Below are 71,501 nucleotides of genomic sequence, written 5' to 3' on the forward strand. Positions count from 1 at the left end.
ATCACCAGCAGCAAGAGCAACATCATTGATATATAGAGAAAAGAGTCGGTCCGAGAATTGAACCCTGTGGCACCCCCATAGAGACTGCCAGAGGTCCAGACAACAGGCCCTTCGATTTGACACACTGAACTCTATCTGAGAGAGTAGTTGGTGAACCAGGCGAGGCAGTCATTTGAGAAACCAAGGCTATTGAGTCTGCCGATAAGAATGCAGTGATTGACAGAGTCGCAAGCCTTAGCCAGGTCGATGAAGACGGCTGCACAGTACTGTCTTTTATCGATGGCAGTTATGATATCGTTTAGGACCTTGAGCGTGGCTGAGGTGCACCCATGATCAGCTTGTAAACCAGATTGCATAACGGAGAAGGTACGGTGGGATTCGAAATGGTCGGTGATCTGTTTGTTAACTTGTCTTTCAAAGATTTTAGAAAGGCAGGATGGATAAAGGTCTATAACAGTTTGGGTCTAGAGTGTCTCTAGACACTCTAGAAAGAGAGGGTCCAGATTGTCTAGCCCGGCTGATTTGTAGGGATCCAGATTTTGCAGCTCTTTCAGAACATCAGCTGTCTGGATTTGGTGATTAAGGGGGGGGCGGGGGGGGTTGGCAAGCATGCTTGCAGGGGTACAGAGCTGTTGCCGGGTAGGTAGCCATGGTGGAAAAGCATGGCAGCCGTAAAAAAAGCTTATTAGAATGAGACGATTTACGTAGATTTATCGGGCTCGACAGTGTTCCTAGCCTCAGTGCATGGGCAAGTGTGGAAGAGTGCTCTTATTCTCCAATGACTTTACAGTGTCCCGAAACTTCTGGATAATTAGAATGCCTACAGGATTGCAATTATGTTTGGAAAAAGCTAGCCCTTAACTCCTAACTGTATATGGTTCTGGACTTCCCCGGAAAAGTATGCATATCAGCTGGGGGCTATTCCGATTGCCTAATGCAGAACTGCCACAGGATGTTTGTGCTGTCAAGAGGAAGTCAGAATCTGGGGGGTGAACCAGAGGGTTATAATTCTGTTCTTAGTTCTAGCCATTTTGTGAATTGGGGCATGCGTTTTAATGAGATGGCGAGGGAAAAGCACTTTTAAGAGCAACCAGGCATCCTCTTAACGACGATAGATGAGGTCAATATCCTTCCAGATACCGCGGGCCAGGTGGTTAGAATAGCTCTCGCCTTGGAAGGTCAGGGAGCGTTTGGACAGTGAAAGGGTGTCGTTACCCACAAACCGTCACGCACGCAGGCCAATAGCAATGATTACTGAGATCTGGTTAAAAGACCAGCAGAGGTATTTTAGTGGGCAAGGTGCAGATGATATCTAAAGGGTGCCATGGTTATGGATTTAGGGTCTGTGACCTGTAGTTCCTTGATAATTTGTGAGAGAGTTGAGGCATTCCTATTTAGATGCTTAGGACGAGCCGGGTGTTAAGCATATCCGCAGTTATCACTAACAGTACCAAACTCGGAAGATAAAGCGTGGCAATCCAATGCACATATGGTCCAGGGCACAGCTCGGGCTGACGCGGTCTATAACAACGCCAACGGTGAGAGACTGTTTCGGGGAAGGTGGATTTTTTCTAAAATAGAAGCGTTGAATGTTGGCACAGACCTGATAGTATGAATAACTCGGCAGGCTATCTCTGCATAGATTGAAACATACGGCCCCCTTTCTGCAGTTCTATACTGTCGAAATGTTATAGTAAGGGATGGAAAATTTCAGTTTTGTGGTGGCCTTCCTAAGCCATGATTCAGACACGGCTAGACATCAGTTGGAGAAGTGTGCTTAAAGCAGTGAATAAAACAAACTTAGGGAGGCTTCTAATGTTAACATGCATGAAACCAAGGCTTTTACGGTTACAGAAGTCAACAAATGAGAGCGCCTGGGCAATGGGAGTGGTGCTGGGCGCTGCAGGGCCTGGGTTAACCTCTACATCACCAGAGGAACAGAAGAGGAGTATGATAAGGGTACGGCTAAAGGCTATAAGAACTGGTCGTCTAGTGCGTTCGGAACAGAGAGTAAAATGAGCAGATATCTTGGCGCGGAAAAATAGATTCAAGGCATGATGTACAGACAAGGGTATGGTAGGATGTGAGTACAGTAGAAGTAAACCTAAGCATTGAGTGACGATGAGAGGTTTTGTCTCTAGAGGCACCAGTTAAGACCAGATGAGGTCACCGCATGTGTGGGGGGGTGGAACAAAAGGGCTATCTAAGGCATATTGGTCAGGGTTAGGGGCTCTACAGCGAAATAAGACAATAATCACAGCTCCACGCGAGGTGCCACGGCTCACCGCACTCATAGCAGCGTCTCTGATCGGGGTCCAGCAGCCGCTGGCGTCGTCGGTTTGGGTCACTCTCCCGCTTCACAGCCTCGGCTGGTTCCGTCCGGGCCCCCTTCAGCTCCTCGCCTCTCTTTGTGTTGGTTGCCCCCCTTTAGCCGTACCCTCCTCTCTCCGCTCGGGCCCCTCTCAGCAGGTCCTGGGTGTTCTGGTGAATTTCCACCGCTGTCAGCAATTCCTCCAGGCTCTGGGGGTTCTGCATGCTCACCGTCTTCTTCATCTCGTAGGGCAGGGCCCGAAGTAATTTATCCAGGAAGAGTTTGTCAAGCATCGGGAGGGACGGTACTTCCGTCAGTAGCCAGCCCTTGGTCAGCCGCACCAGGTCGCTCATCTGCGCACGGGGGGAAAGTGTGGGGTCAAAGGCCCAGTCGTGGACCAGTTGTTCACTGCGTGCGAGATTGAACCCATAATGGCTTAGTATCTCCTGTTTGAGTCCCTCATAATTCGCGGCCTAGTCAGTGTTCAAATCAAAGTAGGCCTTCTGGGCCTTCCCAGAGAGGTAGGGTGCCAACAGGCTGGCCCACTGGGGCTTGGGCCATCCTTCCCGCTGTGCCATCCTCTTGAAGGTGCACAGATACGACTCCACGTCATCTTCCTCCCTTAACTGAACCAAGAACTGATTCGGACCAGACTCCTGAGCCCTCCCAACCTCCAACTAGGCTACCTCCGCTACCAGTCTGCGGTTTTGTTGGTACTGCTCCTCCAGCGCTTGCTCCTGGAGAGCCTGTTGCTTCAGCTGGCTGAGGATGAACTGAGCCACCAGTTCCTCCATGGTAATCTCTGCACACTCGACCCCACGGCACCCAAATCAATTGAGTTGCCCGCATTCTCCACCATATGTGGTAAACCGTGGTGTGTTGGGTGGAGTATGCAGAGATTGACACAGATAGGGAGGCTTTAGTCCGCAAAAACAACTTTACTAAGACAGAAAATAAATAAAAAAAGTCACCCACTTTTTCACAAAGGAAGGTGGGTGTAGTCGCGAGTGGTGGAAATTAACCTGTTTGTTTAGTCCTAGTAAAATAGGCAAATTTGTCTCCCCTAACATTGTTACTTAATATCTTCATAGAAAATTCTGAGTGTTTACATTTCGCTCCTCTTTTAGCCGACATTTAATCAATGCAGGCAAACTTTTAGCAAGCTATTCATACTAAATCAAATCAAATGTATTTATATAGCCCTTCTTACATCAGCTGATATATCAAAGTGCTGTACAGAAACCCAGCCTAAAATCACAAACAGCAAGCAATGCAGGTGTAGAAGCACGGTGGCTAGGAAAAACTCCCTAGAAAGGCCGAAACCTAGGAAGAAACCTAGAGAGGGACCAGGCTATGAGGGGTGGCCAGTCCTCTTCTGGCTGTGCCGGGTGGAGATTATAACAGAACATGGCCAAGATGTTCAAATGTTCATAAATGACCAGCATGGTCAAATAATAGTAATCACAGTGAACAGGTCAGGGTTCCATAGCCGCAGGCAGAACAGTTGAAACTGGAGCAGCAGCACGGCCAGGTGGACTGGGGACAACAAGGAGTCATCATGCCAGGTAGTCCTGAAGCATGGTCCTAGGGCTCAGGTCCTCCGAGAGAGAGAAAGAAAGAGAGAATTAGAGAGAGCATACTTCAATTCACACAGGACACCGGATAAGACAGGAGAAATAATCCAGATATAACAGACTGACCCTAGCCCCCCGACACATAAACTACTGCAGCATAAATACTTGAGGCTGAATCAGTTGTCCCTGCCCCGTCTGGTGCCAGGTCCAACAGATGCAGCTTCAGGCTCAGCAGCCTTGTCTCCCCATCCCCATACCCCTGAACCAGCCCTACTCCCAACTGAAGAAGGAGGTGAGCAGCATTGTGTTGAATGACATGTCAGTTGACATAATTGCAGGTACTGCAATGCATTGAGTACAGGAATGTAATTCTCCAGTCAGGAAAAATATCACTTGACACAAAGGCAGGCAATATCAGAGCCTTAAAAGAAGAGATGCAGGCTCTTAGAGATGGATGGGAGTCTCTCCTGTCTGAGGCAACACTGATCGCTACACAAGTGGATGTTGTACCTCAATGTAGCAAGGAACACAGACAAAAGAGGAAAAAGAAGAGAATCCATGATGAGACCTCTCAAGAGGAGACAGGTCAGGACAGTGCAGCAATGGTGTTTCGGAACACAGTGTTTTTTTTTACTGCTATGGCCAACATCATAAGTGACTTGGACACAAGGTTCCACACCACTGTAAAAATTGTAGAATAATTTTCTGCTGTTCTGAAAGTGGGGCAGATTAGTGAGGATAAAGCCCGTTCTGTGTGCCAACCACTGATGACAAACTATTCCAGAGATCTTACTCCTGAGTTTAAAAATGAAGTAAGACACCTGAACACTCTATATGCTGACACTTTCCCCCCTAACTTGGTCTCCTGAATGCAATTTGTAAGATGCAGCCGCAAAGCATTTTTGGAGAAGTGTGGATTGCTTTACGTATATTTTGCATACTGCCTTTGACTGTTGCTGGTGGTGAGAGAGCTTTCAGTAAGCTAAAACTGATAAAAAACAATTTGAGGTCCATTATGTCCCAGGACAGGCTTTGCAGTCTTGCCATTCTGTCAATTGAAAGTCAGTTAGCTAGAAAGCTGGACTTCAAAGACTTCATCAGTGAGCACATTTCTTATAGTTTAGTATTGTATTTTTGTAATATTGTACATTTTATATTGTAAATGTGTACTGGTTTAGCAGTGTAAATATGTATAGTGCACAATGTCTGGTGTGATGCATTGTTTTATTGATGATGTAGATGATGTTTTGTTGTGGTGTGTTGTTTTGTTCCTGTTTGGATCACAGGAAGACTAGTGGCTGCCTTGGCTGCAGCTAATAGGGATCTTAATAAAATACTAAATACTAATACTTGGATTTAATTAAATGATGTATTAGGCCTCAGTGCCTCAACAGCAGCAGACAAGAAGAGTCAGTGGGGCGCCCGGTGGATTTTGAGAAGATTGGCCCTTGGCCCCTGTAGCAAAAGATGTAACCACTTCCACACTCAAACAGTAGAAAGGTAGGCAAACCACTGATACAGTATTCCGATATTAGGCGATACTGCCAGTAGAAGGCGATAGAAGACCAGTTTTGGAGAGAGAATTATATTAATCTTTAATACACAAATCCCTTGAAAGCCACACACACGGCATACAGACACATTTTTGGTTCACAAAATTACTTCTTCCTTTCAATGTTTTGTTTATACATTTGTTGTTGTTGCTATATTCACTTGAGTCTGTGATGATCGTCTAACGATCTAGACACGGGTCTGCAGGATTGATATCTCCAACTGCGGCGTCATTTACTGGATTCGCGTCGGCCATGTTGTAGTGGGGGTTGATGCAAGTTTAGAGGTAGTAAGTGTAGCTACAGGAGCTGGGTTAGCCTACTTTTGGTGACTTATTTTGTCATGTCGCTGGATACATTTTGCTGGGGTTTTATTCATTAAGGCGTTCTGTCTGTGTCAACTCCTTTAATTTCTTTATCATTCGTTTTGCTTTGATTTAACTTCATTGTTATTTCATTCACCGAGGACAAAAACGATTGAGAAAGACCTGTGTTGGAGGGAGGCGGGATGGGGGCGACTGTGATTTCCATGTTGGAATACTAGCTGATTTTTCGTTGAACCCAGAAATAAATTGGAAATACAAACACAAGCGACACAAGATCGTGAATTTCTAAAAGGTAAGATTTTTTAAATTAGAAAAATAAGTTGACAATCCAATAACCCAATGATGGGCCCCACCAGTCCTCTGATAGGATCGATTTTCCAGAGCATTGTCTGCATATATTTGTTCTGACCTAAAGAATTGCGGTAAATATAGCCTATTATTAAAGGTACATTAAATTCGTATAAAGTGTTGAGTTTAAATATGTTTTTGGAGACCAACACAGGCCTACTGTAGTTCACTCTCTGGTGTGAACATGTAGACTAATTGACGTTTTAATTGTAGGTTACGACTTTGACGTCCCCAAAGACAGCATTTTATTTAACGTCTTATATATAAGACGTTAAGTGAAATAATGCATTTCTCAAACGCCGACAAAACAATTGTTTCTTGTTGGACAATCAAGCTAGTCCAGTTTGCTGGAGGGTAACTTAGTGTCCGATAACGCAAGACGGCTGTTCCAATACAGAACACATGGAACAGCTAGCTGAAGTAGCAACACTAGCATTGTCTGGACTCTCACCTCATGGTTGGTAACAAATCATATTCCTGATACTAGTTAATTGAGATAAAGCAACTAAGTGTGTGTTATGGAATGTGATTGTGGTTAGCTGAATAATGTGCATCTGGAGGCTACACGTAGCCCATGATTGCCAGTACTGAGCGTAAATAAATTAATGACCTCCAATTATATTTACTTATAGGCCTACAGTAGTAATCCCTGAATGCATAGGTTATTTTGGTAGAAGGGGATAGAGTACCAACCCCATAAAAACTTACCAACTCCACACCACGTTAAAAATATCTGAGGCATATGCTTGAGTTTGTTAATAATAACACTTCCACATCCGATGTTGGAGTGGTGTCAGTTAAATGGAGAGAACCACCGACTGACTGTTGTTGCTGGGACTAAACCACTATGTCTAAAAGGTCCAAGGCCTCTAAGCATTGTAATGTCTACGGTTGGCCTCGGGATTCAGAGCAACCTAGACCAGCCCAAAGTGTGACCCCCTAGGCTAGAACATAGATCAAAATCAAATAAAATGTTATTTGTCACATACACATGGTTAGCAGATGTTAATGTGAGTGTAGTGAAATGCTTGTGCTTCTAGTTCCGACAGTGCAGTAATATCTAACAAGTAATCTAACAATTCCCCAGCAACAACTTAATACACACAAATCTAAAGGGGTGAATGAGAATATGTACATATAAGGCTGAGCGGCATAGGCAAGGTGATAGTATAATTTCTATTTATTTATTTATCTGTTATTTTACCAGGTAAGTTGACTGAGAACACGTTCTCATTTACAGCAACGACCTGGGGAATAGTTACAGGGGAGAGGAGGGGGATGAAAGAGCCAATTGTAAAACTGGGGATTATTAGGTGACCGTGATGGTTTGAGGGCCAGATTGGGAATTTACAGTATGTATTGGGAAAATACAGTATATTAATGTGATATGATATGAGTAATGTAAGATATGTAAACATCATTAAAGTGACATTATTTAGAGTGGCATTGTATAAAGTGACTAGTGATCCATTTATTAAAGTGGCCAGTGTAGGCAGCAGCCTCTCTGAGTTAGTGATTGCTGTTTAGCAGTCTGATAGCCTTGAGACAGAAGCTGTTTTTCAGTCTCTCGGTCCCAGCTTTGATGTACCTGTACTGACCTCGCCTTCTGGATGGTAGCGGTGTGAACAGGCAGTGGCTCAGGTGGTTGATGTCCTTGATGATCTTTTTGGCCTTCCTGTGACATCGGGTGCTGTAGGTGTCATAGAGGGCACACAGTAAAAATAAGTGTTAGTTTAGCTCCGATAGAGTTGAATTCAACACTGTTTCAGATACCATTTGGTCCCAGTCTACATAGTTTTAAAGTTACTCTACAGGTAGTGTCACAATTTCAGAGTTAATTTTCATTCCACTGAATTTAGTTGAATTTACACTGCAACGACTGCATAATTTTACACTCTGATTTAATTCCGACACTAGAGCTCATTGACTCCTCATAATGTTGAAAATACTCATCCTGGGTTAAAATAAGTCAACACTGTAATTTTTACACCAACTTTTTTACTGTGCAGGTAGTTTGCCCCCGGTGATGCGTTGTGCAGAGCGCACCACCCTCTGGAGAGCCTTGCAGTTGAGGGCGGTGCAGTTACCGTACCAGGCTGTGATACAGCCCGACAGGATGCTCTCGATTGTGTATCTGTAAAAGTTTGAGGGTTTTGGGTGACAAGCCACTCTGTGTGAGTGGACCATTTCAGTTTCTCTGTGATGTATACGCCTAGGAACTTAACTTTCCACCTTGTCCACTGTTGTGCCTTCGATGTGGATAGGGGGGGTGCTCCCTCTCCTGTTTCCTGAAGTCCACGATCATCTCCTTTAAAAAAAAAAAATGTTGAGTGAGAGGTTGTTTTCCTGACACCACACTCCAAGTGCCCTCACCACCTCGCTGTAGGCTGTCTTGCTGTTGTTGGTAATCAAGCCCACTACTGTTGTCGTCTGCAAACTTGATGATTGCGTTGGAGGCATGCATGGCCACACAGTCGTGGGTGAACAGGGAGTACAGGAGGGGGCTGAGCAAGCACCCTTGTGGGGTCCCAGTGTTGAGGGTCAGCGAAGTGGAGATGTTGTTTCCTACCTTCACCACCTTGGGGGGGGGGGCGTCAGAAAGTCCAGGACCCAATTGCACAGGGCAGGGTTGGGACCAAGGGCCTCCAGCTTGATGATGAGTTTGGAGGGTACTATGGTGTTGAATGCTGAGTTGTAGTCAATGAACAGCATTCTTACATAGGTATTTTTTTTGTCCAGATGGGTTAGGGCAGTGTGATGGCGATTGTGTCGTCTGTGGACCGGTTGGGGCGGTATACAGACTACGCCATCACACTGCCCTATCCCATCTGGACAAAAGGAATACCTATGTAAGAATATGTACAAAGAGAGCGATGCACCCTCTTGGATGAGCTGACCATGGCTGGTATTGGATGCATTAAGCCGAGTGGGCTCATGTTTTGTACCAACATTAGCCTGTTTGTCAGCTTAATGTCCCCTAGCATTCACTGGAGTTGGTACTTGCGTTGCTCTATGTGATATCGGTTGCACTTAATGTTATGGTACAGTAATGACCAGGTATTTAGGCTACGAAGAAACAGGAGTGTAACCTCACAATAATAACATATGCCCTAAGAAAAATTCTAAGCCACTGTGATTGAAGAATGAGAACGCCTCTCTCTTACAGTAGGTCATGACTGGAGATACATGGCTGGCTCTCGTTCTCTAGACCAGGGGTATTCAACTCTTACCCTATGAGGTCCGGAGCCTGCTGTTTTTCTGTTCTACCTGATAAATAATTGCACCCACCTGGTGTCCCAGGTCTAAATCTGGCCCTGATTTAGAGGGGAGCAATGAGAAAACGCAGTGGAACTGATTTCTAGGTCCAGAGTTGAGTTTGATAGCTCTAGACAGCCAGTGGGAATGTGGTCATGTCATGCTCTATGCCTGTGCCTTGAAGCCAGAATCTCACTTGGATCTGGGACAGATACTGCATATTGAAGAGTTGAGGAGCATGTGGAAGACCTTCTGTGAGCTGTTGGTAAACTGTTCCAGCTGGGCAATGGCAGAGCGGGGACGTATGTACTAGGCACCAGCGGGGGGGAAAAACGGCTTGAAATTGGGAGGGACTACCTGAACTTCAATAAAACATGCCATCATTTTCGTTTTGCTACTGTGTACACACAAAAATATGACCCTTGTCCTTGGTGATTCCATGGTAGTATAACAGAAAGTATAACAGAGAGATAATTGCCAAGTATGGAACCATTGAAATTGAGTGAACTCATACCAGGGAGCCTATTTTTGAAGTAAGTAGCATAGGATATAGCTTAATCTTATTAGCCCTACTGCAATACCACAGTTGTGTACATTGGTGTGACAGAGTGCACACAGTGTGTGAAGGAATGCTTAGTAATGGTGAGGTCACTGAAGTTACCACATCACACATTGGCACTCAGGGCAACCCCTGAGTGAGAAGTAGGCGTTGATAGTTTAAACCGCTTCTCTCTGACTTACTGTGGTCACCTCCCGCTACTAAAATAGCTCGTACACACTCGTGTGAACTCCTGCCTTTAGGTAGTCCTCCAGGGCCAGCCTTATAGAATGAGTCCTGTGTCTACTGTCGAGCCTGAGACCTGGCTATGAGTAAGCTTCAGCTGACCCATGTGTTGGCAGATGCGTAGCCAGGTATTCTGTGAGGCTGGCAGCCTGGTACAGCTCCAGAGGTGGAGAGATGTCTTGCCAACAGTAGGCTATGGGGTGTTTGAACAGAGTAACAGATCCTTAATAATCACAGCCACATTTTAGACTGCTTCTTGCTTTAAAATTCATGTAAGGCCTAGTCTCGCATGCCACACTTGTGAGAGACTACATTAGGCCTAATTCTGTATTCATGCTGATAGACTATGGTATCAAAGCAAAGTGATGTTCCAATTTCCTTCCTTTTAATATTTATTGAAGCTACAGTAGCAATAGGCATATACTCTTTGATATTGTACAACTGCACTTTCCCATGGGCAGTGTAACCCTTGCCTCGTCTTCCTCCAATGGCGTCTGCTGGCAGTTTTAAGCATGGTAAAGCTCTCAGGACCCTCCCTGTCTACAGTCTTGGTGTCAGTTGCTAACAGCTGTCCACTTCAAGGGTGGGGCTACTCACAGACCCCTAGTTGCTGTGGAAACTCCCAGCATCAAACCTTAGGGGTGGTTATCCTTGCGTAACAATGTGTCAATCAATGTCCCTGTTACTAACTGATATTTAACAGTGTATGCATGTCATTTCACCTGCAGCTTTCATTTATGTCAGGCATCAGTTTTATGTCTTAAGTTACCCTGGTTGGTAACAAAAACCATGTCCCAGAAGTTCCAGAACCACATGGTTGACTGATATCCATCAGCTAACCAGTTTTAGCCTGTTTCTTTCCCACTCCTTGTCTCATGTCTATCTCCCTGGTAGGAGGAGCAAATAGAGGTCTCTTGGCTGTATTGAGTGGGTGTATTCATCGGAGTTTCCGTAGCGTGCACATGTCTTTGTGTGTGCAAGTGCGCTGGTGTGTAGGCTATCATATGTGCTTGCGTTTTTTTTTTGGTTTGCGTGTTTCTGCCTGCCTGCATTCCTCTCAGTGAAAGATACATCAGGTGGTCTGGAACACAAAGGCCCGGGCGGAAGGACGTCCGGGCCAGAGTGATCTGTTCATTTCTCACTGATCATCCCAGCACTCCCTCCATTTCAGTACAGGGGATTGATGTCCCTCTTAGCTATGAGCTCTAGCTGGGGTGCCAGTCTGTTTCTGCTCTCTTGACAGTTCCACGAGGACTTGTCATGCCAAACAATGACAGCAATTGAGTTGGAAAAAACACAAACAGATCTGAGTCCAGATCTGGGACTATCAGGCCAGTCCTCAAACAGCTCTACCTGCTGCTCTGTCATGTCATTTTCAGCATGATGGAGCGAATCCTAAGTAAAATTTTCACTTAGTAGTCATGCGTTGATGACGTGGAAGTTAGGATTCACCCCAATGTGATCGGCTTGTCGAGCGGAAGTCTGATGCAGACTCCAGAGTAGGGTGAAGTTGCTCCTAGATGCTGATCTTGGGTCAGTTTAGCATTTTCCCCACAATGGTTAAGGTTATGATTTGGGGAGGGGAAGCTGATCCTAAATCTGTACCTAGGGGAAACTTCACCCCAGAGCCAGAAGTCCACTCTCCAGGCTGTTTCAGCCCAGGGCCTTTCTGTGGAATTCCCAGTTCTTTCCAACTCAGTCAGGAGAGGAATGGGCCAGGGTGTAGGATTGAATACACAGAACCGTTTACTATAGTTCAGTTTTGCCATGTTCAGCAGAATAAGAGAAGACATCTCATTCTGATTGAATGCCGTTTTTGATACTGTTTGACATTATCTCTGCAGAATATTCCGATTCTGAGATTTTAGAGTAAGCACATCAAATCCCTTTTTGCCCAAACTGACTATGGAAGTGTATTCTCCTCTGTTTTGATGTGGATTTGGGGTGGCAATTTTTTTTGAATCCTCTACGATTGAAACTGTCATCGCGTGACTAGAATCTTTATTGGTCTGCATCCAAAGATGACTGGAGTAAAGTGAACTGAATAACACAGTGCAGACTACCAACTGATTTAAATCTATACAGCTTTAAATAATAGCTCCTAGCTATGTTACCTCTCCAGCCCTGACCCACCAATCTGGGCTGACCTTTGGGATCACACTGAAGGGTCCCACTTGGGCCCTTTAATCTTATGTGTTCTGTGAGGCCTGAGTCCTAGGTAAGGTGAGCACACCAGGGATGAGGAGGTCAAGGATCAGAGGTCAAGGAGCCTCAGGTGGAGGTGTAACTTCGCGTCCCTCTCTGTGGAATGTATGAAGGGCATACTGTGCAGCTAAAGCGACTTCAGGGTGAAGTTTCCCCTAGGTACAGATCTAGGATCAGCTTCCCCTCCCCAATCCTTAGAGGGGAAAATGAGAAACTGACCCAAGTTAAGCATCTAGGGGCAACTTCACCCTACACCAGCTAAATCATTCCAAATATACTAGGGTATAGTCAGTGCCAAAAGATCCCTATGCAAAGCAGGTCTATACTTTTGAGGACAAAATGTGTAGGTTTTTCCTCCGCCTGCTACATAGCGTGGTATTTTCTGTCTTTTTATTCCTGACGCTTTCGCTGTCTCAAATCACAAAATGCTTTTGATTTAGACAGCTGGAAGTATGCACAAACTTTGACCTAGTTTCGAAAGGACACATTTCTATTTCGGCATCATGTAACGGGCTGTAATGAAACAGCTCCTGAGAAGTCTTGAGTTTCTCCCCGACAAGACAACACCTATGGTCTGCATTTCTACCGTCTCCCCTTCAGATCAGACAGAGGAAATGTTTGAGGGACGTAACACCTCAACTTTTCCTATTCCGCCAGCTTGCTACATTAGACGAGACTACTGGAAATCCTTTCACGTGTGTGTAGTGGTATGCTGTTATATGCTCAAGGCAACGGGACGCCGTCAGTAATTAGAACTAGGGCTGCGCGATGTGGCAAATGTTTGACGGTATTTTATGTTTTTTGAATCATAAAAGTTGTACATTTGCTTCATGAGTAGTGCCCGCCCACAGGGTGGAAACGAATACATTCAAAGTGGCTTTTAATGGGTCTTTCTCCATTCTGATTTGTTTTATACGGTTCAAACGAATTCCCAGCAGTTTCAGCAATTTCTGCACTCATTTGAGATCATTTCCACACTGCCGTGTAGGGCTGCACGATATGGGCAAACAATCTAGGACTTATTTCTAACCACATTTTGAAATTGCGATTTGACTTGCGATTTAGAGCAAAACACTTGGGTGGAATCATGGAAATAAAACTATTGTTCTAATTCTATAGTTAGAATATAATAGTGGGCACTTTGAATACAGTGTTTGACATGACGACGAATTCAAATGCCAGGGAGGAGTTATTGTTACAGGATAAGAACCAAAGTGCTGATAACTGTTTCTCAGTGGACCCAATAATCTTTGCCTACTTTATTAATTAGCTTTTTTATTAGCTACTTCATGTAGCTAACATTCATGCTTTGCATGTTCCTCTTTGATTGAGAAGATACTGTTGCACAAACAACATGTTGATTTAGGTCTGCACCATCACTGGTATTTTCAGGCCGTATAGCTAATTGCGTTTGCTCTGACTCAGTACATTTATTAGCTAGCTAACTATCGATTAGCGTTAGCGGCTAACAAGATTTAGGCCTAACTTGCCAAGAAAAGACAAACTAGCAGCTTGTAGATATAAGAAACACAAAGTAAGAGTACATTTAGAGCACTAGTGGATTCATATTAAGAAGCAAAGTGAAAACCACAACGTTGTCATCATTGTTGCATGTGCTGCGTTGACCATGCAGACTGAATGCAAGTGTCTCGCGGTCGAGGAACAACAAATGCACTCCTTGAGTGACAGGAGGCGGGGCGGGGCTAGGTCTGTGTGGAAAGCGGCGGAGAGAGATGACTCAAGTAGCGAAGTAAACTATAAAAATGGACGTTACACACGGCTTATCACCTTTAACAAACCAAACATTCAAGTACCGTTATAGAAGGTAAAGTAAACACCCAAACCGGTCCGTGCAACAATACCGGTATATCGTAAAATACAGTTTACCGCCCAGCCCTAATGTTTCAGTAGCCTGTCCACGAGAGATTACGTAATTATAACCGTAACAATCTCCATGGTTCGTCATGTTATATGTTGCATCTCGACTATTCCTATAATCTCATTCAAACCCAATAAAATCTCAGTCCTACCCAATCAAACCTAGGAGCTGGAGTCGGAAGACCTTAAGAGAAAGAGAGTGGACATGGTGGTCTGGTCAGACTAAAATATCATCTTTCTGGAGGTGTAGGCCTAGATCACTCAACTCTAGACCAATAATTTTGAAGGCATGTACATGCAAGTATACATGTACTGTAAGTGAACATGGGGATACATGAGAAGCACTTAACATTTAGAGAGAATTATCTTCAGCATAGTCTACATTGTGATCAATGTAGCGTAGATGACATTGCAACGCATTCCTATCAAAGAGTACAAAGCATGTGTGCAGGTTGCTCTCTCGCTCTGGCTTCGCTCTCTCTCTCTGGCTCCTCTCTCTCTCTCTGGCTCCTCTCGCTTGCTCTCTGGCTCCTTTCGCTCGCTCTCTCTCTGGCTCCTTTCGCTCGCTCTCTCTCTGGCTCCGCTCGCTCTCTCTCTGGCTCCGCTCGCTCTCTCTCTGGCTCCTCTCTCGCCGCTCTCTTCTCTGGCTCTTCGCTCGCTCTCTTCTCTGGCTCTCTCGCTCGCTCTCTCTGCTCTTCTCTCGCTCGCTCTCTCTCTGGCTCTTCGCTCGCTCTCTCTCTGGCTCCTCTCGCTCTCTCTCTCTTCTGGCTCCTCTCGCTCTCTCTCCTCTCTGGCTCCTCTCGCTCTCTCTCTCTCTGGCTCTCTCGCCTCTCTCTCTCTGGCCCTCTCGCTCTCGTCTCTCTCTCTCTGGCTCCTCTCGCTCCTCTCTCTCTCTCTGGCTCCTCTCGCGCTCTCTCTCTCTCCTCTGGCTCCTCTCGCGCTCTCCTCTCTCTGGCTCCTCTCGCGCTCCTCTCTCTCTCCTCTCGCTCCCTTCTCTGGCTCTCTCGCGCTCTCTCTCTCTCTGGCTCCCTCTCGCGCTCTCTCTCTCTCTGGCTCCTCTCGCGCTCTCTCTCTCTCTGGCTCCTCTCCGCGCTCTCTCTCTCTCTGGCTCTCTCGCGCTCTCTCTCTCTGGCTCCTCTCGCGCTCTCTCTCTCTCTGGCCTCTCGCGCTCTCTCTCTCTCTGGCTCCTCTCGCGTTCTCTTCTTGCTCCTCTCGCGCTCTCTCTCTCTCTGGCTCCTCTCGCGCTCTCTCTCTCTTGGCTCGCTCTGCGCTCGCTCCTCTCTGGCTCCTTCGGCTCCTCGCTCTCTGGCTCCTCTCGCTCTCTGCTCTCTCGGGCTCGCTCGCTCTCTGGCTCGCCGCTCTCTGGCTCCGCTCGCTCTTCTGGCTCGCTCGCTCTCTGGCTCCAGCTCGCTCGCTCTCTGGCTCCTCTCGCTCTCTGCTCTCTGGCTCGCTCGCTCTCTGGCTCCTGCTGCTCTTGGCTCCGGCTCGCTCTCTGTCCGCTCGCTCTCTGGCTCTCTGGCTCGCTCGGCTCTGCTCGCTGCTCTCTCTGGCTCCTCCGCTCTGCTCTCTGGCTCTCGCCTCGCTCTCGCTCTGGCTCCGCTCGCTCTCTCTCTGGTCCGCTCGCTCTCTCTCTGGCTCCGCTCGCTCTCTCGCTCTCCTCCGCTATCCCTTTCTGCTCCGCCTCGCTCTTCTCTGGCTTCCGCTCGCTTCTCTCTTGCTCCGCTCGCCTCCTCTGGCTCCCTCTCCGCTCGCTCGCTCTCGGCTCCTCTGTCGCTCTGCTCCTCTCTGGCTCTCTCGCTCGCTCGCTCTCTGGGTCCTCTCGCTCGCTTCCTCTCTGGTCCTCTCGCTTCGCTCGCTCTCTCTCTCTGGCTCCTCTCGCTCTCTGGCTCCTCTCGCTCTCTGGCTCCGCTCGCTCTCTGGCTCCGCTCGCTCTCTGGCTCCGCTCGCTCGCTCGCTCTCTGGCTCCGCTCTCTGGCTCCGCTCGCTCGCTCTCTGGCTCCTCTCGCTCGCTCTATGGCTCCTCTCGCTCGCTCTATGGCTCCTCTCGCTCGCTCTCTGGCTCGCTGGCTCCTCTCGCTCGCTCTCTGGCTCCGCTCGCTCGCTCTCTGGCTCCGCTCGCTCGCTCTCTGGCTCCGCTCGCTCGCTCGCTCTCTGTGTGACTTTTCTCAGCTGGCTCTTCTCTGTGCTGACAGTCACCCATGTGAGAGGATTTGGCACAATGTCCCATTCCCAGCCTGTGTCTCTCTTTGATACACACACACACAAATACTAATGTCATTTTATCTCTACATTCATAGCAAATGTCTCTCCCTCCCACTTTGCCATGCAATGGAGTTTTGCTTCGCTTATCGGCATTTGTGTAAGAGGGAGGGCTATAGGGATTAGTGTGTGGGGTGAAAGAATGACACAAGATGGAAAAACAATCACTTGTAATACTGTACTTGGCCTATTCATGGCAATATGAACCTGCTTCAGTCTCCCCATTTACTTAGGATAGGATAAGTGTTATGCTTAGGCCATGGCGGGTTAGTGAAGGGGCTTTTAAAATGGCACTGGTGTGAATGCTTGGATCATAAGATCATGTTTCCCTCCTCTGCTATCTGTTTATATAAATGCACCAGAGGAACGTGTGTGTGTGTGTGTGTGTGTGTATACACACACAGTCGGGTGCTGCTGTATATACACTGCCTCTCCAACTTTACATATCAGTGTCACTGCCAGCCCGAAACCAATCCAGTCCGTTTCCTCTGAGAGACGGAGGTCACTATACACTGAGTATATCAAACATTAAGATTACTTTCCTAATATTGAGTTGTAGCCTCTTTTGCCATCTGAACAGCCTCAGTTAGTCGGGGCATGGACTCTACGTGGTGTCCAAAGCGTTCCACAGGGATGCTGGCCCCTGTTGACTCCAATGCTTCCCACAGTTGTGTCAAGTTGGCTGGATGACCTTTTGGGTGGTGGACTATTGTTGATACACAAGGGAAACTGTTGAGCGTGAAAAACCCAGCAGCGTTGCAGTTCTTGACACAAACCGGTGCGCCTGGCGCCTACTACCATACCCCGTTCAAAGGCACTTAGATATTTTGTCTTGCCCGTTCACACTCTGAATGGCACACATACGCAATCCATGTCTCAAAGGTTAAATAAGGATTTTTAACCATCTCCTACCCTTCATCTACACTGCATTTTTAAAGGGGATTTAACAAGTGACAACAATAAGGGATCATAGACTGAGCAGGTGAAAGCTATGTCATGGAAAGAGCAGGTGTTCTTAATGTTTGGTATACTCTGTGTATGACCAAATGTGACGTAAGGGCAGAGTTGGCGAATGGTTAACTGTGTTTTGTTGAGACAAATAAATCCTAGAACAGATGGTCTGTGTTTTATTGAGATGTCGTAAAAGCTAGGATGCAGGCTGCAGCTATATGACCAGGATGTAGGCCTGGAACTGTGCTTTTATGGTGTGGCAAGTTAAGCGCTGACCCTGAGTCTCTGGGCCACTTCATTCTGATGGTGAACTTCAAACCCCACAATCAACCAACCCAACCTCTCTTACCCTCCAGGAGACCAGCATACCATCTCAAGTTAAAGGGGAGAGTGGGTTAGACTCCCTTAAAGTGAGGGCTGGTTCCATATTCATGTGGCTGACAAGAATTTCTTGGCCTCCGATCTGAACATCTGAGATTAGACTTATATGAACCGTATCTTCCTTCTCATTTGACTTAATGTAGGCCTATTAGCTACGACTGACCACTCTTAGATCAGTTTTATAGAGATCTATCAACACGCGACTCGAGCCATAGCATGAAATGTACTCGGTGTACAATTTTATTTGAGCAAAGTGCCCTGATTTCTTGTGAAGTCTTCTTGCGGTTTGCCCCCGTTTTTGTTGTTCTACATGGCAGCTCGGCAGCTGAAAAACTCAGTGACCTTCTGCCATTCCCCTTTTCTCTGTCTCTGTCTACTAGACCAGTGTTTCACAGTCATACGGATGCAAAATTCTGTTAACTTTCCCAAAATTCACAGGTTTTCCAGAAAGCTCAGTTTGAATATTGCTGTGATCAGGAGCGAATGAGCAGGATTATTTTTGGGGAAATGTGCCTGTATAAGTCCCCAGGACGTTGCTAACTGACAGGTCCCTCAGATAGTCAGTTCAAACTGATTTTAGTCAGCTCTCAAGTGTAAATCGAAGTTCTCAAGTTATGAAATCACCAACCTTGTTTGCCAACCCCATGTCCCCTTAACAGCCATTCGTAGTTACAAACAAGCCGAGCTAGCGAGCTTGAGATTTCGAAGAAGGTTCACAATTTCGTGGAAGTCTAGCCATGTAACGAAAACGATTGAGAGGCATGGCTGTAACCCTCTCAGACTAGGGCAGCTGTTTCCAGATTAGTCAAAACATCCCCTGACTGGAGCATATTTACGTGGCCTTCTCTTCACAAAGGGAATACCTCGAGGTAACACTGACCAATTCTGTTGAGAGGGAAGAATGAGAACAATGCAGATGGTGAACACGCCAGTATAGAAGTGTTGCTTTTTCGGGACATAATGGTTTGACATAAGAGTTGCTGGTGATTTTAAGGCATGCGTGCCGATTCTTCACCCTTCTCCCGAAGTATGTAGGCTACTTGCACACTTTCTTGCATGGATTGAGGCAAGGTGGAAACTCTCTCTCCTGCCAATGCTTACACCAATCTTATGCTTTTAAATCCACGACGGGGAGTGTGCAAGTGCACACTTGTGGAGAATTGGGACATAGCCTAATGTACTTTGAGTTTTTAAATGGCTGGTGACCATGTGTTGCAACCATTATTGTGACGGTTTGACCCACACAAAAAAGCAGCAAATGTAAAACCTGCGTTTCCCAGAATTCTTACTATTTGCATCAGGATGGCTTTTCATCTGCTGTCAGTTGGATATTCATGTAATAAACATGTTATCTCCTAAAGTCATACAGATAAACACAACGTCTCTAAACCCACTTATAAAATGTTTAGACCGTCAATCGGTATAACATGATGTATGTACTTTGCATAGGATACACTAGACTAGTTCTGTCGTATGTGTATGAATGAACGAGATCACGTTTTTTGATTATGACCGCGAGTGACGCTCTACAACCAAATCATTTCAGATCAGATTTAGGATTTTTTTGTCCTAGATATACAGCATCTGTACTCATGGCTTTAGCCATGACATAAAAGTACATCATATAGTTTGTCCAACAAAAAAAAGGTTTACAAATGTACATTTTTATAGACGTACTATTCTCTAGGTTGTGGCTACAGTGGTAGTCGACGTCTCATTAATGGAATCATTCTAACCAGTTTGTATGCTGTAATTCTTAATCATTTGTAAGCTCTTAGGCTGAGTGTGCGGAGGTGGGAAGGGAAAAAAGCTATCACACATCTATGCCAACGGTGACTGACACAGGAGTGAATATTCAGTCCTGTGGATTTGTTTCTGTCCTGTCCTGAAACTAAGCTCTTGACTTTGTTTCTCTCTAGACGTGACCATGGGCTGCATCAAGAGTAAAGAGGACAAGGGGCCTACCATGAAGTACCGCCCGGATAACGCTCCGGTCTCAGATGTCATCGGCCCCCACGTGGGCCACTACGGGCCCGACCCCACCCAGCTGCAGCAGAACCAGCCGTCCTCCACGGGGCCCGCTGCAGGTTTCAACCCCCACGCCATCACCCCCTTCGGAGGAGCTTCCTCCATCATGACCCCCTTCGGAGGGGCTTCCACCTCCTTCTCCGGCGCTCTGCCCGGCACGTTCCCCGGTGCCGTCTCAGGTGAGACTTGCCTATATTATCCACACGATCCTAACTTGAGATCTTCAAGCAGAGCCTACATAAAAAATGTTTGCGCAAATCACACGTTGACATCAATGGATGATTTGTGAGATGCGTTTGTGTGCGTGTAGATTTCAAGTGTGCATTTCCTTACGCACCTGTATGCCTTTCTATCGTAACTACAGTAAAGCAGAACGCGGGGGATAAAAGAAAGATGCCGGATTGGCACACATTCAACATCTGTATTGGGGTTGACATCCATACAAGCATTTTACTCCGATTTTTACCTCAACATAGTGTGAAATACACACATAAACAATAGCCTAAATGTCTGCAAATTTACTTGGCATTTCCATTGTTTTGGTCTAGTGCCATTGTCCTCTTTACCGCATCGATACTATATAAGTACTCTAAAGTTTGCCATTTGAAACTTCTATAGTTCCTTCACAAGGACCCATATACTTATTCCCCACAACAGAATAGCTGCTGATCTGACAACTCCAATATCTAGAGTCACTCCAAAGTCCACCTGCCATTGCGTTTCAGATGATTCAAATCCAGTGGTCTCTCACCATCTCCCTCTTAAAGCGTCAGCATGCTTCAGTTTGGCTGGCACCCAGCTGAACTCGACTAGCTGAACCGAATGAGTATGCTGGCATACCTTTGCTTGAAAAATGAGAAAAAAGCGGCAATAATACTGTTTGTCCATTTTGAGATGCCATAGCCAGTATACACTTCCTCAAAGTAGTCAGAATGACTAAGATAACTCAAATCTGTCATTAATTTTGACGTTTTTGCCAAAGAGATCTTTTACATCTAACTAAGCTGTTTGGTGCAGTATTTTTCAATGAACAAATTTTGTGCATGAAAATGAGTTCTTGTTGACTTTAATGAAGAATCCCTACTGTTGACCAATCACTGACGAAGGGGCGTAGACTTCGGCTTGCCTCCAGGAAAGAATTTGTGTGCTTGAACAGACGAAAAAACCCTCACTGAATTCAAAAACGACCAAAAAACGTCACAAAATGTCGTCATATAATATATGCACAAACTCTACCAAACTGCCGTTTGGGACACATCCTATGACACCCCTCATAGGGAGCTCATATTCATCGTACTCACTGCTGAACAACCAAGCTGCCAAACCCAATCCCGTTATCTGGCCCAGGAACTCAATACTGCGCCACTGTTTTGGCCCGGAAGCACGCAGTATTGAGTTCGTGATTAAGATGTCCTTCAATCACGTTGTCCATAGGTGTCATTAGCAACAAATCAACAACGATTGATTTTTAAAGGTGGCAGGGAGACTAATCAATCTGATAAGGTCCCAAAGAGCAGTGAGATGAGATTGAGCTCTCCTGTTTAGGTGGGATTAGGTTTGTAATCCCCCTCTTTGTTGGATTATCTGCTCGTGTGTGTGTGTGGGGGGGGGTTACATGGCACGGTATTGAGTTCCTGGACCAGATCATGGGATTGGTTTTGGCAGTTTGGTTGTTCAGCAATGTGTACGATGAATATGAGCTCCCCATGAGGGGTGTCATAGGGAAGAGGGTGCCATTTGGGACACATCCTATGTCGGTGTTTCCCAAAAACACCTGATTCAAGCAGGTGTGCTTGTCTGGGGCCGCAACAAAAATATGTACTTTTGGGAGTGCTTGAGGACCGGCGTTGGGAAACACTGCTCTATGTAGTGCACTACTTTTGAGCAGAGCCCTAAGGGCACTATATAGGTAATGGGCTGCCATTTGGGACAAGGGCACTATATAGGTAATGGGCTGCCATTTGGGACAAGGGCACTATATAGGTAAATAGGCTGCATTTGGACAAGGCCACTATATAGTAATGGGCTGCCATTTGGGACAAGGGCACTATATAGGTAATGGGCTGCCATTTGGGACAAGGGCACTATATAGGTAATAGGCTGCCATTTGGGAGGAAACCATAGATATGTATCCGCTAGGGCCGGGATGATACCAGTATCGCGATACTTGTTAGAATCATGGCACGGCAACAAAACACAAAGGGATTTAACTTCTTTAGGAAAACGGCCCTAATGTTGGAAACAAACATCATGCTGTCATCCAGAGTCACATGTATTTATTTCCCAAGCTATAGCACACTTTTTTTTTTACATACAGCAGGTTATTTAAAGGACCAAAGAGTTGGTCTGCTCTGTTTCATGGTACTGTAATGGTCACAGCCCTATTATCCACACAATCTGCCGTGTCTAGTCTCTTCCCAGTAAGCAGAATGGTTTACAGTGTATTTATTGACATTACGTAACTGCGAGATGAGATTGCCCTGTACCATGTTGTTATTCTTGTCTTGTAATGATGTTCGCTTTGCACCGAGCTGACGTAATCATTTCCTCTACGACGCTAAGCAAACAACAACCTTGCCGGACCGTTAAATCCGCTCCCCGACTGATTTAGACTCTGTCAGAACTGTACCCATCCCACTGCCATTAGTATGCACTACACAGGGATGGACCGGGAGCAGAAATTGGCCTGGGCATTTCTAACACATCTCCCCATTTTTTTAAATATTTTTTTTGTTTCTCTTGAGGCCCCCATCATTAGCCATAATTATATATTTTTTTCACACACAAAGACCAGTCCACTTGGCTTAAGATAGAGCGACCCATCTGGCATTTGCCCAAACTGCCCTATGGCCGGTCCGTTTCCGGACCAACATAACATTATTTCTAATCTATACACTGGAAATTTCTATAGAGTAGAATTACCGACAGTGAAAAAACGTTAGGGAGTGTGCAGGCTAGAGAACACAGATGCTACTCTCCGCTCACGAACATTCACACCACAGACACCAGTCAGTCACGGGCGCTATGGAAACAGAACCGCCACTACAGGTCTACATTCTCTGACTCATCTTCCATTGGTCCCTTGGTCTCCTGTCATTTCAATGTGCCTGCACACCTTTGCCGCAGAGTTTGGTACTGTGAACATTCAGCGACAATGACAGGAACAATCTTGGCACAAAGGTCAGTAGGTATTTATAGGAAGTCTTTGTATCTTTAGTAGGCTATTAGTAGCTCTGAATTCCTTCATATTCTAACTGGTTCTCCACCTTATCTCTCTGAGTTAGTCAACCAAAAAAAAATTCAGCCTCTTAAATGGACATACTGTCATGAATTTCACTTGTGCATTTAACTTGAATGTTTTATTTAATGTTTTCCTGTGTCTGTATTCAGGTGGGGTTACGTTCTTTGTGGCCTTGTACGACTATGAAGCCAGAACCTCAGACGACCTGTCGTTCAAAAAAGGGGACCGCTTCCAGATCATCAACAACACGTGAGTCCCCATGGGCCCTGGTCAAAAGTAGCGCACTATATAGGGAATGGAATGCCATTTGGGACGCAGCCTCCCTCTGAGAACATCATTCATCATGATCAGGAGCGGTGGTGGTGTAACGGTGACAGAATATCTTTGAGAACACTACCTGTTCTGTCAAGTGTTCTTCCTAAATGGGTTAGATTTGTGTCCCCCCCGATCCTGTTTTTCCACCCAGATCGCTGGAGACTTTCATTTGATTAATTTAACAAAACCTTTAACATAGATGGTGCCTTCGGTCATATATAACTTTCTGCTCTATAATGTAGCCTTGGTTGACTTTGTTCAATTCAAATGTAATACTTTGCTGCATGCCTTAATAATATAGCAATAGAATCCATGCATAAAAGACAGCATGTACAAGCTCACTGCCAAGACACAGATAAAGCAAGCATACAAGTCCCTTTCATAACCAGACTACCGTTGTACAGACATAGTAGTGATATATATCTATCTGGATGATTCTATATATCTGTCTGTCTGTCTGTCTGTATCTATCTCTGTCTGTCTGTCCCCCCCTACAGAGAAGGGGACTGGTGGGAGGCGCGCTCCATCAACACAGGGAAGAAGGGCTACATCCCCAGTAACTATGTGGCACCAGCTGACTCGATCCAGGCTGAAGAGTAAGACCCTTGTCACTCCTAACCTAACCTGATTTTAAGACTATCCACGGCTACAACAGCAAATCGAGCTAGCCTAATCACTGCAGCGTGACCATAATACCACACAGCTCTCACTGGAGGCACGTTCACTAGAAGATCTCAGAGCTTCTGCTGTTCTCCTGGGTCCATATGTATGAAGTGTCTCAGAGTAGGAGTGCTGATCTAAGATCAGGTTCCACCTTTCCAGGTGATCTTATCCATAGGGATCCAAGAGCGGGCACACGCACACACACACACAGGAAAGTTGCTAAATCAACCAAAAGTTGCTGGGGCAGCCTTAAAAATGTGTCCATTGGAGCGCTGCGATTGGTTGCCCACAATTATGGGGTGGGGCTTAGTGAAGGGTCAATTGGAATCAAAACTAGCTACATATGGTAGCTAATCACTCAAAGAACTACGAATCCCGTCAGATCTGGCGCCAGGATAAAGTGACTAAGGGGGCAGTTGAAATCAGCGAGGGGGCTACATTTTTGGGGGTTTCTTGCGTTGGAATTATATTGAATTCTGCTAACATCACGCTATACCATAACAAACAAAGTTCAAATGCAGAGATTCCTAGATCATTGAGTGCTTTTCAAGTGACATGCTATAGATTTAGCTGTCAACCTATCTCCGCTGCGCTGTCTCAGTGTAAAATAGGGGCCTTCTAGCAGTCATAAGGACAAAGATTCAGCAGGAGGCTGTCAGGTAGAGGTGAAAATTAGTGTTGGATTTATTTACACAGCGCTGGTGTTTTCGAAGATGACGGTGATATTTGCAAATTATAAATACAGTACCGGTCAAAAGTTTGGACACCTACTCATTCAATTTTTTTACATTGTAGACTAATAGTGAAGACACCAAAACTATGCAAATGTAGTAACCAAAAAAGTGTTAACCTTTTTTAAAGCGTGAGTTCCAAATATCTCTAACCATCGCCCCTGCGTGAGTTTTTTTGTTGTTGCTCGTGATGGCAGAATGCTCTCACTGTTCCAAAATGTGATTGTTACACAACAGGACAGTTACCTGCGCTGCCCTCAAACCAAGACACGCTGCCTGCTAATTATCTAAAGGCTATGTTTCAACTTGTAATTTTCTAATTATTTTCTCAAACAACAGTTTGAATCGAGGTGTTTTCCGCCGCCTCATTAATTCACATAAGAAGTAGCCCATTTCACTGTTGTGGATCACTTATGTTTGAGGCTTTACTGAGCCGGACAAACTTCTCTCTTGAACGAGTGCCCAAGCACTTCCCTAGTGTTTCCCGAGATCAAGTATGAAGACATTGCGCATCACTAGTCAGAACAGGCCTTGCACAAACATTTTCCCCCAGCACATTTTCTGTCTGCCGTCCACATTGCCTTCATGGTTGTTTTTCCTTACAAATTGGATGTGTGTGTTCCTATCAAAGTAAGTGGCTTATTTTCTGTATGTCGTGTTGTCCTTTCTGCTATAGCACACTGTATGTATGTATGTATGTATGTATGTATGTATGTATGTATGGGTCATAATCTATTTACTGTTTTATTCACGTTTTCAACTACCGGTGACAAATCATGCATTCCGATTCTTGTAAAGATTGTAATGGACACATATGATGTGTGTAAAATACTTTTTTTAAATGTTGTACTGATTATGATGAGCTAATGCTAAGCTATTTATTGGCTATGTGTGGCGCCATGTTTGTTGACATCATACAATGAATTCTGGTTGTCACCTAAGCGTCTGTCAGACCAAAGATGTTATAACAAGGGGTAGTTCACTCGACTGATTTATAGTGCTTTCAAGACAACTGTGAGCTTGGAAAAATACTAGGTAAAATCATGACGTCAACGATCTTCAGGTCAGAAGGTCAGAGCGCTAGAAAGAGAGCCGAGTTCCCGAGTTTGAATTCCGAGTTGGATGACCATTCAAAACTATTTTTCCCAGTCGGAACTCATTCCCCCCCGAGTTCCCAGTTGTCTTGAATGCACTGAAGTCGGAGATTTCCCAGTTGTTTTGAACGCAGCATCAGATTGTAACTTTGGTACCTCAGGGTTGTCAGCCCAGACCCCCCCCCCCCCCCCCCTTTCCAGGGGTTTTATTTTTATTTGGTGTATAATCTTACCTTGTGTTTGCCACCCATTTATTGATATCCCCAATCATAGTAATATTTTCTGCACCATATCTCCCCACGATACCTTGCCCCATTTCTACACTCCATGGGCCACCACAAATGAAATGAACCTCCCCACAACCCCCGTAAAATGGTTTCATCCCTGTTTAGCTTTCGCGCTATGGTTAGGCTAGGCAGTAGGTCTGTGACGTGAACACATTGTATTGACTTTGTGATTTGTCAAAAATGGCAAACGACTTGTCAAGTCATGTACTCCGGTTCTTGTATACATTGTAACAAGTATATTGACGATTTGTAATGTGCTGAAAAGTTGCTAAACTAAGTTCATGTTTTTCAGGCAATGAGTACAGCCATCTGAGTTTGTTTATTTGCGTCTTATAGTGAATGGCATTCTGGGATTAAGGAGTTTTCGGTTAATCCAACATAAACAAACATGGCTGCCATTATAAAGAATGTAGCTGTTGTTAGCTTAGCTGACACGCATTTATTTTCTAACAACATTACATTAGTCTCTTGTGCTCACCAGAGATGTGGTACATTGTAAACTAGTCTAGCAGTTAGGTCGCTAATTTATGTTTTGTTTTTTGTCAGCGCAACCTGTTATTTAGACTGGTTTATAGAATGTGTTTGGCTGTGGATGTGTTCCATGTGATGCTTGGATGATGTTTGCATTTAAGACCTTTTTGTTTTCCATCAGTACAAAAACATATTTAGATGCTGTTCAGACAACAATGATGTTTAGATGCGTTTGTTGCATCATATGTTCTGTTGCTACTGTTCCAATCACATATTTGAGATTGTACGCTGCAGGAGCCACACAACAATGATCACAAATATGTGATCGTACGCGTCAATGGGTTAAACAAATCAAAATGTGTTTATTTTAGATTATTCAAAATAGCCACCCTTTGCCTTGATGACAGTTTTGCACACTCCTGGCATTCTCTCAACCAGCTTCATGAGGAATGCTTTTCCAACAGTCTTGAAGTAGTTCCCACATATGCTGAGCATTTGTTGGCTGCTTTTCCTTCACTCTGCAGTCCAACTCATCCCAAACCATCTCTATTGGTTTGAAGTCGAGTGATTGTGGCCAGGTCATCTGATGCAGCACCATCACTCTCCATGGTCAAATAACCAGCCTGGGGGTGTGTTTTTGGTCATTGTCCTGTTGAAAAACAAATGATAGTCCCACTAAGCGCAAACAAGATGGGATGGCGTATCGCTGCAGAATGCTGTGGTAGCCATGCTGGTTAAGTGTGCCTTGAATTATAAAATCAGTCACCAGCAAAACACTATCACACCTCCTCCATGCTTCATAGTGGGAACCACACATGCAGAGATTATCCATTCACCTACTCTGCGTCTCACAAAAAGACAGCGGTTGGAACCAAAAATCTAATTCGGACTCATCAGACCAAAGTGCATATTTCTACCGGTCTAATGTCCATTGCTCTGGTTTCTTGACCCAAGCAAGTCTCTTATTTTTATTGGTGTCCTTTTGTAGTGGTTTCTTTGCAACAATTTGACCATGAAGGCCTGATTCATGCAGTCTCCTCTGAACGGGAAGAGTTGATGGTTGAGATGTGTCTGTTAGTCTAACTCTGCGAAGCATTTATTTGGGCTGCAATCTGAGGTGCAGTTAATGAACTTAGCCTCTGCAGCAGAGGTAACTGGTTCTTCCTTTCCTGTGGTGGTCCTCATGAGAGCCAGTTCCATCATAGCGCTTGATGTTCTTTGCGACTGCACTTGAAGAAACGTTCAAAGTTCTTGAAATGTTCCGCATTGACTGATCTTCATGTCTTAAAGTAAGGATGGACTGTTGTTTCTCTTTGCTTATTTGAGCTGTTCTTGTCATAATATGGACTTGGTATTTTACCAAATAGGGCTATCTTCTGTATACCACGCCTACCTTGTCACAACATAACTGATTGGCTCAAACGCATTAAGAAGGAAAGACATTCCACAAATTAACTTTTAACAAGGCACACCTGTTAATTGAAATGCATTCCAGGTGATTACCTCATGAAGCTGGTTGAGAGAATGCAAAGCTGTCATCATGGCAAAGGGTGGATACTTTGAAGAATCTCAAATATATGTTTTGATTTAACACTTGTGTTATTTCATAGTTTTGATGTCTTCGCTATTATTCTACAATGTAGAAAATAGTAAAAAAAATAAAGAAAAACTCTTGAATGAGTAGGTGTGTCCGAACATTTGACTGGTACTGCTTGTGTGTTTGATATATATTTAAGTTCTGACTTAAATGTCAGCATTCAAAAGAAAAAGCCTTTCATCAGGCAAAACCCATCTTAACCAATAAAGCACAGGTTGGGTCTGCCATGCTAAGATACAGCCTTCCTTTGAGTTACCCAAAAGTGAACTAACTACAACATCTCCAAACGGGCACTTAAATACATTTAGCTACACCTTTTCTTGGCGCACAGGCCAGGTACAGTGGGGAGAACAAGTATTTGATACACTGCGGATTTTGCAGGTTTTCCTACTTACAAAGCATGTAGAGGTCTGTAATTATTATCATAGGTACACTTCAACTATGAGAGACGGAATCTAAAACAAAAATCCAGAAAATCACATTGTATGATTTTTAAGTAATTAATTTGCATTTTATTGCATGACATAAGTATTTGATACATCAGAAAAGCAGAACTTAATATTTGGTACAGAAACCTTTGTTTGCAAATACAGAGATCATACGTTTCCTGTAGTTCTTGACTAGGTTTTTGCCAAACTGCCAGCAGGGATTTTGCCCACTCCTCCCTACAGATCTTCTCCAGATCCTTTCAGGTTTCGGGGCTGTCGCTGGGCAATACGGACTTTCAGCTCCCTCCAGATTTTCTATTGGTTCAGGTCTGGAGACTGGCTAGGCCACTCCAGGACCTTGAGATGCTTCTTACGGAGCCACTCCTTAGTTGCCATGGCTGTGTGCTTCTGGTCGTTGTCATGCTGGAAGACCCAGCCACGACCCCATCTTCAATGCTCTTACTGAGGGAAGGAGGTTGTTTGCCAAGATCTCGCGATACATGGCCCCATCCATCCTCCCCTCAATACGGTGCAGTCGTCCTGTCCCCTTTGCAGAAAAGCATCCCCAAAGAATGATGTTTCCACCTCCATGCTTCACGGTTGGGATGGTGTTCTGGGTTGTACTCATACTTCTTCTTCCTCCAAACACGGCGAGTGGAGTTAGACCAAAAAGCTCTATTTTTGTTCTCATCAGACCACATGACCTTCTCCCATTCCTCCTCTGGATCATCCAGATGGTCAATGGCAAACTCAGACAGGCCTGACATGCACTGGCTTAAGCAGGGACCTTGCGTGCGCTGCAGGATTTTAATCCATGACGCGTTAGTGTGTTACTAATGGTTTTCTTTGAGACTGTGGTCCCAGCTCTCTTCAGGTCATTGACCAGGTCCTGCCGTGTAGTTCTGGGCTGATCCCTCACCTTCCTCATGATCATTGATGCCCCACGAGGTGAAATCTTGCATGGAGCCCCAACCGAGGGTGATTGACCGTCATCTTGAACTTCTTTCCATTTTCTAATAATTCGCCAACAGTTTGTTTCCTTTCTCACCAAGCTGCTTGCCTATTGTCCTGTAGCCCATCCCAGCCTTGTGCAGGTCTTACAATTTTATCCCTGATGTCCTTACACAGCTCTCTGGTCTTGGCCATTGTGGAGAGGTTGGAATCTTGTTTGATTGTGTGTGGACAGGTGTCTTTATACAGGTAACAAGTTCAAACAGGTGCAGTTAATACAGGTAATGAGTTGAGGACAACGGGCTTGGCTTTAAAGAAAAACTAAGGTCTGTGAGAGCGGAATTCTTACTTGGTTGGTAGGTGATCAAATATTATGTCATGCAATAAAATGCAAATTCATTATTTAAAAATCATACAATGTGATTTTTCTGGATTTTTGTTTTAGATTCCGTTCTCTCACAGTTGAAGTGTACCTATGATAAAAATTACAGACCTCTACATGCTTTGTAAGTAGGAAAACCTGCAAAATCGGCAGTGTATCAAATACTTGTTTCCCCACTGTATATCTATTCACGCCTAAAAAGAGAAACCAGACATATGCTATCCAACAAAGACACAAAGGAAATTGACAGTAAAACTGATAAAATGCAATTAATAAACAAAAGTCTTCATCACAAGTGTATCGCAGTTTGTGAGCTCCAAACAACATTTACACTTGGAGAATGGTATGAGTAGACATCAAACATTCTAAATGAGTGCGGGAATATGTTGGGATTATTACTGATGAATACATTGTTTATTTCACAAGGCATTGATCAACATTGACAGACAATGACTCAATGAAGACATAGTGCGCGATAGTGTCAGTGCGCAATAGTGGAGAGAGATGTGCCTATAGCGCGTCTCCGCCACGCACCCCTCCCTTTATTCTGGTCTCGACATTTAAACTGATGCTCGCGCAGGCACACACGTTCCTCACCACACAAGTCCAAAACTGCTCAGACACGTAGCAGCCTCATTCTTTCCCCCTCAACTTGAAATTAGCCCATGATTTAAGTATTTCTAACCCGCACACCACCCTCCGACCCCCCCCTTAAACGCACACACACTACCCAAACTAATGTACATGTGACAGCAAGGCGGGATGACACTTTCTAAAACGAGCACTGGGTACATGATGCATATTCCCCCGCCAAATAAAGGAGCGTCATAGCAGTTAGCCTGAGGTAAATTAACACTTTGCCCAGGCCCTAAACACTGTCCTCTAACCTCTTGGCGATGCGGGGGCACCAACTTCCCGCATGGGCCTTTGCTGAAGCTTGTAAGGGGAGAATTCTATCCTGAATGATTCATAGTGGACACTGGGGTTGTCTCCATACCTCCAGCGGTGACACAACGTCCGTGCCGCAACCAGGAACATTTTGCTGTGCAGTCATTTTCTCTCCAAGCCCAGGGAAAGGGTCAGAGCACACCCTCTCCTCTCCAGGCTCCAGAAAAGAGCTCGGTCATAATCAAATCCGTATCAGTCAATGTCGGATGAAAACCTCACACACCCCATCATAGGGCCGATACTCTCGCAGAGAGCCCCCCCCCCCCCCCCGATAGGAACAACGGAGGAAGAGACAGTTCGGCCTCCAACACGACGTCCTCACCATGGCCCGACTGGTAAACTCGACCCCGCCCTTATAGATCTAAGTCAAATATGACAGGCGGAGGCGTGTCACGTTGTTCATTTAGCCTACCACAGAGATGAGAAGTGTTTGTTTTCCCCCCAGCTTTTTATTAAAACACAAAGGAGTCATACCTAACTGCCCCAGTGGCTTTCCATAGCCCCCCTTCACACACCGCGGCACGCTCTGTCCATTGTGCTGACACAGCGGAGATACCGATTTTTTTCTCTCACTCAAATCATTTAGCTGTTTTTATATAGGGACATTGAACTAAAACTAAGGGGCACAAGTTTGAACTGAGGGGGGCTTAGGCTTCCTCGTGGAGCCGGGTACTATCCCACCTCGTGCAGCAACAGTGTCTGGGGCCTGTCTGCACTGTGAGTGAAGCGCTGAAAGATTCATTTTTGAAGCGCACATGCATCTTAGTCTACTGAAGTGCGACTTTGTCCTTGTGTTTCTTGGCTATTTAGGCTACGTCGTTTTGTTCACACGCTAGGTTGTTTTTAGTTTGAACTTGCTCAACTGCTAGTGAAGAGACCTCACAGACAGACATGCGAGCCTGCATGCCATGCGAGTGCCCTGTTGCCACGCCAACCTGCCGCCCTTAAAGGGGCAGCTGAACATTTGTCTCCCCTAAGTAACTCAAATATTTGAGGAGGCATTGGGCTTGAACACAACTTTTTTTATTTAAAAACTTTTAATAATTTCTTATAAATCTTCCTAAAATACTTTCATTGTGCTCTTACATTTCTTTGTGTTCCTACATTTTTCAACTTAGGAGCACATGTACTCTGTGTAGAGCCCTGCACTTCATACATATGGCCACAGGGGGTTTCAGCCACCATCTCCTATATGAGCCTAGAGGTTTATGATCGTTTAGCAAGGAAATTGAATGTCATCCTGTTTGTTAGATTGACCCCTGATGGACTCCGATGCTTTATTTCCTCTCGTTGTGCATTTGAAGTTTGATTTTTCCAAATACCTGCTAGTATTGATTCAAGTAAAGTTCATAGTAACATAAGCTGGTATTGATGTAAATGTGTGTCCTTCCATAGAAATAGAATGGTGTGCTAGTTCTGGAACACATCAAATGCTCTTCAAATACTTGGAGCGGCTGGGGATTCTCAAGGACAGATTTGGGAAACTGCTGCACTGCAACATTTTCCAAAGGCTCTACTCATTCTATTTCTGTGTCCTTCCTCAGGTGGTACTTTGGTAAAATGGGACGTAAAGATGCTGAGAGGCTGCTGTTGAATGCAGGCAACAACCGGGGCACCTTCCTGGTGCGAGAGAGTGAAACGACTAAAGGTGAAGACGATTAGCGTGAGAACGTGCACGGGCTGCATCTCTAGTTACACTCCATTTCTCGTGTAGTGCACTACTTTTGTGTTGGCCACAGGGGGTCCGTATGTTCCAAGCATCTCAGAGTATGACTGCTGATTTTTAAGGATCAGTTTAGCCTTTGAGATCACACTGAATAAGACTACATGGACAAGTGGGAACTGATCGTAGGTCAGCACTCTGACCCGCTTTGTGAATACTGGCCCTGAAGTCATCTGGTACCCTAAGACAAAGTCGTGCACTATAATGGGGAATATGGAGTCATTTGAGAAATAGCCAGTGACACTCACATTTCCATGAATAAAGCCTAGGTCTTAATACTGTTGCTTGGATGGACGAAGAATCTGGTCATTGTCTCCAGGTGCTTACTCCCTGTCCATACGAGACTGGGACGATGCCAAAGGCGACAATGTGAAACACTACAAGATCCGCAAACTTGACAACGGGGGTTACTACATCACCACACGCGCCCAGTTTGACACGCTGCAGAAACTGGTCAAACACTACACAGGTATGTCTTCTACCTCCTTTTATTGATGGTCTCTCGATCTCTCTAGCACTCACTTTCTCTCTCAAACTCACTCTTTAACAGGCCTGCTACACTGGAAACGTAACCTTGCTGAGCGTGAGATGCTCCTATTCATTTCTATGAAACCTGGGCCTAAGCAGCGCGGCTCAGCGAGAGGCTTGCACTGCTCAGCGTAAAATGACACTGGTTCTATTTTCAAGAGTTTGACGGGTAGCTCACGCAAGAGAACACTTGACAAAGTGGCTTACATTCTGTTCACGCTGGCAAAATGTCTCAGTTAAAACCTGTTTTTCCCAACACCCCAGTGTAGCTCCCCAGTAACTTTCTTATTCACAGCTTCCTCCCGTTCTCCAAGTGCAGTTTATGATCAAAAATCCACATTCATTCACTGCGGTCTCTCACATCTGTGCTTCTGTAGTAGCAGGCTTACCTGTAATTGACCCTGTGATTTCCCCAGCTAGATGAATGGCTCTCAGATTGAATATTTAATAAAGACCTTCCCTAAGTGCCTCCCCTTCAGCAGAAGGAGAGAGGTTAAAACTCTGGGAGAGCCCACTTTACGTCTCTGTCCCAAATGGCACCCTGCTCCCTACATAAAAAAAGCATTGCACCATATAGGGAATAGGGTGGCATTTGGGGCAAAGAAAACCTCGCTCTGGTGCACTATAAAAGCAAGAGGTCCCAGTCGTGTTAAATCATCCAATTCTCATTCATATTTAGCTCTGTTATTATAGGCATGTCTAAATTCAGCCGCATCGCATGTCTGACAGGCAAACTTGAAGTGTTGTGTGAAATTTCCCCTTTTTTAAGCTTCGCTGGGTTTCCCTCGTACTTTACTGCTGGGATTCATAAGAATCCCTACATGTTTGTTTGTGCCCCCCACGCAGAGCATGCAGACGGTCTGTGCTACCGGCTGACCACGGTGTGCCCCACGGTGAAGCCCCAGACCCAGGGACTGGCCAAGGATGCCTGGGAGATCCCCCGGGAGTCCCTACGCCTGGAGCTCAAACTGGGCCAGGGATGCTTCGGAGAGGTCTGGATGGGTAAGACCAAATACTGTTTAGACACAGACGGGCGCGCACACACACAAAGAACAAATATGCGCGCCCCCACACACTCTGGATGGTCTGAACAGACAGGAAATATACTACACTATTTTTATCCCAGGCCAGGGAATCTTTCACTTCCTTCAGATGCTTCTTCCGTTTATCTTTATCTCCGGAGGAAGTAGCATTCTCTCTTTCAGAGAGAGACACAAGTCCATCCAGCCACAGCTCATAACTACATGTGTTCATGTACCCAAATACACCCGTACTGTATTATGTCGTACTGTATTATGTCGGGCTGCATCCCAAATAGCACCCTATTCCTTATGTAGTGCACTACTTTTGACCGGGCTGTGGAGGGAATATGGTGCCATTTGGGACTCTATAAAACTATTATTTGTTTACTCCTGTTTTTACACCATTGTCTTGCTTCTTCAGTAAGCAGCAGCATGACCCGGTTCGTTCTACTTCTGTAATTCTATTCAGGCACGTGGAACGGCACCACCAAGGTGGCCATTAAGACCCTGAAGCCAGGCACCATGTCCCCCGAGGCCTTCCTCCAGGAGGCCCAGATCATGAAGAAGCTGAGACACGACAAGCTGGTGCCCCTCTACGCCGTGGTGTCTGAGGAACCCATCTACATCGTCACTGAGTACATGGCCAAAGGTGTGTGTGTGTGTGTGTGTGTGGAGATACAGTGCATTTGGAAAGTATTCAGACCCAGTGACTTTTTCCACATTTTGTTACATTACAGCTTATTCTAAAATGTGTTAAATCGGTGGGGGTGTTTCTCATCAATCTACACACAATACCCCATAATGAGAAAGCAAAAACAGGTTTTAAAAAATGTTGGGAAATGTATTAAAAAATGAATGTAAAAAATGAAATATCAGTGAAATATAAAAACCTGTTTTTGCAGTGTCATTATGGGGTATTGTGTGTAGATTGACAAAGCGAAAATAGTTTTTAGATTTTTTTGTGCAAATTTATTACAAATAAAAACATACCTTGTTTACATAAGTATTCAGACCCTTTGCTATGAGACTCAAAATTGAGCTCCGGTGCATCCTGTTTCCATTAATCATCCTTGAGATGTTTCTACAACTTGATTGGAGTCCATCTATGTTAGATTCAATTGATTGGACATGATTAGCAAAGGCGCACACCTGTCTATATAAGATCCCACAGTTGACAGTGCATGTCAGAGCAAAAACCAAGCCATGAGGTTAAAGGAATTGTCCGTAGAGCTCCGAGACAGGATTGTGTCGAGCCACAGATCGGGGGAAGGGTACCAAAAAATATTCTGCAGCATTGAACGTCCCCAAGAACACAGTGGCCTCCATTCTTAAATGAAAGAAGTTTGGAACCTCTTTCTAGAGCTGGCCGCCCGGGCAAACTGAGCAATCAGGGGAGAAGGGCCTTGGTCAGGTCACCCTGACAGAGCTCCAGAGTTCCTCTGTGGAGATGGGAGAACCTTTCAGAAGGACAACCATCTCTGCAGCACTCCACCAATTAGCCTTTATGGTAGAGTGGCCAGGCGGAAGCCACTCCTCAGTAAAAGTCTAGTCAGGATCGAGGGAAAGATTAACAGAACAAAGTACAGAGAGATCCTTGATGAAAATCTGCTCCAGAGTGCTCAGGACCTCAGACTGGGGCGAAGGTTCACCTTCCAAAAGAACAACGTCTTGGCTGTATGCTTAGGGTCAATGCAGGAGTGGCTTTGGGACAAGTCTCTGAATGTCCTTGAGTGGCCCAGCCAGAGCCCGAACTTGAACCCGATCAAACATCTCTGGAGAGACCTGAAAATAGCTGTGCGGCGACGCTCCACATCCAATTCTGACAGAGCTTGAGAGGATCTGCAGAGAAGAAAGGGAGAAACTCCCCATATACAGGTGTACCAAGCTTGAAGCGTCATACTCAAGAAGACTCGAGGCTATAATCGCTGCCGAAGGTGCTTCAACAAAGTTCTGAGTAAAGGGTCTGATTACTTATGTACATTTTATGTTTGTTCTTTTTGTCTTTTTACTTGCAAACATAAAAATAAACTGTTTTTGCTTTGTCATTATGGGTGTATTGTGTGTAGATTGATGAGGGGGAGGAGCAATTTAATAAATTTTAGAAAAAGGCTGTAATGTAACAAAATGAGGGAAAAGTCAAGGTCTGAATACTTTCCTCTACAGACACAGATAAACACAGCCTCTCCTTCGCCAGTCCAGATGCGGTGACGTATGTGGCTGGCAGCATGATGTTGACATAGATTCCTCACGGCTGATTAGATGTGTAATTAAAACATTATAGCTGGAGTCTCTCTCCAGAAGGGTCCCATACACACATGCCTGGGGGAGGTGATTAGCTGGCTGGCTCAGCTGGACCTAGTTATTACGTGTGTGATGGAGTTGGAGAACTTGGTAATTTATTAAACGTAGGGAACGTTGGCCACATGCCAGAGATTTTGATGTTAGTAGTTGCACGACGTCGAAGGTTGTTCAGGCGCCGAATTGATGAGATGTTTTGAAATCCGAACTTTTAGATATCACGCCACAACACACACGTCGTCCTATCGGAATGTATACAGGACAATTTCCTTAAAGGACCACATTTAAAATGTATGGACGTTTTTAATTAACGTACCCTACAGTCTGAAAGTCCTTGGGAATCCCATGTGGGGTTTTATAAGGCCCGAAGCAGAGATATATTTAATTGAAAACTGCAGCAGTTTGTGGCAAGCTTTCATCTTTCTCAGCTGCAATGCGTCACCCTGTTTCTTTTTTATTAGTGATTGAATGCTGATGACTAATCCCTTTTTAAATGGACTCAGTGACCCCTGTGTATATATGTATAAATGCACCAGAGGAACGTGTGTGTGTTTTTTTTATCCCGTTGGTATCCCCTTGATTCTAATCTTGGTTCAGGGGTCAATTAAAATAACAATTTCCCTCTCTCACACTGAGGAAATGGCGCCGTCTACGCCCCAAATGGCACCCTATTCCCTATATAGTCTGCTACTTTTTCACCAGGGTCCCATAAGGGCTCTGGTCAAAAGTAGTGCACTATATAGGGAATATGGTGCCATTTGGGGGCACGCACTAGATGTCATTAGGAGCCGTGTACCGAACATAGACGCAAGCTGCTAGCTTCATCAATACCAAGGGAAGGATCATGAATATTTTAAGAAGGCGTATTTTAAGAAGTCTTCAGTCTCACTATTTCTATGGTGGTATTTCTCCGTTGCAACATTTAGCCGCAGTCTCTCTGGTACTGTAACTGTCGCGTTTTGCTGATGTTTTTTTTTTGTAGGAAGTTTGCTGGACTTCCTAAAGGAGGGAGACGGTAAATTCCTCAAGCTTCCCTTGCTGGTGGATATGGCAGCACAGGTAAGTCCAAAGTCAACCTCTCAGTAAACATTGACACTTCTACATATGTAGCTAGTAGCTACCATGTATGTTTCCAAGTGTCTCGCCCTTTAGTGTTTCCACCTAAGGATAGGTTTGAGCTGTTTTTAATGCCCGTAGTACACTGTTGCACAAGAAAACCGATTTAGTGCACTCTTCTTTCGCATCCATCACCAGCATTCTCCCTCCTGTTTGTAAGGTTGCATCCCAAAAGAGCCCTGGTCAAAGGGAGTGCACTAAATAGGGAATAGGGTGCCATTTGGGACTTACACAAGACCAACGGCTTTGCTCTCGAGTGGATCACATCAATTATTAACCCGAGCCTCTGTGATCAAACGGCTTGTTAAATGAATCTGCTTGTGTTCTCAGATCGCTGACGGTATGGCTTTCATCGAGAGGATGAACTACATCCACAGGGACCTGCGCGCCGCTAACATCCTGGTCGGGGACAACCTGGTGTGCAAGATCGCCGACTTCGGTCTGGCTAGGCTGATCGAGGACAACGAGTACACGGCTAGGCAAGGTTAGTAGAGCACCGAGACAGAGGGACTTAGAATCCCAGTTGTTGGAGGTGTGTATGGGTGGAAAGAGGATAGGCAAGGGGTAGGGAAAGGGGATACCTAGCCAGTTGCACAACTGAATGCTTTCAACCCTAAATGTGTCTTCCGCATTTAACACAACCCCTCTCTGAATCAGAGAGGTGTGGGGTGCTGCCTCAATCGACATCCACGTCATCGGCGCCCGGGGAACAGTTGTTGTTTGGGGTGAACTGCCTTGCTCAAGGGCAGAACGGCAGATTTTTCCACCTTTGCCGGCTCGAGGATTTGAACCAGCGACCTTTCGGTTACTGGCCTAACGTTGTTAACCGCTAGGCCTCGAGACAGACAGACAGGGGCTTAGAACTCTCTGGTCGCGTCCCAATAATATCCTTTCTCCCGAAGTGTTCCTTACTTGTTCACCTCCCGTCATGGATTTGAAATGACTTGTATATTATTGTGTTATTATTAATATACTATTAATATATGGAACCTTCATCTACCCCATGCCTACACCACTACAATGCTTTTACATTTGTGGGTAGTAGTCAACGAGTGCACACTTCAGGAAAAAGGAGAGATTATGGGGACACGGCTTAATGTCACAGTCATTTGAGATGTATATGGGGTGGGGGAAGAGGGGGGGAAGGGGACGGAAGTGTTAGGTCACTGGCGTAGAGTAAACCCTGTTGTTTCCTACCATGGTAAGTTCAGCGGAAAGCAGATGCTCAAATTTACTCTGATTAGTTGCGGTGAGTAAACTCTGACTCTCAAGCTGCCTGCTGCTTAACCATTTAAGACCAATGGTTTGAGCAGAGAAACCCACTCAACGCTAGTCTTAAACCTTTTGGAGTGTGACTTTTTTTACCCTGCAATTCACCCACAAGAATCTGTCTTTATTGACAATGTAGTAGTAGTATCTTAGTTCAATCAGTTTCCTTTGCAATTAGATCTAACTTAAACCATTTTTAAAAATCAAGTATGATCCTTTAAAGAAAAATGTTGATTTTTTTTGTTCCAGAGGTCAATAGTGTAATTGTCATGGCAGACTGAAACATGAACTTTGATATGGGTCAATTCTCAGTGGTTCTATTATGACTCTAGGCTCCCTAATGACCCCTAGTGGAAGTTAATGATCTGTCTCTCTTCTTTCTCTCTCTCGGCCCATCTCTTCCCCTCCTGCTCCTGGTTTGTAGGGGCCAAGTTCCCCATCAAGTGGACGGCTCCTGAGGCTGCCCTGTACGGCCGCTTCACCATTAAGTCAGACGGCTGGTCCTTCGGCATCTTACTCACTGAACTGGTCACCAAGGGCAGGGTGCCCTACCCAGGTGAGAACACAGACAAAACAATGTTTGTGTCCCACATGGGCCCCCTATTCCCTATATCCCTCAAACTCAACTCTGGACCTCCAAGCCAGTTCCACTGTGTTCTTTCATTGTTCCCCTCCGATCAGGGACTAACTTAGACCCGGGACACCAGGTGGGTGCAATTAATTATCAGGTATTACAGAAAACGAGCAGGCTCCGGACCTCGTAGGGTAAGAGTTGAATACCCCTGTCCTATATAGTGCACTTCTTTTGACCAGGGCTCACAGGGAGTGGGCACTATGTAGGGATTACAATGCCATTTGGAATGCAAATCCCATAACAACAATGGCAGTCTGAGGCTGTTTAATCTGGTTAGGATTTGTCAATTGTGTGATCTCCAAAGCCAGGGAAGTAGGAGTCTTGTGTAACCAGGAGGAGTAGTGCCAGCACAATGTAAACAAGGAAGTCTTTATAGCCTAGACTAGTAAATACTGTCCTAGGAAGTGGGCCGGCGGTGACACTGTTGTGATGGCTGTTTTTGTCTCTACGGGGTAAACACTGACTGAGGTTAGAGAAGACCATCTGGTGGGGTCTGGAGATTGAACACCACTCTTGTTTATAACCATCTGTCCCAGACTGATCGGGCTCAGGGGAGAGAGAGGCTGACGAGTGCTGTGAAACGCTGACACACACTAGCCTTCAGGCCCCTTTTTTTATTTATGCTTTTTTTGGTGGGGGTGTAATAGTCTAATGGAGCTATTGGGCGATTTCACAATGCACCGCCATCTCGTGACTGTGACAATGGAAATAGATCACAGACCTTGTTTTGTTGTGGATAATCTTGATTTTTATTGTGACTTGCCTCGCATGGTTTACTGCACTGTTAATGTAATGGGCACTAAACAGACTGACCCCCCCCCCCCCNTTTTAAAATAATGCTTGTTCCTGGAACAGTATAGAAACACTTTCATTTCTGATTCTGATTCTGTTCCTTGAAAAATGTCATTGTTTTTGGTTCTGTTCCCTGAACCGATTCCAACCCCTGATTCAGGCCTCCTTTTTATTTATGCTTTTTGAGGGGGAGGGAGGAGGGGGTGTAATATAGGCTAGTGAAGCGATTGGAGCGACTTCTCAATGGAATTAGATCACAGACCTAGTTTTGTTGTGGATAATCTTGATTTTATTGCGTGACCTAACTGATACGGTTGACTGCACAGTTAATGTAATGGGCACTAAACAAACTAACCCCCCCTCCCCCCCTCACTCTATTATTTATCTCTTTCTTTCCATTTCTCTCTCTCCACACAGGCATGGTGAACAGGGAGGTCCTGGAGCAGGTGGAGCGGGGGTACCGTATGCCCTGCCCCCAGGGTTGTCCCGATTCCCTCCACGAGATGATGAAGCTGTGCTGGAAGAAGGACCCCGACGAGAGGCCCACCTTCGAGTACATCCAGTCCTTCCTGGAGGACTACTTCACAGCCACGGAGCCACAATACCAGCCTGGGGATAACCTATAGTCAGGCCTGGCCGCAGCGCAGCCCTGGACTACTTCACCGTGCAATGTATCTCTCCACCCAGGAGGAGCAGACTTGGATACAGACGCATGGAGACGTAATTCTATGAATAATGTGCTTCAGAAAAGCCAACTGGAAGCTTGGTTATCAAGTTGCACAAACCACTGCTATTGCTAATGATCATTTTTTTATTTTTTTTATTTCAGGTACTACATCTAGTCTTAGTTTGTATGAATTTACAATTTTTTATCCTTTTTTTTGTCCTCAATGATCATGTTCATTTTCAAAGTGACCAATCATTCAACTGTGTTAGTTGTTTTAACAAATTTGTTGCACCATGAAAATGGCACGAGAAAGCCCATCAGGTAGAGGCTCTCGGAATGAGAGCTCTTCAAAATGGAGGACAAGAGAGAAGGATGTACTGTAAGGCTGCGTTTACACATAGGCAGCCCAATTCTGATCATTTTTCCACTAATTGGTCTTTTGACCAATCGTATCAGATCTTTTAAAATCTTTTTCAGAGCTGATCTGATTGGGTAAAAGACCAATTAGTGAAAATACGATCAGAATTGGGCTGCCTGTGTAAACTCGAAGGCAAGTACTGTGGGAATATTTCAAATGAGAATTCAGTTCTGTGTTCATCAGTTCAACTGGAAAATGCTTTTCTTTCTACATTCATGTTTTTCTGAATGATTGACTTGAGTGGCGCGGATTAGGGACAGTTGCGTGGGTCCGTCTTGTCTGCTCATTTTCTATTTTATTTCTATTAGTTGATTTTATTCTATATAAACTAAGAATTATTCATATCATGGAAATGGTTCTAGGTTCATGTGAAGCCCTCGAGTCCTTCAATAACATACAGGACATTTCTACAACACTAAGTCCATCCTGTTATGTGTCCAAGACAGACTGTTGCCATGCCAAGTTACATTACCTCTTTAAAGATCACTACAGAGTATGACTAAACCTTGTTTCCCTTGTACTCTGATCTGGAGTCAGTTTAGCATTTTCCCTACAAATTCTTTAGGTGAGGATTACAGGAGTGGAAGCTGATCCTAGATCTGTATCTAAGGGAAACTTCACCCCGGAGCAATGTATCACTGTGAGATAGGAGAATATTCAGCTCTCACCTGGCAATGCCGACAGCCCTGTAGATCACTAAGCTACATGCCAACTCAGATTGTCTCTGCACATGTCATAGCACTACGCAACAGGAGGCAATATTGAATGGAGCTAGTATAGACTAACACATCTAGGACCAGAATTAGAATTTATGGTTGCAACCATCTGATTTGGCAGTTGCATGCCAGCAATAACTTGTACACAATTATGTTAAAAAGGACTTGGCCTTCTCTTTCACTTACATGGATAAGTCATTTACTAGACTCATCGCGTGTTCTATTTTCAGACCTGAAGATGCTCGAAAAGGAAACCATTTCACCTTTATGGGAAAATATTGCCAAAGCACCTGAAAACTGTTTTTTATTTTGACTACTTGTGATTTTATAGTGTGAACGGATTTCATTCAGTCAACAGTTTCAGCCTAGATACAAAGAGGATACGTTTTTATTCAGACATTTTTGTTTTTAAAGGTAGACTCAGCGAAATGGCGTTGCCACGAGCAACACCGCAGATATTGCGATGAGCGAGATGCAAGCCTTCGCTCCCTCAGTCACATACAGTATCTGCGCTTGCGCAAGGGTTCCCTTCACGCTGTTAGAGCGTGGTAGGTACGAGACCAAAACAGTGGGGGAGTTTAGCCTCGCGCTTCAAAGCTCTTAGTTTTTGGGAATTTGACCCACTATGCTGTTTATTTTGTGCACCTACATCATATCGCTGAGTCTTCCTTTAATACATTAGTCAGAACCAGTGAACGGTTAGTTATATTTTAAGACCGCAAAATGGAGGAAGGTCATTTTAATGCGTCATGTCGCATCCACAGGGGTCATTTGGCTCTTGTTTTTCTTTAAAGTCATCCGTTAAGTGTTACATTTGATTATGCATACTTACACAGATGGGCAGAACATAGATTGGTCAACTGGGGTTTTAAAGAAGGGCTTTGTACAAAATCCTGATTTTATAAAAAGGACAGCAAAGACTAGAACGCAAGTTATTATAACGTTGGGGGGAAAGATAAATAATGATGGTTTAGATACTAATCTGTGGAATTTGTACAGTTGGAAAATAAAAAAAATTCAGATTCTAATTTGTGTGTTATTCTGTATTGAATTCGTTAGATTCATTAGTTTAATACGGACAACAGGCACAACATTTTACGAATCTCGAGCTGTCAGAATGATTCATATTCTTGGCATGAATTGATTTTTGTCAGTTACATTGCAGCCACTATGCATGAAGTCATGTGACAATCACATTATTGCTAGGCGAAGAGGGATTTCAACCAGTCGCAGTGGGCGGGACTCCCTGTTGAAATTGCGATAGTACACAAGGCTACCCCGTTTAAAAAATAAAATAAATAATATTACAAATATTATCAAATTGACAGTCGGCGATGTCCGATTTCAAACGTATTTTGAGCAACATTGTTAATTAAGACGCAATGGTACGTGCATCAATGTAATGACTGATTTCTTGCAGAAGTTGCAGACGGAAGTTATGAATTGCTGCTGCGCTTGCTTCACGTAAAATGTTATACATAAGGTACCAACCACCAGTAGTTAGTTCTAACTATTACACAATGCAATAATACATTTGCGTCTTTCATCACCAACCTGGACTACTCTGTCGCCTATGTTGTCATCAAAACTTATCAAGGAATGCGAGGATATGGATTTACTTTTACTGTGGGCAGGGGCACAGAAATTAGTCAGATTCTTGATCCACAAACTTCACCATTTCAATACATTTTGAGTATTATAATTGGTTGGCTTTCTGTAACCAACAAATACATGTTATCCACAGCGTCATCTTGTGGTAATATGTGTCAAGACAATACAGGCTGGCTTTGTATTTAATAGGCACAACTAGAACAAATGCAGGCTGACGCCAGTTGTCCCAATGTCAACCTACCTGCTAGTCTGAGGATAATACTATCTACTGTTTTCAAATGAATCACTAACTTTCACTTTTGTCCCTTCAAACTGCAGTGGTGTGTGCTGTGGAAACCCTGCCAACCCTAGTTGTGGGGAAATCTAGAGGAGATTGAGTTATTTCTGTGGGTTTTACCTTCTCACCAGCAGTGGGCAGATGTGATGGGTGAGAAGGCCTACACACAGCCACTCCACCACAAACAACCTTTTTTTATTTAACTAGGCAAGTCAGTTAAGAACAAATTCTTATTTACGATGACGAGTTAATGATGAGTTAACTGCCTTGTTCAGGGGCAGAACAACAGATTTTTACCTTGTCAGCTTGTAGATTTGATCTAGCAACCTTTCAGTTAGTGGCCCAATGCTCTCTCCAGTAGGCTACCTGCCGCCCTTCACTGAAAGGTGTGTGTGTATGCAGCACTTTTCCCCATTTTGTGCCGGATTGTACCAGAGAAAGGATTCATTCAGTTGGCCACAGCGGCGGTCCTGAATGCAGTGTTACATTTTTTTACATTTCAGTAATTTAGCAGACGCTGTTATCCAGAGCGACTTAGTGCATTCGTCTTAAGATGGCTAGGTGGGACAACCACATATCACAGGCATAGAGAGTACATTGTTCCTCAATAGCGTAGGTATCAGTAGAGTCAGAGCTGCAAAAACATCCAACTAATATGTAGAGTCAGAAGCTTGATGTTGTCATTGCGTGCTAGGAATATGGAACCAAATTCTAAACTTGCTACCTTAATACACAAAGTATTCACTTTTTCCAAATTTGGTTGTGTAACAGCCTGAATTAAAAATACATTAAATTGAGATTTTGCATGACTGGCCTACACACAATACCCCATAATGTCATAGTGGAATTATGTTTTTAGAAATGTTTACAAATTAATAATTGAAAAGCTGAAATGTCTTGAGTCAATAAGTATTCAAACCCTTTGTTATGGCAAGCCTAAATAAGTTCAAGAGAAAAACATGTGCAAGTCACATAAGTTGAATGGACTCACTCTATTGAATGATTACCACATCTCTGTACTCCACACATTATCTGTGAGATCCCTCAGTCAAGCAGTGAATTTCAAACACAGAATCAACCACAAAGACCAGGGAGGTTTTCCAATGCTTCGCAAAGGGCACCTATTGGTAAATGGGTTAATTGAATATCATTGATATAACATTGATAATCCCTTTGAGCATGGTGAAGTTAATAATTACACTTGGGATAGTGTTTCAATACAGCCAGTCACTACAACGATATAGACGTCCTTCTTAACTCAGTTGCCTGAGAGGAAGGAAACCGCTCAGGGATTTCACCAAGAGGCCAATGGCGTCCTTCCTAACTCAGTTGCCGGAGAGGAAGGAAAGTGCTCACGGATTTCACCAAGAGTCCAAGGGCTTATAAGTAAACATTATACGGTAAGGTTGTATTCGGTGCATGGTAACCGGATGTAATCGGTACATGTGACAAATTAGATTTGATTTTAAAAGTTAGTTTAATGGCTGTGATATGAAAAAACTGAGGATGTATCAACACCATTGTATTTACTCAAGTCTCATAGCAAAGGATTTTAATACTTATGTAAATAAGGTATTTCTGTTTTAGTTTTTTAATAAATTTGCAAATATATATATATATTTTTTAAACTGTTTTTGAAGGTCTGGGGGGAGACCCCTTGGACCTTCTCCAATACAGTTGAGAAGGAAGTGAGGAAATAGGAATCACAGAAAGACAAATTCAGAAAGAGCCCAGGCCTCAGATCCTTCTCACTTCCCCTTATCACCTTGGAGATGGCAGCATGTCCCAGGATGTTGTCAGGGGAGGTGGGGGTGTCTTCGATCCACATGGGTTTGTACTCAGCCAGCCTGGTGCCCCAGTTTGCCTATGTCCAACCTCTGGTTGGCATCAATCATCTTAAACAGAGAAGACAATTGGCCGCAGGATGAATTGGTCCAATCAACTGCATTATACTGCATCCAATGGCGTAACAGATTAGATTCACCTGTCTGTTGTTGGGTCCAATCATCTGCCGTATGTCATCCTCTAGGTCAGCCCCCACAGCCACTTTGAACTTGGTCCAGCCATCATTTAGTGCAAGACTGTGGGGGCTGACCTAGAGGATGACATTCGCCAGTGAAGTCTCATACGGCAGATGATTGGACCCAACAACACACTGGTAAATCTAATCTGTTACGCCATTGGATGCAGTAAACCTCAATGCAGTGCACAACTATAGGAACATACAGAGACACACAGACTGACATGTATACAGTGCCTTCAGAAAGTATTCACACCCCTTGACTTATTCCACATTCTGTTGTCACAGCCTGAATTCAAAATGGATGAAATCGATTTCTCTCACCCATCTACACACAACACACCATAATGACAAAGTGAAAACATGTTTTTAGACTTTTTGCAAAGGTATTCCCCGAAGCACTGGGGAATACGTCTCAATATCTTATCGGCACCGAGGGAAGGATGAAAACCACGTTAGCTTATTGCGATGCACCCCTGGCCCTTAAGGATGGCAGCTCAAATACTCAGACCAAACCGAGCTTGCACTCACTGTTAAAGCCTTTAAAGATTACCGTCTACGGTGCAATCACATGATCCACGGCAAGTAATTAAGTACTCGTTTCATTACCAACAAAGTTCTTGCAACTTTGGTTTAAGGAAATAGAGGCAGTTTTTTATAACTAAGCAAAGAAAGTGCCAGTCCTCATTGTTAGACAAGATGATAAAGTAATCACATTTTAATTTAAGTCATTTAGCAGACGCTCTTATCCAAAGCGACTTACAAATTGGCATTTCAATGGTTATCATTGCACAAAATATAGAGTTGATTCCATTTAGTCTTTTTCTAAAATGGGATGTTACTCTGTAATGTTCTGTCTCAATAAAATTGTTTAATATAGAACAGGTTTCCAAGGCTCTGTGCCAACTAACAAGTCAACTAAATATATAAATTCTTTATTTACAAAAATCACGTGACAAACAAAATACACAATTGAATCAAAAAAAAAAAAAAAAAGGCAACAGGGAGACACTGCACCTGAATATTTAAATCGATTAAAATGACAACCGCCACCCATATATTAGTTAATTGAAGCCCATTTAAACTGCCATCTGCATTTTGATGGTGGGGTGGGGTTTGTAGTCAACAATCTCAAAGTCTTCTGCACGGAAGTCATCTATTTTCTCAACCGTCCGGAGGAGTTTCAGCTTGGGGAAGGGCCGAATCTCTCTCTGGAGCTGTAAGGGAAGAGTCATCACGTTTAGGCTGCGGCCAGACAATGTGTCCGAAAACTATGGATTGAGACAATGGTTCTTAAAATGGGAGTCATCCGTTGACGGACAACACCAACGCACAATATTATTACATTGTAGAAAATAGTAAAAATAAAGAAAAACCCTTGAATGACTAGGTGTGTCCAAACTTTTGACTGGTACGGTATGCATGTATTCCACTCATTGGCCGTAGCATTACACACATGTCACTGCAGTGTATATCTCAATGCCAAAGTTGCCCGTGTTGCTGTATCGGTCATGAACCTACCTGCACTTTGAGGGGTTCGATGTGGTTGCTGTAGATGTGAGCATCTCCCAGAGTGTGCACAAAGTCCCCAGGCTAAAGGGAAAAAGGCAAGAAATCTCTTTACTACACTTCTTATTAAAAGGATAAAATAGCATCCTTTGAGTCAAAGGAAGGGAGGTGTTGAGAGTAGGGAGTTTAAACCAGTGTCTGCCCCACCTTGAGTCCTGTGATGTGTGCGATCATGTAGGTGAGGAGGGCGTAGCTGGCGATGTTGAAGGGGACTCCCAAGCCCATGTCCCCCGAGCGCTGGTACAGCTGGCACGACAACTCCCCGTCAATGACATAGAACTGGCACAGGGCATGGCAGGGGGGCAGCGCCATCTGGGGCAGGTCTGAGAACAGCACAGGAACGGGTGTGAGCGATACAAACCAACACTGACTGTTAAGTGTGGAATACACAGTGAAATCATTACGGCAAATGTAGTATCTAGGCCTCTGCGAAACCAGAATGGAATATTCTAGTCAAATACCCTTGGGGTTCCATGCACACATGATGATTCTCCTGTCTTCTGGATTAGTCTTGATAGTGTCAATAACCTTCTGTAGTTGGTCCACACCTTCTCCTGTGTAATCTATAAAGTGAAGCATTATGCAAGAGAATTAAGCACTACAGTTCAAATTGGTTTGATTGAAACGCTCATCATAATCCTACACCATATCAGTGTGATGTACCTTTGTGCATGTCACTGTATTCTGCACCATAGTGCCGCCACTGGAAACCATACACGGGTCCCAAGTCTCCCTCCTCCCGGTCTGTAAACCCCATTTTGTCCAGGAACTGTCTCGATCCATTTGCATCCCAGATCTTCACCCCTTTCTCTGTGAGCTCCTTGGCATTTGTTGAGCCCTAAAGCACAAACGCACAGAACAAGATCTGTCAACTTCTCTGCACGATGTATTGGTATGGCACGCCATCTAGTGGAAATAGTATGCAAGTGTGTATAGGCACTGGCACAGTAAATTCAACGCATTATAACAGTGACCACGTTTACATGCACACAGTATTCCCATATAGTAGCCCATATCTCGCTTAAGATCTTATTCAGGAATAGCTATTTACATGCACATTTGATATCCCGTTCACGAGTATCCGTGAATAAACAGAATATTCCTAATTGAATTTCATATGGGTAAAATGGAACAGAAAACTGAAGTATGTACACTGGCTGTAGGCCTATAACCTTTCACATATAGGGTAAGATAATATTAACTCTTGCAGAATAACGGATACAACAAATTATTATTTTCTCAGCAACGGGAGTGGAGAAATAATATTTTTCAGCATCTCGAGAAAATGCAAAAGGGCATGTAAAGTGTTATCTTCGACACTTATGCACACAGACAGTATTTCAACCACATAAAACATGCGCCCCAGACGAACTGAAGTCATATCAGAAACGTGCCTCATTGTTCTCAGCTTTTAATTTCCTTAAACACGATGGCATTGGACATTTTACACAGGTCCAATCTTCCCACTGTTTTGGAGTCGTTGCGTTCTCCCGGTTCCTAAACGAAAACAGACAACTTCACCGGTGCTAACTAGATTAATGCATTCATTCTATCGATGCATGACATTGTTTTGGTGAGCACTAGTCTTCTAGGGTAACAAGTTATGACAGAAGTTAAGCTGCATGTATTTAACTATAGTTCACAAACAAAATGGCCTAACAAATGTAGTTAATTATTGGGGGTGAAAGTAGCCAATATGCATTAAGGTCCAGTATGGAATATCAGAAAAATAAATGGCATTATTATTATCTAACTGCACAGGTAACCTACTGTTTGAAGTGATTTGTTTGACAATCAGATGGAAACGTCACCTGACTGCCAACAGTCTATGGTGTTGTTGGATGACGTTTGAATCATGGGTGTTTGCAGGATTGGGTGTTGTGTGACGATGACACGATTTATGCAACTGAGCCCGCGCAGACCGCGACAAACTGTAAACCGAATAAGATTTTTTACATGCCAGTTTCCCCGTCTAAAAAGCAGCATATCCTAGGCATTTTATCCTGGTTTCACATAACCGGAATACAAGCTTTTCCGGGTTATGTTAATATTAGCCAACTCAAAAACAGAATACTTAAGTATTCCGAATAATATCGATATATTGGTGTACATGTAAACGTGGTCACTGGTGCATTATTTCGGGGGACATGGCTTCCTTCTTACTTTGATAAACCACAGTAGTTCTTCGAGAATTCCTTTCCAGAAAACCCTTTTCGTCGTCAGCAAAGGAAACTGATCTGGAATGATAAACGAAAAAAAAATGGTTAGTCATTTGAACAAAGGTCCCATGCAAAGCCAGTTAATGAGGTAACGTTCAACTTAGGTTGCGCAATTCCCGCCATTGCGGAAAAATTACATGTTTTAAATCGTGCATTGACTTGTTTTAACAGGCTACGCACAACTTCCCACACATACTGAACATTAGTTAAATCGACTTACCCCGGAGACTGTATCTCGTTTGTGAACCGAAAACAGAGATGACCCCCGTTCCTGTTCGGTCTCCCTTTCGATGTCCATGTTGCAAAATGTATTCACATTGGTTCAGATACCCGCGTTCATCACAGAAGAGAGAAAACGAACTTTGTCCCACCTGCCTATCCTCTTTCTTAGGCTCTTCGTTGTTACAAGGTGCCGCTGTGTGTATTTCAGAAGTAGCAGGCATTTTGTTAGTTAGTTTAACAAAAAATACTGACACAATTAATGCAGTGGCAGCACTGGTTGATTCCTTCTACTCCTGTGTTAAATTTAAAATTTCCCGGTTTATTTAGTTTTTCCTCGAAGACACGCCTACATAGAAGATACCTCCAATCAAGTAAAAGACGAGGGCAAGCGTGCTTCTTGGTTTACAACTGGACCAATGGGTGATTGGGAAAAATACGCGCAAAATGTAATCCCCGCCTCTCTATATGCCGCGAAATTCATACTTTCACATCCTTTTTTTGCGCGGGGGGGGGGAGGCTTTGTGCATTTTATTTATCAGAAACGAGTGATGTATGAACATAAATTAAAAAAAATAACAATGTAAATGTTCACAGTCACAGTTTAATCATCAGTAAAATGTCAAAGTTGATCAAACATGTAAGCTACATTTTTTTATTCCATCACTTACAGTGTATAGAGTATAGCTCATAGCTCGACCAAATGTTGCATACAACCTTAAACATAATGCTCCATTCCAAGGAACTGGTAGACAGACACACAATGGTAAATTGAGGCTTATAAATAGCACAGCTTGCAAAATCCTCGGATTACTTCATATCTGTGAAAGGATCAGAAACAATGCAGGATACAACCCATTACTTTGGCATGTATAACTAGCTTGGGCCTATAGCATACTGTATGAGACATTTAAATTCTAAGGAATTGTCTGGGTACTGTAATCATGGCATGTACGTTTTGCCTAGCTGCAGACTTATACTTACCTTTGACTGTTTGTAGTGGGTCAGGGCCTCTTGGGCCACATACTGAATGAAGGCAGAGTCCTGCACCTCTAGCTCTGCTGGGACGGAGAGGGTTAATGAAGGAGAGTTCAGGATGTTCAACACCACTCTGGTGTCACCTTTAAACCCGTTATCCCTCACCTGTAGAACCACCTGAAAACATATAACAACACGGTAATCATGAGAATAATATTTGTTTTTTTCTAAAGGGCTGAAATCATCATCAACAGCATCATCATCATCGGAGGTACATAAGGACAACCGTTTATGTGTGTACTGTGAACTTACCGAGCTCACACTGAAGATGTACTGAGGACCCAGGGTGCCATTGGTGAGCTGCGTCACCCAGCCATATTTGGCCTCCATGGTGTTGAGCCAGGTGTGTGTGTCATCCGTGTGTTTCTGGACCACCTGCAGCATCTCCTCATACTGCAGACGAGACGTGTTGAGCAGCAGGTAGGTCTCCTCCAGCGCAGAGTGGAGTTCCCTCACACTGGGACACTCTGGGGGAACATGATACAGATAGGGGAGAGTGGGGAAAATTGAGACATTTCTTACATTCAGCATCACTCTGTCAAGGGAAATATAATATTCTTTCTAACAAAGATGTCTACATATATGTCAGGATGTTGTGTATCCCTGGAAATAATCTGAATTTATGTAAACATTACCACTGGACAGGGTATGTTAAGCCGCCTACTTTCTGTACTAAATGTAATATCATCACTACCTTTTAAAACCATGTCTATCTTTCTTTCCCAAACACAATTCAACACAATCGCATTTTGTCTTTTAATAATTTTAAGCAGCTATTAACACTGGTTGAAGTGTTTTTTTCAACACTTTTTTAAACACATTTAACATAGGCCAGGCCCTGTTGTTATCTCATATCCCAGCGATAATGCCTTGCGTTACACCTGAGAAGAAAACACTTCAATTTGCTCAACTTGCCATTGGCTCAACTTACCCCAAGGCAAACATTTTGACTATATTAGCCCACACAGTTACAAGGAAGCAATTTCATGCTAGGTTTAGGACCTCATATTTAAGTTTCTAGAGACCACAACTGATCTGTAGAACAATCTTAAATGATCTGCTTGATCTACTTTGGTTTAGATACAAGCATCATGAAACCTCTAACATGCCCAATTAGACTTGGTGAAAATCATTTTTTTGACCTATCTTGCTACCACTTTTCCCATGTGGTTTCTTCCTTCACAAACTCCATGAATTGACAACCTCTTCCTAAATATTTGGAGAAATTAGACATTTTGTGTATGGTTTCCTAGAAACAAGGGTAGTTCGACTTACCCCTTTTGCTCAACTTACCCCATTCTCCCCTATAACAGGCATCACTGTGCTTGCTTAACAGTATGGCTTCCTTACCTGTCCCTGTCTTAGCTAATTACACTAGAAAAGCTAGTGATTTGCAAATCGAGACCAACTCTGTTACACAGACATGGTTCAAACACTTAAGATAAAAGTCTAGAATCTAGACTGTAGAACACCATTTCATGGGAATCCCCAAGGGGCGCAATGTGTCATTTGAACCATGTGTTCCGATAGGATGGAAACATTTGAATTAAATGAGAGTTCAATAATGACCATCAATATTTACCTTTCACCAAAGTGTCCTGACAGGACTCGCACAGTCTCTGCAGCTGCCAGCACTCTGCTGCCTGCCTGCGGAGCTGTCTACAGAGATACATGTCTGGGAATGGAACTGGGACCCAGCTCCAGCTAGGGAATGACTCTGTGTTTTTGGAAAGGGGCACAGCACACAGGACAACATAATCAGAGCTGTATCAAATTAGAAAGACACAACAATGTGATAACTATAGCACAGAGTTTCTAAACCCAGAGGCCCAACATTGAAATTATTTTGGGAGCGCTTTGCGAAGCAGACTCGGGGTTTGGGAAGTGAATGGGAGAAATGATAAATTCTTCATTGGTTGTTATTTTTTCTCTAAATCTCAAGGCACAAACTAGGTTCGAGTCAATGTCTTACGTAGCAGAACATGTTATTACTCCAACCTCATGAAAGTGATGAAAGAGTACCTCTGATTTGACGGCCTGCACATGAGCAGTTCGGTGCGAGAATGACCGCTAGACACGATGACGTGTTTATGCGCATGAGCTTAGCTAGCCAACGTTGCCATGACATCGCCTACAAGCACAATCTGGGATTTATATTGGCGGAGCAGTTTCCAGGCATCTTCATACTATACAATCTTTGACTATAGTACTTAGATCTTGAAATCTCAACATTATATAATGGTATATGAAATAGATACTGTATTTCCTGACAAATCTGATAACGATCAAATTTACCAGTAGTCTGAATGTGTATCGAATGGCTATTATCATTGGATACCTCTCTGCTGCCAAGACTCCTCATCTACAGCCTCCTGCATCTCGTCCAGGACATCTGTCATTGCATCGCTGAAGTCTTCCACTACCGCCCGGCCAAAGTCATACACTTCCTCCAGCACATCATCTAGGCCCATGCTGCCAAGGCGGCCCATGCCCGTGAAGAAGCCCCCACTAGGGGACTCCTGTGTGGGGGAGAGGGGCTTGGGCTTCAGCTTCGTGGTGAAGGCCACCCAGAAGCCATGGCCAAACTCTTGGTGCATCGTGTTGACCAGCTCTGTGCTCCGGTTGTGCAGGGAGCTCATTTTCCCTTGCATCTGACTGAAGGAGGCATTCAGCCGCACCAGCTCCAGATCTGGATCGTCTGAGTTCTGGGTCTGGTTCAGGTTATCTTGGTTCTGATTGACAACCTGGTCTGGAGTTTCCAGTTGGGACGATAACTTCCTGAAGAACTCCTCCACCTGTGAGCAGAAGAGAACCAAATACCTAAATGGAGCTGAATTTGTACCAATCTTGGGCCTACTTGATAAGACATGGGTCGATGCAGCCGTGGATGTGTAAGGGGCCTTGAAGGCAGAGATAAAGGCCTTACTTTGAAAGAGAAGGAGGAGAAGCCTCTTCGGCAGGTGGAGGTGTAAAATGTCTTACACGTGTCTTCCAGGCAGGGTCGACACTCCATAAATGATGTCCTTAGCGAATCATGGCACTGCTCCTCCGCCTTCTGAAGCTTTAGCTCCGCCTCTGTGGCCAGTTGCACTGCCCCCTTCAGTAAAATAAAGAGTAAGGTGTAGTTGCCCTTAGATGCAGATCTTGGGTCCGTTTTGCATTTCCCCCCACTAATGGTTAAGGTTAGGATTGGGAGAGGAGAAGCTGATCCTAGATCTGTACCTAGAGGAAACTTCACTCTGGAATAGACCATATTGGGAACTAAAATGCAGCCAAAATTGTACATTTAATAGCAAACTGGGGTGTTCTTTACAGGTATTAACAGGCAAGATCAACTGGACAGACTTAATGGAACCACATTTCAATGATCATAACTATGAAAAAGTATTGTGCTGCATTTTAATATAACCATGCCTAATACTCCTTGTACCCTCTCCATTTCTTCCTGGTTACCTCTGCACTAATTTCTGTCAGTGTGTAGGGTGAATGTGTGGTCAATGAGGAGAGAAAGAGGAGGATGTGGTTCTGAGGCCCCTTCAGCTCAGCGGTCCTCCTAGGCCCTGGCTCACAGTACCCTCCCTTCTGAACGAATGCAGAACACAGACATAAATCTACAGTCAGCCCATTAATCCTGACTGGGCTGTACTCTACGCCCTCCTTAGGTCCACATCCACAACTCACTGTCTGCTCTGTATGAGCTTTTTTTTATGAGGCAGAAAATATGTGATGGGTGTCTGTGTATGGGGAAGTCAGATCGTTGGTGTCAGTGTACAGTATGTAGAAGATGGTGAGCCTGTTTGCATCCCAAATGGTACCCTAAACCCTATGCAATACATAGGGAATAGGGTGCCATTTGGGACACCGCCCGTTAGATTCAGGATGATTAATGCTTTTTTGGACTCCAATCTTTCACTGTGGATTAATTTCTTACAGTGGGATTTATTTTATTGATGATATAATCAGATATGACGTTATTTATTCACTTGGAGGACATTCTTATCCTCGGGGAAGAGCATAACTTACATATTTGTACACGTGCTTTATAGAGTTACATTAACGCAAAGTGGCTCGTGCCTTAAATGCTGTGGTGTGTTCAACCAAGTGCTATCTTTCACTGCCTAAATCATATGCAGATAATAATCTGTGATTTGTTATTATCATGGTACCTTATACAGTGCCTTCGGAAAGTATTCAGACCCCTTAACTTTTTCCACATGTTGTTACGTTAGAGCCTTATTCTAAAATTGATTTTTTTTTAAATTCCCTTCATCAATCTACACACAATACCCCATAATGACAATGCAAAAACAGTTAAAAAAAAAAATTGTACTCTACGCCCTCCTTAAGTCCACATCCACAACTCAGTGTCTGCTTTGTGGTCTCTGTATGAGCTTTTTTTTACGAGGCAGAAAATGTGTGATGCGTTTCTGTGTATGGGGAAATTAGATCTGCAGCATTTAAGGTCCCCAAGAACACAGTGGCCTCCATCATTCTTAAATGGAAGAAGTTTGGAACTTGATTGGAGTCCACCTGTCGAAAATTCAATTGATTGGACATGAATTGGAAAGGCACACACCTGTCTATATAAGGTCCCACAGTTGACAGTGCATGTCAGGGCAAAAACCAAGCCATGAGGTAGAAGAAATTGTCCGTAGAACTCTGAGACAAGATTGTGTCGAGGCACAGATCTGCAGAAGGGTACCAAAACTACAGGGATCTGTAGTAACGCAGCTAGCACTGCGATGCAGTGCCTTAGACCACTGTGCCACTCGGGAGGCCCTGAAATATCACATTTACATAAGTATTCAGACCCTTTACTCAGTACTTTGTTGAAGAACCTTTGGCAGTGATAACAGCCTCAAGTCTTCTTGGGTATAACGATACAAGCTTGGCACACCTGTATTTGGGGAGTTTCACCCATTCTCTCTGTACTTTGCGCCATTCATCTTTGTTTCCTCTGACCCATTGGTGCGGCTGGCTTCCGTGTTAAGCGTGCATGGTGTCAAGAAGCAGTGCGGTTTGGCGGGGTTGTGTTTCAAGGGATGCACGGCTCTCGACCTTCGCCTCTCCCGAGTCCGTACGGGAGTTGCAGCGATGGGATGAGACTGTAACTACCAATTGGATATGACAAAAGTTCTACAAACCTGTTTTTGATTTGTCATTATGGGGTATTGTGTGTGGATTGAGGAAGGGGAAAAAACAATTTAATCCAGGGCTCAGAATACTTTCCGAATGCACTGTATATATTACTGTATGATGATTTTACGTGCACTGCTTTGTCTGTGAAATAGCTTACCTTCCTCTTGTCGCTACTTTCTTTGAGGGTCTTCATGAGGTGTTCATGCTTCTCTTGGTTCTTCTCCATCACCTCCTTCATCCGCTTCACCCCAAACAAGGCTCTCTTCATCTCCTCGTCAACATAACGCTCACCATCCCTCGACAGCCCTGGACCCAGAACCAACAGAGAAAATGTCTGGATATAGGCCAGACGGATTACCAGGACATGTACTCAGAGCATGCGCGGACCAACTGGCATGTGTATTCACTGACATTTTCAACCTCTCCCTGACCGAGTCTCTAATACCTACATGTTTCAAGCAGACCACCATAATCCCTGTGCCCAAGAAAGCGAAGGTAACCTGCCTAAATGACTACAGCCACGTAGCACTCACGTAGGTATCCATGAAGTGCTTTGAAAGGCTGGTCATGGCTCACATCAACACCATCATCCCAGAAACCCTAGACCCACTCCAATTTGCATAACGCTCCAACAGATCCACAGACGACGCAATCTCAATCGCACTCCACACTGCATCTTTCCCACCTGGACAAAAACTTCCTGACAGGCCGCCCCCAGGTGGTAAGGGTAGACCACAACACATCTGCCACGCTGATCCTCAACACGGAGGCCCCTCAGAGGTGCGTGCTTAGTCCCCTCCTGTACTCCCTGTTCACCCACGACTGCGTGGCCAAGCACGACTCCAACACCATCATTAAGTTTGCTGACGACACAATGGTGGTAGGCCTGATCACCAACAACAATGAGACAGCCTATAGGGAGGAGGTCAGAGACCTGGCAGTGTGGTGCCAGGACAACAACCTCTCCCTCAACGTGAGCGACACAAAGGAGATGATCGTGGACTACAGGAAAAGGAGGGCCCATTCACATTGACAGGGCTGTAGTGGAACGGGTCGAGAGATTCAAGTTCCTTGGTATCCACATCACCAACAAACTATCATGGTCCAAACACTCCAAAAAAGTTGTGAAGAGAGCACGACAACGCCTATTCCCCCTTAGCAGACTGAAAAGATTTGGCATGGGTCCCCAGATCCTTAAAAAGTTCTACAGCTGCACCATCGAGAGCATCCTGACCAGTTGCATCACCGCTTGGTATAGCAACTGCTCGGCATCCGACCGTAAGGCGCTTCAGAGGGTAGTGCGTACAGCCCAGTACATCACTGGGTCCAAGATACCTATTATCCAGGACCTATATAATAGGCGGTGACAGAGGAAGGCCCAAACTCCAGTCACCCAAGTCATAGACTGTTCTCCCTGCTACCTCACGGCAAGCGGTACCAGAGCGCCAAGTCTAGGTCCAAAAGGCTCCTTAACAGCTTCTATCCCCAAGCCATAAGACTGCTGAACAATTGATCAAATGGCCACCCAGACTATTTACATTGACACCCCCTTTGTTTTTACACTGCTGCTACTCGCTGTTTATGATCTATGCATAGTCACTTTACCCCTACCTACATGTACAAATTACCTCGACTAACCTGTACCCCCACACATTTACTCAGTACCGGTACCCCCTGTATATAGCCTCGTTATTGTTATTTTATTGTGTTAATATTTACTTTTGTTTACTTGATTAAATACTCTGTTTCTTGAACTGCATTGTTGGTTAAGTGCTTGTAAGTAAGCGTTTCAAGGTCTACACCTGTTGTATTCGGCATATGTGACAAATAATATTTGATTTGATTTGATTGCCATTATGTGACACCGATAGTCCTGGTAAAGTATGGTCCTTGCAACGCCAGGGTTGTGGGTTCAAGGAATATGAAAATGTTTGCATGCACTACTGTAAGTCACTTTGGATAAAAGGGTTTGCTAAACGTCATATGTTAGATAAAGGTGATGAAAGTTGCATGTGGTATAGTACATTTCAAAAGAGGTCTCACCCTGGAGAACATCCTCACTCAGTTCTGTGGGAGAGGGGTCGGGGCCACAATGCAGGACCCCAAGAGATGAAATGTAGAGGGTGAGAATCAGCAGCGCTCTCATCTTCACTGGCTTACTCTCACAGGTGCAGCTCTGAAACACAACCAATTGGTTAAATATTATTACTTGAAGTAAGATCAATACAGAAAAACGTGCTCTCTTGACTGGCCCGTAGGCATGTTACAATGGGCCGCCGGATTACCGTGGCTCTGCGGCTGTGGACTTTGAATTGGGCTTTAGAGTGATGACTTCCTCTTATGTAACCTTCCTGGAAGTCATTGATTCATCTACAATTCTTGATCTTGTCTGATCTTCACAGATAAGAGGATTTGAATAGACACCTGACATGACGTAGGGATTCCGTTGTCTGCCACAAGGGGGTGCAAATATCTTAAGCATTCAAAGGAGTCATGAAAATAAGTCATTAAGGGCAACGGATGGGTACAATCAATAGCTAGATAGACTATTTATGCTTATTGTTCAAATGTTAGGGATGGGTTATACTTCAATGATATATGTCCAACTTCACAAAATAAATAATCTGTCTCTTTCCACTAAAATGCAAATTAAGTAACTGAATAGTGGCTGGCAAAATACATGGTAAACTGAATAGCAACCAGGGTTGGGGTCAATTCTGTTTCAATTCAGGAAGAACACTGAAATTCCAATTCTCTTCTATGCTTTTCAATAAGGAACATTTGGTTTACTTTCTGAATTGACTGGAATTAAAATGGAATTGACTCCAACCCTGATAGCAACTCAATGCTACATAAAGGATTTTTCGTCCTACTTACAATAATCCCTATTTCAGTATGAGCAAAATATCATCCGTAGAAAAGAAGACTGCAACAGCAAAACACATTACAAAACACACCGTACCTTTCTCATACCACAATATCAGTCATCAGTTATTGCCAATACAAACAGATATCCTACATACCAGCATTCATAGTAGCCGACATACATGCCTAATTACTTACTTAATACATACCAGAAACCAATCAGAAAGCAAAGCTACAACACGTGATGGGAACATGCTATAGGATGATTGGCACAAACCTACTTTTACCTTGAGAGATGAGAGAAAACAGAAGCAGCGGACTTGGTAGCGCCGTGCGTTCGAGAGTGATGCGTTCGCATTACCCAAGGATTGTTCTATTTATATGACTGTAGACAGCAGTTATCTTAGATCCAATTAGCCTATTTGCAATATCCACCATTAAGCCTGCCGTCATCCGCACCTCACCTGCACAGCTGACTAGGGATTACAGTTTCAGTGCATACATATCAACAAAAACAAAAAAACAATCTGCTTATCTTTTCCATAGGACTTCAGAGCCTTTTCTCCACAGGCTACGTGTCGCAGTGAAACTATCTCCATGAATCCCCCATATTCCCACTTCAGAGAGAGAGACCGACCCATGGCAGACATTGGCACTGAAGTTTGAATGTTCGGCTCTACTCTTAATCTAATCTGGTTGCCATGGCCAACACACATACACATCCCAGGGCCTCACGGTGGCTCCATGCCAGAAAGACCCAAACTCTAAACCGAACCCCATGGCACGAAGACTTCCTTTCCCTCGGGCCCCATAATGTCCACCATGCATGCAACACTGCTTTCGAGTTTGCACGATTGGAAAATGACTGTGCTCTGTGTGTGTGTGTGTTTCTGTGGGAATTGGTCTGTGTGAATGTTGTTTCCTTTTCACTTTCTGACCATTTTTATGTCATCCTGATCATATTAATATCTAGCTCTGGTCCAGGGCCTTAGTGCACGTTCCAGAACTAGTCAATATCTACACTGTATGGTAGCAGGTTGGTAAATGTGTAACACATTTGTATTGACATATTCCACATTTTGTTGTGTTAAAGCCTGAATTTTAAATGAATTAAATTCACCCATCTACACACAAAACCCCATAATGACAAAGTGAAAACATGTTTTGGTAATTTTTTGTCAAATTTATTGTAAATGAAATACAGAAGTATCTCATTTACATAAGTATTCACACCCCTGAGTCAATACATGTTAGAATCACCTTTGGCAGCAATCACAGCTGTGAGTCTTTCTGGGTAAGTATCTAAGAGCTTTGCACACCTGGATTGTAAAATATTTGCACAAAATTCTTCAAGCTGTGTCAAGTTGGTTGTTGATCATTGCTAGACATCCATTTCAAATAAAATAAAAACAAATCGTATTTGTCACGTGCCGAATACAACCTTACAGTGAAATGCTTACCTACAAGCCCTTAACCAAGAATGGGGTTTAAGAAAAATAAGTGTTAAGAAAGTATTTACTAAAATAAACTAAAATAACAAATAATTAAGGAGAAACAATAAAATAACAGTAGCGAGGCTATATACAGGGGGTACTGGTACAGAGTCAATGTGCGGGGGCACAGGTTAGTCGAGGTAATTGAGGTAATATGTACATGTACTGTAGGTAGAGGTAAAGTGATCATGCATAGATAATAAACATAAATTATGGGGATGGGGGGGACAATGTAAATAGTCTGAGTAGCAATTTGATTAGCTGTTCAGGAGTCTTATGGCTTGGGGGTAGAAGCTGTTAAGAAGCCTTTTGGACCTAGACTTGGCGCTCCGGTAACACTTGCCGTGCGTTAGCAGAGAGAACAGTCTATGACTAGGGTGGCTGGAGCCTTTGGCAATTACAATTTTTTACTTTCTCTGACACCGCCTGGTTTAGAGGTCCTAGATGGCAGGAAGCTTGGCCCCAGTGATGTACTGGGCCGTACGCACTACCCTATGTAGTGCCTTGCGGTTGGAGGCTGAGCAGTTGCCATACCAGGCGGTGATGCAACCAGTTAGGATGTGAACAGGTGAACAGGGAGTACAGGAGGGGACTGAGCACGCACCCCTAAGAGTCCCCTGTGTTAAGGATCAGCGTGGCAGATGTGTTGTTACCTACCCTTACCACCTGGGGGACGGCCTGTCAGGAAGTCCAGGATCCAGTTGCAGAGGGAGGTGTTTAGTCCCAGGGTCCTTAGCTTAGTGATGGGCTTTGAGGCCACTATGGTGTTGAACACTAAGTTGTAGTCAATGAATAGCATTCTCACGTAGGTGTTCCTTTTGTCCAGGTGGGAAAGGGCAGTGTGGAGGGCAATAGAGATTGCGTCATCTGTGGCCACAGATGTGAGTGCTACGGGTCGGTAGTCATTTAGGCAGGTTACCTTGGTGTTCTTGGGCACATGGACTATGGTGGTCTGCTTGAAACATGTTGGTATTACAGACTCAGTCAGGGACAGTTTGAAAATGCCAGTGAAGAATGCCAGTCCGGCAGCTCTACCCTTTAGCTCAGTGCGGATGTTGCCTGTAATCCAAGTCTTGCCATAGATTTTTAAGCCGATTTCAGTCAGAACCTAACTAGGCTACTCAGGAACATTCAATGTCATATTGGTATGCAATTCCAGTGTATATTTGGCCTTCTGGTTTAGGTTATTGTCTTGCTGAAAGGTGAATTTGTCTCACGGTGTCTGTTGGAAAGCAGACTGAACCAGGTTTTCCTCAAGGATTTTGCATTCCTTTTTACCCTAAAAAACCCCCTAGAACTTGCTGATGACAAGCATACCCATAACATGATGCAGCCACCAGCATGCTTGAAAGTATGAAGAGTGGCAATCAGTGATGTGTTGTGTTGGATTTGCCCCAAACATCATGCTTTGTTTTCAGGACATAATGTTTTACTTTAGTGCCAAATAGCAAACAGGATGCATATTTTGGAATATTATTATTGTATCTTTGTAGTGACTGGGTGTATTGATACACCATCCAACGTGTAATTAATAACTTCACCATGCTCAAAGGGATATTCAATGTCTGCTTTTTTTTTACCAATCTACCAATAGGTGCCCTTCTTTGCGAGGCATTTGAAAAACTCCCTGGTCTTTGTGGTTGAATCTGTTTTTTAAATTCACTGTTCAACTGAGGGACCTTACAGATAATTGTATGTGTGGGGTACATAGATGAGGTACTAATTCAAAATCATGTAAACATCATTGTAGACAGAGTCCATGCAACTTTTTATGTGACTTCTTAAGCACATTTTTACTCCTGAACTTATTAGGGCTTGCCATAACAAAGGGGTTGAATACTTATTGACTCAAGACATTTAAGTTTTTCAATTTCAATTAATTTCTGAAACATTTCGAAAAACATACTTCCACTTTGACATTATGGGATATTGTGTGTAGGCCAGTGACACAAAATCAAATTTGAATACATTTCAAATTCAGGCTGTAAGACAACAAAATGTGGAAAAAGTCAAGGGGTGTGAATACTTTCTGAAGGCACTGTATTTCTAGCCTGGTTAATATGAACCGTCTGTACTGCAAAGAGCCCTGACACAGCAAATGAGGTCCCAACCTCTAAATGAGGCCCAGCAGGAGTCTGGTATATAGACTACCTGCCACTCAACTGCTTTCTATCAGCAAGCCCTGATCTCTACCTGGGCCCTAATACCAACCTGCTGCTCCAATTATGGCCAACAGTAAAATAAAAAATAATAAAAAACAGTTTTGCAACCCTATGGAAAACACTGGATGACCCCCTCAAATTATTTCAGACTGGTCTGGAAACCGATACCCTCTGGACTGTGTCATAACCCAAGCCCTTAACACTGAGCCTGGGTTAGGCTTGGTTATGGGCTCTTATCCACAAATAAGAAGATTGAGTCCCAAATGGCACCATATTCCCTATATAATGCGCTATGGGCCCTTGTCAAACAGGATATGGTGCCATTTGGAATGCACCGGAAGCTTTACGAGGTGATCTGTTGGCTACTCTTTAAAGCTTGGTGGATTTTCAGTTTTTCCCTGAAATCGATCTGTTTGTAGAATCAGATTGTGACTGAACGCGTGCCAGAGGATCAGCTTGAGTGCGAACACCAAGGGAGTGTGCTGCAAAAGACATGCATGCACGCACCCGCAACAAACACACACGCACGCACGCACGCACGCACGCACGCACGCACGCACGCACGCACGCCACGCACCACGCACGCACACCACACACACACACACACACACACACACACACACACACATAGGCACACGCACACACACATACACAATTAATGCTTTGTTCAATGTGGACTGAAGCGCCAAACGTAGGTGACTCCATATTACTTTGGGGCGTTTTAGACAAAACCCGAAACGCTGTGTGTACTAGTATCCCATTGACACTCAGTAAAACATGTGGCTTTAAGATAAGATAAAAGATACTAATTGCCTTGATGTCCTAATTAGCCTGAGAAGACCCTGTGTATTTGATCAGTGAACTGCATCTGCAGGGCAATGCCATTTCAGGGGCCACAAACCAAAGAGGGTAAGGTCTGTGTTCGGGTTCCCATTAGGCTGAATAAAATGGTCTGGCATTCCTAGCAACATTCCCAGCTGTGATAGTAGTAACTTCTCTCAAGGGTGATAATAGTTATTGGTGGTAGTGGAAACATACAACTTTATAAAAGAGTGGATGGATGGATTTTGAACATTCCAACTGTTTTGTCTAATATCCTATAAATACTACTTGAAGTGAGGAAGAATGCACCCAAAAATGCAGTGCACTGTCTAATGTCCCAGTCTGGTCCAGTGATGTTGGTTGAGCCCCCTCCGCAACCCCTTTGAAATGGTCTTTAATGAGTACCACATTTTTCACCCAGAGGACGCGATTGCCATCAAGCCAGTAATCTAATCTCATCTCCTGCTAGCAGCTCCACAAGGGTCTCAGAGTTCGCGCTGAAAGGCATCCTCACCTTTTCCCCTTTAAGGAGTGCGAGGAGTGGGGGGGAATCGGACAGATGTAGAACACACGTGGTTTGCTGCTAGAACGGGGCTCCAGACGCGGGACTTCCTTTGGCTTTGACATTTTTGTGGGTTTGTGATTGTGGCAGGCGCAGCGTACTGGAAAGAAGACATCAACAACCTAACACTATAGCCACGGGTGCATTTTACAGAGCTACACAAAATATTACGAATACGTAACTTTCTCTCCCACGCACGCTACACATTTTATTCAACTATGTATGCAAATAACGGAACAATGACATTCTAACGGGAGGTTCGGGATGAACAAATAGCCTAACGGAGCGGTTCGTGCGCAATCATTACATTTTGAAGTTAGGGGAGCTGAACTTTTTGTGTACACGTTTAGTTTTCTGTTCTCCAAGCAACTGATTCAAATCTGCCCGGTTGGACGGAACTTTGAGATGCGCTAAAAGTGACATAGAGACTCTCATCTCTTCTACACTCCTAACATATTTATATAACGCCATGAAAGGTACAGTATGTGTTATGCAGTTACGTTCATCTTAAAATTGAGTTTTGAGACGTTTTGAAGTCGTAGCTAATCTATGATTTCGATTAATTCACGGTTTTCTGTATATGTGAGCGTGCGTGCTTATTCGTGCGTTGGGCTGTGTTGCACATCTGGATGAGATTAAGTGCCCGTGGTGTGGCGTTCAGCTGCGTTGTGAAATGACTTGGCCTTTCTCCGCCAGTCGCATCATTCTCTATAGCTGGACAATGAGAGAGTGGCTGTCTTTGTTTGATCATTTGGTCCTTGGTGATATGCCCTACATGTATGATAGCAGTGATATTTTTGGTCTAGGCTGCAGTAACATTATTAAAGTGAAATTTGAACCATATTTTACGCATGGAAGTGTATTTGCGTATTTGATTCTTTTTTGTGTTTTACATGGATCTGTCATTTTCTTCTTATAAATCGATGTATTCCATTATATAGTTATGTTATAGTTATGTTAACTCCCCTGCGAAACACCGTTTTGTTATCTTACCTGTGCGAAATAAAACTTAGTACGATAGATGGTCGTACTCAGATAGATGTGTCTCTCAAATTCAAAAGTGATCAGGGAACATTATCACTGTAACAATTGCTGTAAGTTTCCAGCAAAAGATGTACATAGACCTACTGTAATTCTATATTACAGTACAGTACTGTAAAGAGCAATGCATTATGGGGGCTCAATTTGTGCCATATGCAAAAATTGCTCCGCCATTTCCTGGTTGCTAAAATTTGACTAGTTTGGTTAATTTCAATTTATGTGACAAAACAGGTATAGTGTGGAGAATCATTGTACCATCTAAACCGCTGTGGAATATATTTTCAATAACCAAAAAGATTGTATTTTCAGCTGTTTGAAGCTGGGGTACTAAACCGAAAGTAATTTAAGAACAGGAAGCAAAGAAATAGTGCACATAGAACAGATCGACCACTTCTTAGACTTGCTTTTAATGCAAATTACATATCTCTAACTCACATTTTTATTTGAATTTGGTCACGTCACCCAAAAAGTTACATATTGCAGCTTTAACCATAAAGTACTGTATTGCTATGTTGTTGTATATTTATTGCAGCATTCTTGAAATTATGGTGAATTTTTTGAAAACTGTTGTGGGACGGGAAAGACTCGCAAGCTCAACATATTTTTTAGGCGTGACTTGTAAGTGGCTATACTGTATTTGGCGCATCCGTTAGTGAGAACGCTGTAGCAATTGAACTGATATGTGGTCGAAGTTCCCTAATCATTCAATGTGTAAAGGGGACAGATCAGAGTGGCAGCAAATCTTAAACCTTTACTGGTTGAGTTTTTTGCCAAGTCCTTTTGGTCTGATTGGCGCTGTAATCACAGCCAGTTTGGAAGTCTTTGCAAGCGATATAAAACAACAAATATTCATAAATATTCTGTACTGTACAAATGCCTAGCAGCCAACCTGTTTGCACCAGTCCCATGTAATTACAGTAAAATACCAATATTACGATTACAGTAGCATTTACTTTCTTGTAGTATAGTAGGCACATTTTAAAGTATTATACTGTATCGTTGCTCGGATATTACAGTAACTTACAGGACACTGGTGGCAAGTTACTGTGAATATTACAGTAACGTGCTTTGCACTAGCCAGAGATGGGCAAAGATACATCAAAAGGTGCCTTGTTACAAATTCAAAATACCTTGAAGACCAATGTATCCTTAACTACAACAACATCCTCAGTAACTTTTCACTTGCTATTACTGTGATATGTTTTTTATTTCATCAACGTCATTTAGCACACACTCTTATCCAGAGTGACTTACAGTCAGTGCATTGAACTAAGGAAGATCAACAAGAACATATCACAATCATGGCAAGTTAAAAGATGATGTTACCATGACCGAAAATGTTGTTGTACTTAAGCGAGCACCTTGCAAGTTTATTTTTGTATTAGACAATACAAAATACATGTATTCTTATTAAACTGTTACAAAATACATACATTGTAGATCAGGCCAGTGAAGTACAAATGACAAAATAGGTATTGTAAATATGGAAATATGGAAATACATGTAACAGAAATACTGCCTATCGTTGGCACTAGCTGCCTGGGCTGTAAATCTGCAACAGTTTACTAACCACTGTGCTTCCAGTAAATCATTGTAAATTCGAGGAATACAGCATGTTGCTGTAGTCAGGTGGTCCAGTAATATGCTGTGAATTTGTGTTTCAGTAAAGGTCATGTAAATCTACAGTAATTTACTGGCCTCTGTGCTGCCAGTAATTTACTGTACATTTACAGTAACCTACTAGCTACTCTGCTGCCAGTAATTTATTGTAAAAAATTACAGGAAATGTCTTACAGTGTAGAACATCTCATATGTCCATTTTGGACCACTCTGTCACACAGGTTGCATCCCAAATGGCGCCCTATTCTCTATGTAGTGTACTACCACCATCCTCAACCTCCTTCTCCCCTCCCCCCCACACTGCCCCGAGTCAAAACTGCATCTCTCCCTCTCTTACATCTGCTAGCCATTATCAGTGATGTTCTTATCTTTCTGCAGCCTCCCTGCGCTGGCTTCTAGTGTAGTGGAGTGCAGTGTAGTGTGGCAAAGTGTAATTAGGGTTTAAAGTCAACAACCCAGAGAAACCACAGCTTGTGGCTTTTACAGGCCCGAGTCCTCCTGTCTCCTTTCCACATAGAACGAGGCATTTGATGGGGAGTTATAGCCTCTATAACATACCATGATGATAAAGCTATGTGCTGAGTAAGGCCTATATATCCGCCGCAGAGAGAAAGACATTTGTGTAGTATCCTGGGCTGCAGCCTGTTGGTGTCCTGCATCCATTTGGTTACCTGGGTTACGTCTCAAATGGCACCCTATTCCCTTTATAGTGCACTACATTTGACTAGAGCCATGTAAGCCCTGGTTAAAAGTACTGCACGACGGGGGGAAAGGGTGCCATTGTGGACACATCCCTGGTGCTGCGTAATTCTTCAGACATGCCGGAAGTATCATATTATAAATATTCTCTGTCCGTTTAACTTTTATCACATACACTGGATTCACTGTGAAACACGGAGTGCTAAAGTGTGTACATATAACAGTCCCTCCAGGATCTGGCCATTTCTGTTGTGATAGTTGAGGCTGAAAATGCTTGATTATATTACAAGGTCTCTCAACCAGAGAGAACCATGGTAACAGAACAGTTATGGCGAGAACATTCTGTCCTGACCTTTGCTGAGGTGGGGTGGGGTACTCATTCCTCTGGCGAGTTGATATATTCAGAGTGTCAAATGTCCCCATTTAGTGCACTACTTTTGACCAGGGCCCATATACTATAGTAGTATAGGACCCTATATAGTAAGTAGGGTGCCATTTGGGATGCAGTAATATGAAGGTTTATAGAGAGATTATATTTAGTTGATCATTTAAAACACAATACAACCACATCACAATGCATTTAAGATCATTGAGGGTGACACAAAAAAAGTAAAAACAACGTATTTCCATTGTGGTAAATGTAGTGACACTGTTATCACCCCACGCAGTTGATTTCAGTGTGTGATGTGACTGTACCATATTCTTGATCTATATGGAGTTTTTGTTCTGGAACCAATGGAGTATAGGCTACACGGTTCATTAGTTGCCGTGTGTGATTTTTCTCTCAGACCTCATGGTAACACATATGTCTCTGTTGTCATGCCCACAGACGATTTTGCAGACGAGGAGGAAGTACAGTCTTTTGGATACAAGAGGTTCGGTGAGTAGAGCACAACTCTCCTTACTGTCTTTACTCCCATCCCCTACTGAGAGAAATAGCAATCTCCCTTATCACCATCGAGTGATACTTTGCATGCATCTCACATGGCAACTTATTCCCTATGAAGTGCACTACCCATAGGGCTATGGGTGAAAAGTAATGCATCATATAGGGAATAGGGATATACACAAGGCAGTCTGTCTCCCCACTGCCTTTGGGTCAGGGGGTCAGTGATGCGTTCCTGTCTGGACCGTGCAGGGTTAAACACAACAGCTCATTCTGGCTGACAGCGTGTGCGATTTCAACCCCGCCACTGGTCCAAAAGCAGCAATCACAGCTTGCTTGGGTCAGGATGTCACAACTTCATAAACACACATACACTCATAGATAGACATACACACACCGTGCACACTCACAAACATACATACAGAGTAAAAGAGAGAAGAGGGAGACAGAAACACCTCCCCTGGGGAGAGAGAGAGAGAGAGAGAGAGAGAGAGAGAGAGAGAGAGAGAGAGAGAGAGAGAGAGAGAGAGAGAGAGAGAGAGAGAGAGAGAGAGAGAGAGAGAGAGAGAGAGAGAGAGAGAGAGAGAGAGAGAGAGAGAGAGAGAGAGAGAAGAGAGAGAGAGAGAAGAGAGAGAGAGAGAGAGAGAGAGAGAGAGAGAGAGAGAGAGAGAGAGAGAGAGAAGAGAGAGAGAGAGAGAGAGAGAGAGAGAGAGAGAGAAGAGAGGAAGAGAGAGAGAGAGAGAGAGAGAGAGAGAGAGAGAGAAGAGAGAGAGAGAGAGAGAGAGAGAGAGAGAGAGAGAGAGAGAGATCACAGCAAAATCACAGTCTAACTGGACAGAACAATCCTCAATCATGAGGCATCGAGGCCGAAGGAACTGCACAATATTAAGAAATGCTATAGATGGAAGGAATGTAGTGTAGAAATCTACCAAAAACAAATTCAATCACTTTTAGATGACTTCCTGGACAAAACATGTCACTCTATTAGTGAAGATGTAAACTTGGCGTTAGAAAGTGTAAACAGTATATTTGACCTTTCAGCTTCCCTATAAAATAAAAAAAATGCAAGTAGACAACCTAAGAAAATGAAATAAATGACAAATGGTTTGATGAAGAATGAAAAATCTAAAAAAGAAACTGAGAAACCATTCTAACCACAAACATAGATACCCAGAAAACCTGAGTCTACACCTTCACTATTGTGAATCACTAAAACAATACAGAAATACAGTACGGAAAAAGAAGGAACAGCACGTCAGAAATCAGCTCAATGTAATTGAAGAGTCCATAGAATCTAACCACTTCTGGGAGAATTGTAACACACTAAACAAACAACAACATGAAGAGTTATCTATCCAAAACAAAGATGTGTGAATTAACCACTTCTCTAATTTTTTTGGCTCTATAACAAAGAACAGAAAAGAAAAACATACATATACATGATCAATTTCAAATCTTAGAATCAGCTTTTAAAGACTACTAGAACCCACTGTATTCTCCAATTACATTTAATGAACTACAGGACAAAATACAAACCCTCCAACCCAAAAAGCCTGTGGTATCCTACATGAAATGATCAAATATACAGACCACAAATTCCAATTGGCTATACTTAAGCTCTTTAACATCATCCACAGCTCTGGCATCATCCCCAATATTCAGAACCAAGGACTGATAACCCCAATGCACAAAAGTGGAGACATATTTGACTCCAGTAACTACCGTTTGATATGCGTCAACAGCAACCATGGGAAAATCCTCTGCATTATCATTTCATTAACAGCAGACTTGTACATTTCCTCAGTGAAAACAATGTACTGAGCAAATGTCAAATTGGCTTTTTACCAAATTACCATATTCACCCTGCACACCCTAACTGACAAACAAACAAACCAAAACAAAGGCAAAGTCTTCTCATGCTTTGTTGATTTCAGAAATTAAATTTGGCATGAGAGTCTGCTATACAAGTTGATGGAAAGTGGTGTAAGGGGAAAAACATACGACATTATAAAATCCATGTTCAGAAACAACAAGTGTGCGGTTAAAATTGGCAAAAAACACACATTTATTTCCACAGGACCATGGTGTGAGACAGGGTTGCAGCTTAAGCCCCACATTCTTCAACATATACAGTTGAAGTCAGAAGTTTACATACGCCTTAGCCAAATACATTTAAACTCAGTTTCACAATTCCTGACATTTAATACAAGTAAAAATTCACTGTCTTAGGTCAGTTAGGATCACCATGTTATTTTAAGAATGTGAAATGTCAGAATAATAGTAGAGAGAATGATTTATTTCAGCTTTAATTTCTTTCATCACATTCCCAGTGGGTCAGAAGTTTACATACACTCAATTAGTATTTGGTAGCATTGCCATTAAATTGTTTAACTTGGGTCAAACGTTTCAGGTAGCCTTTCACAAGGTTCCCACAATAAGTTGGGTGAATTTTGGCCCATTCTTCCTGACAGAGCTGGTGTCACTGAGTCAGGTTTGTAGGCCTCCTTGCTCGCACACGCTTTTTCAGTTCTGCCCACAAATTTCTATAGGATTGAGGTCAGGGCTTTGTGATGGCCACTCCAATACTTGACTTTGTTGTCCTTAAGCCATTTTGCCACAACTTTGGAAGTATGCTTGGGGTCATTGTCCATTTGGAAGACCCATATGCAACCAAGCTTTAACTTCCTGACTGATGTCTTTAGATGTTGCTTCCAATATATTCACATAATTTTCCTGCCTCATGATGCCACCTATTTTGTAAAGTGCACCAGTCCCTCCTGCAGCAAAGCACCCCCACAACATGATGCTGCCACCCCTGTGCTTCACGGTTGAGATGGTGTTCTTCAGCTTGCAAGCTCCCCCTTTTTCCTCCAAACATAACGATGGTCATTATGGCCAAACAGTTATATTTTTGTTTCATCAGACCAGAGGACATTTCTCCAAAAAGTACGATCTATGTCCCCATGTGCAGTTGCAAACCGTAGTCTGGCTTTTTTTACGGAGGTTATGGAGCAGTGGCTCCTTCCTTGCTGAGCGGCTTTTCAGGTTATGTCTATATAGGGCTCATTTTACTGTGGATATAGATACTTTTGTACTTGTTTCCTCCAGCATCTTCACA

The 71,501-nt window shown here is 43.8% G+C and overlaps 4 protein-coding genes across 6 annotated transcripts in view; 2 read left to right on the forward strand and 2 right to left on the reverse strand.

Moving 5' to 3' along the window:
- Positions 1–5,507: 5,507 nt before the first annotated feature.
- On the forward strand, positions 5,508–43,169 carry LOC111953305 (tyrosine-protein kinase yes). Its single transcript, XM_023972499.2, has 12 exons — positions 5,508–6,053; positions 19,742–20,029; positions 23,241–23,340; positions 23,904–24,002; positions 32,503–32,606; positions 33,001–33,150; positions 34,056–34,211; positions 34,701–34,880; positions 37,512–37,588; positions 37,976–38,129; positions 39,339–39,470; positions 40,758–43,169. Exons 2-12 carry the CDS (start codon positions 19,750–19,752, stop codon positions 40,964–40,966), a joined length of 1,641 nt encoding a protein of 546 aa, XP_023828267.1. The 5' UTR covers positions 5,508–6,053; positions 19,742–19,749; the 3' UTR covers positions 40,967–43,169.
- Positions 43,170–46,752: 3,583 nt separating this feature from the next.
- Positions 46,753–50,716, reverse strand: tyms (thymidylate synthetase). Its single transcript, XM_023973152.2, has 7 exons — positions 50,058–50,716; positions 49,782–49,855; positions 48,282–48,456; positions 48,080–48,181; positions 47,766–47,941; positions 47,571–47,642; positions 46,753–47,266 (listed from the first exon to the last, which is right to left on the reverse strand). Exons 1-7 carry the CDS (start codon positions 50,278–50,280, stop codon positions 47,129–47,131), a joined length of 960 nt encoding a protein of 319 aa, XP_023828920.1. The 5' UTR covers positions 50,281–50,716; the 3' UTR covers positions 46,753–47,128.
- A 32-nt stretch (positions 50,717–50,748) lies between these two features.
- LOC111953709 (clusterin-like protein 1) lies at positions 50,749–59,458 on the reverse strand. 2 transcript variants are annotated; one of them, XM_023973149.2, is made up of 9 exons: positions 59,386–59,458; positions 58,277–58,409; positions 56,391–56,539; positions 54,021–54,191; positions 53,433–53,889; positions 52,677–52,811; positions 51,347–51,561; positions 51,041–51,211; positions 50,749–50,877 (listed from the first exon to the last, which is right to left on the reverse strand). In XM_023973149.2, exons 2-9 carry the CDS (start codon positions 58,377–58,379, stop codon positions 50,872–50,874), a joined length of 1,407 nt encoding a protein of 468 aa, XP_023828917.1. In that variant the 5' UTR covers positions 58,380–58,409; positions 59,386–59,458; the 3' UTR covers positions 50,749–50,871. The 2 variants fall into 2 exon arrangements, with proteins under 2 accessions (XP_023828917.1, XP_023828916.1); XM_023973148.2 differs by lacking the exon at positions 50,749–50,877 and having other exon boundaries at positions 50,910–51,211.
- Positions 59,459–64,064: 4,606 nt separating this feature from the next.
- The window catches only part of LOC111953525 (collectin-12), a 63,007-nt gene continuing 55,570 nt past the window's right edge, over positions 64,065–71,501 (forward strand). Inside the window, exons 1-2 of one of the 2 annotated variants that reach the window (XM_023972873.2) lie at positions 64,065–64,613; positions 68,327–68,377. In XM_023972873.2, the coding sequence (XP_023828641.1) occupies positions 64,607–64,613; positions 68,327–68,377 (58 nt within the window). In that variant the 5' untranslated portion in view covers positions 64,065–64,606. Of the gene's footprint in view, positions 64,614–68,316; positions 68,378–71,501 lie in introns of those variants that run through there. The other variant, XM_070435423.1, reaches the window with a different exon arrangement.

The sequence above is a fragment of the Salvelinus sp. IW2-2015 genome, linkage group LG27 (genome assembly GCF_002910315.2).
Source record: "Salvelinus sp. IW2-2015 linkage group LG27, ASM291031v2, whole genome shotgun sequence".
In the NCBI taxonomy this organism is placed as follows: Eukaryota; Metazoa; Chordata; class Actinopteri; order Salmoniformes; family Salmonidae; genus Salvelinus; species Salvelinus sp. IW2-2015.

Excerpts from the sequence above, each read along its gene's own strand:
- LOC111953305 (XM_023972499.2), top strand. The coding sequence starts at position 19,750 with ATGGGCTGCATCAAGAGTAAAGAGGACAAGGGGCCTACCATGAAGTAC. Across the intron at positions 32,607-33,000 it reads AGAGAGTGAAACGACTAAAG|GTGCTTACTCCCTGTCCATA; the intron begins GTGAAGACGATT and ends CATTGTCTCCAG. Across the intron at positions 34,881-37,511 it reads CACTGAGTACATGGCCAAAG|GAAGTTTGCTGGACTTCCTA; the intron begins GTGTGTGTGTGT and ends TTTTTTTTGTAG.
- tyms (XM_023973152.2), bottom strand. The coding sequence starts at position 50,280 with ATGCCTGCTACTTCTGAAATACACACAGCGGCACCTTGTAACAACGAA. Across the intron at positions 48,457-49,781 it reads AACTACTGTGGTTTATCAAA|GGCTCAACAAATGCCAAGGA; the intron begins GTAAGAAGGAAG and ends TTTGTGCTTTAG. Across the intron at positions 48,182-48,281 it reads ATACAGTGACATGCACAAAG|ATTACACAGGAGAAGGTGTG; the intron begins GTACATCACACT and ends TTCACTTTATAG.
- LOC111953709 (XM_023973148.2), bottom strand. The coding sequence starts at position 58,379 with ATGAGAGCGCTGCTGATTCTCACCCTCTACATTTCATCTCTTGGGGTC. Across the intron at positions 54,192-56,390 it reads AAAGTAGCGACAAGAGGAAG|GGGGCAGTGCAACTGGCCAC; the intron begins GTAAGCTATTTC and ends ATTTTACTGAAG. Across the intron at positions 53,890-54,020 it reads TCTCCTCCTTCTCTTTCAAA|GTGGAGGAGTTCTTCAGGAA; the intron begins GTAAGGCCTTTA and ends TTCTGCTCACAG.